This window comes from Nothobranchius furzeri, chromosome 4 (genome assembly GCF_043380555.1).
Source record: "Nothobranchius furzeri strain GRZ-AD chromosome 4, NfurGRZ-RIMD1, whole genome shotgun sequence".
Lineage (NCBI taxonomy): Eukaryota > Metazoa > Chordata > Actinopteri > Cyprinodontiformes > Nothobranchiidae > Nothobranchius > Nothobranchius furzeri.
This window is the reverse complement of record NC_091744.1, coordinates 14009836-14080720: the sequence shown is the minus strand read 5'-3', so window position 1 is coordinate 14080720 and position 70885 is coordinate 14009836. Positions and strand designations below refer to the sequence as shown.

The 70885-nt window shown below is 41.5% G+C and overlaps 5 protein-coding genes across 5 annotated transcripts in view; 1 reads left to right on the top strand and 4 right to left on the bottom strand.

The window, feature by feature from the left end:
• Nucleotides 1-28037: 28037 nt before the first annotated feature.
• On the bottom strand, nt 28038-30382 carry LOC139069780 (zinc finger MYM-type protein 1-like). The gene is made up of 3 exons (XM_070550727.1): nt 30308-30382; nt 28590-30260; nt 28038-28100 (listed from the first exon to the last, which is right to left on the bottom strand). Exons 1-3 carry the CDS (start codon nt 30380-30382, stop codon nt 28038-28040), a joined length of 1809 nt encoding a protein of 602 aa, XP_070406828.1.
• Nucleotides 30383-37791: 7409 nt separating this feature from the next.
• Nucleotides 37792-43046, bottom strand: pla2g12a (phospholipase A2, group XIIA). The gene is made up of 4 exons (XM_015965052.3): nt 42251-43046; nt 41902-41978; nt 39305-39470; nt 37792-38802 (listed from the first exon to the last, which is right to left on the bottom strand). Exons 1-4 carry the CDS (start codon nt 42486-42488, stop codon nt 38684-38686), a joined length of 600 nt encoding a protein of 199 aa, XP_015820538.1. The 5' UTR covers nt 42489-43046; the 3' UTR covers nt 37792-38683.
• Nucleotides 43047-44273: 1227 nt separating this feature from the next.
• Nucleotides 44274-52225, bottom strand: dnajb14 (DnaJ heat shock protein family (Hsp40) member B14). Its single transcript, XM_015965076.3, has 8 exons — nt 52027-52225; nt 49171-49345; nt 48590-48735; nt 48209-48397; nt 47893-47978; nt 47702-47811; nt 45228-45400; nt 44274-45141 (listed from the first exon to the last, which is right to left on the bottom strand). The coding sequence occupies exons 1-8, from the start codon at nt 52157-52159 to the stop codon at nt 45017-45019; spliced, it is 1137 nt and encodes a 378-aa protein (XP_015820562.1). The 5' UTR covers nt 52160-52225; the 3' UTR covers nt 44274-45016.
• A 110-nt stretch (nt 52226-52335) lies between these two features.
• LOC107389111 (tetratricopeptide repeat protein 39B) lies at nt 52336-60674 on the bottom strand. Its single transcript, XM_015965063.3, has 18 exons — nt 60583-60674; nt 58694-58725; nt 58453-58557; nt 57569-57700; nt 56896-56972; nt 56639-56768; nt 56436-56541; nt 56286-56351; nt 56096-56204; nt 55943-56010; nt 55803-55862; nt 55569-55730; nt 55398-55489; nt 55208-55328; nt 54849-54960; nt 54652-54769; nt 53544-53660; nt 52336-53472 (listed from the first exon to the last, which is right to left on the bottom strand). The coding sequence occupies exons 1-18, from the start codon at nt 60610-60612 to the stop codon at nt 53358-53360; spliced, it is 1752 nt and encodes a 583-aa protein (XP_015820549.1). The 5' UTR covers nt 60613-60674; the 3' UTR covers nt 52336-53357.
• Nucleotides 60675-65914: 5240 nt separating this feature from the next.
• Nucleotides 65915-70885, top strand: part of snapc3 (small nuclear RNA activating complex, polypeptide 3) — a 7107-nt gene continuing 2136 nt past the window's right edge. Inside the window, exons 1-7 of the mRNA XM_015965089.3 lie at nt 65915-66178; nt 67181-67264; nt 67335-67413; nt 68722-68826; nt 68941-69090; nt 69217-69299; nt 69478-69636. Of these exons, the coding sequence (XP_015820575.1) occupies nt 65946-66178; nt 67181-67264; nt 67335-67413; nt 68722-68826; nt 68941-69090; nt 69217-69299; nt 69478-69636 (893 nt within the window). The 5' untranslated portion in view covers nt 65915-65945. The remainder of the gene's footprint in view (nt 66179-67180; nt 67265-67334; nt 67414-68721; nt 68827-68940; nt 69091-69216; nt 69300-69477; nt 69637-70885) is intronic.

Below are 70885 nucleotides of genomic sequence, written 5' to 3'. Positions count from 1 at the left end.
AGAGGCTGATGTAAAGAAAAAAGTTAGAGATCCAATGAGTTGGTTACGGGAATAAGAGGGTTAATCCCACAGTGGGGGTGTCATTTTTAAACACAGATGAGGGGAAAATGTCGAAGGGGCATGCTAGCTCAGGCAAATAAACACGAGCTAAACTTTCTAGGGTCATGGGTCGGGTTGGGGTTGGGAGAGATAAGGCTGAAAGAGAGATGCTAGATCTTACCTTACTGACTTTGTCTCTGCGACACCAGGTTGGAGTAATAGACAACCCTCGCATCTCTGACTACAGAGTTAACGGATGTCAGAAGGTGGACGGGGAGACGTGTTTTCATACACAGGCTGCAAATGCTGTAATTGAGCCTGGGAGTTTACTGCAGGAACTGATCTGGTTCTGAAAGGACAGATGTTGTCCAGAATGGAGAGGCAATACTCGTTAAACTGAGAGGTAAATGATGATAAAAGATAAATGATCCGCTCTTTCTAACACCAGCTGAAAGCTCATTCACACAGAGTCTGCCTCTCAGGGGCCACGCCCACAGGGCCAGCCTTTCTGGATGTGGGTGGTGTGTCTCCCCATGAGCCTGGGACAACAGGTCCCTGCAAAGCGGCAGTTGCCATGGGGAACCTCACAGGAGTTGGGAGATTTCCACCAATCAATTTTTCCCCGGCCACCGTGGGATAGTTAGCATGGCTAGTTAGTTAGTTAGTTAGTTAGTTAGTTAGTTAGTTAGTAATGTGGCTCAAAAAACTGAGTGCACCCCGACAAATGTCATCAAAACTGACTCAGACAATATCAGCCTCAACCCAAGATGTAGTTAGCTAGTATCTCAGTTAGTTAGTTAGTTAGTTAGTTAGTTAGTTAGTTAGTTAGTAATGTGGCTCAAAAAACTGAGTGCACCCCCACAAATGTCATCAAAACTGACTCAGACAATATCAGCCTCAACCCAAGATGTAGTTAGCTAGTATCTCAGTTAGTTAGTTAGTTAGTTAGTTAGTCAGTTAGTTAGTTAGTTAGTTAGTTAGTCAGTTAGTTAGTTAGTTAGTTAGTTAGTTAGTTAGTTAGTAATGTGGCTCAAAAAACTGAGTGCACCCCCACAAATGTCATCAAAACTGACTCAGACAATATCAGCCTCAACCCAAGATGTAGTTAGCTAGTATCTCAGTTAGTTAGTTAGTTAGTCAGTTAGTTAGTTAGTCAGTTAGTTAGTTAGTTAGTCAGTCAGTTAGTTAGTTAGTTAGTTAGTTAGTTAGTCAGTCAGTCAGTCAGTCAGTTAGTTAGTTAGTTAGTTAGTTAGTTAGTTAGTTAGTTAGTTAGTTAGTTAGTTAGTTAGTTAGTTAGTTAGTTATGTGACTCAAACAGCAGCATGCATCCCCACAAATGTTCCATCGAAATGGCCGGCTCAGCCAACATCAGCCTCAACCCAAGTTAGTGGGATGTGTATCTCCCCATGAGCCTGGGACAACAGGTCCCTGAGGAGCAGCAGTTGCCATGGGGAACCTCACAGGAGTTGGGAGATCTTCACCAACCAATGTTTCCCCGGCCACCGTGGTGCTATTAGGATCATGGACAGGCCCTGCTCCCTCACCCTGGGTAAAGTGGGGGGTATGGGGGCCTCTGGAGGGAACGCATGAAGGAGAGACCTTGGCCACTTGTGCGCCAGGGCGTCCACCCCCAGTGGGGCGCCACGATCCTGCAGGGAGAAGATAAGTGGGCACTGAGAATTCTCTGTTGATGCAAACACATCCACGACTGCCTGACCGAACCTCATCCAGACCTGATTCACCACTTTAGGATGAAGCCTACAATCTGCGTAGATTGGATTGCCTCTGGATAGCAGATCTGCTCCGTAATTCAGAATTCCTGGTATATGAGTCGCTCTCAGGGACTGCAGGTTCAAACTGCTCCAAATGATCAGTTTGTGTGATCATGTGTAAGCAGGGGGACCTCAGACCTCCCTATCTGTTGACAAATTTTTAACACAGTGGGGAAATTCACTAGTTACAGGTGTCTTTAGCAACAGGATAAAAACACTTTATGAATTATTTAGTTGGATTAAATCCTTGGGAAATGAGTAATAAGCTGTTTTAGGAAGGTGGAGAGTAACGGGTTACGGCACTGTGTGAAACTTGGGGGGTGGGGTGGGGTGGGGGGGGGGGGGGGGTTTCCTAAGGCATCTGTTCCTCATGACCTGATGGGAATCAGCCTGTACAGACTTTCCCTCCTGATGCTTTCCAACAGCTGCTTTCCTTCATCACTTTAACAGTCGGTGAGTCACTATGATTTTCCTATATTTCACTCACATTTATGGTGGTGGCAATGTTTATGAAACTTCAGAACTGCTGTATTTGATTTCACTTTTGCATCAACAAGAGTTCAGCGTACTAACAGCAGTCGTGTGAGCACGGGAATAACACAACAGTCTTGTGTTTCGGTTTATCGTGTGTGAAATATACACCTGAAATGATCAAATATATACAGCTACTTACAGATAAATAATTAGGTGCATTTCCTGTGCCCTCAGTGACATTAGGCCCAAGATGAGATTATTATTAGCATAGCGATTAGAAAATAGAGCCAAAGGAACTGTTTTAACATCAGCACGCCACACCAAGCACTACAGCACTGTCTGTACAAATTATTACATTTACATATTTATTGAATCTGAATTATGACTTCAGTTCAAACCAATATAGGGTCTTGAAATGTATTTTCACTGAGTTAATTTTAGCTACTCAAAACACAAACCTAGAGTTATTAGGCAACTTAAATAATAACGCTTCATGATTCTTTGAAATTCTTCTACACTTCTTGCCACGTTTAGGAGCAGGAGGTTAGGACCCAAGATGCAGACCCAGGATGACACGAGGCAGGAATGTTAAATAAAGAAGAATCCTTTATTTAGGATGACAAAATAAAAATCCAAAAGGGGCAGGAGGCAAAAAACCCAATAACAAAATGAAGCAGGGAAAAATCCAAAAGCTCAGTTCATGAGCAGAGAATCAGAGACCAGACCAGGAGGGAGAGACAACAAACAACGCTGACATAAAACAACAATGGACCGACAACAAAAATGAGACAAGGAGGGCTTATATGGACAGGGAGGAGCAATTAGGGAAACAGGAAGCAGGTGTGTGGAGTGAGGCTGGAGGGAAGGCAGGTGACAACAATTATCTGGATGGGGAAGAGAACCAGAGGAGGGCTCAGGGCAGAAAAACCTAACACTATATAAAACACAAAACTAAACCTAAAGACTAAGGGAAGGACTCACACAAACACATACACATACTGACACACACAAACTCATACACACATACAATGAACTGGGGAACAAGAGGCTGGGGCTACAACTTAAGACACACAACATAGATACAGACAAAGGACACATGAGGGCGCTAAGAGAACACAAAAGGAGAACCTGGAGTGGGAACTGGAGGAGCCGAGCAAAGGGAGACAGAACATGACAGTACCCCCCACCCCCAGATTAAACTCTGTGACCAGTTGTTTGGGGCATTTTGCCTCATGCATTATGCCACAGCTATAACTGTTTGACGTGTCTGCTCATTGTCTCATTCTCTCTTCACTATAGGAAATGGGTTATTGATAAACATATTGATAAAAATCCATGACATTTTTTGGTCATTCAAAAGCCGGGGTCCCATCACCTCGCGGCGCCAAGAACCGACGCCGGAGGACTGTCGACAACCTAATCTCCAACGCTGAGTTTTGCTGGGGGTCGTGAGGTCTTGACGTCGCTAGGAGGAATGCGGATCCACGAATTCAAGCCCTGAGTGGAGAGATTTGGTGAGGCAAGTTTGTTGTCTGTTTTGTGGTACCGAAAGAAATCCTAGGTGACCAGGGGTTAAATTGGTTTTTGAATGTTTTAGCCGGAAAATATAAACGGAAGTAAGCAGATACCTGGAATGCTGCTTTGGTATGGTTGAGAGAGAATGGACCGGTGTGATAACTGAGAGGTGGCCTAAGTGAGAGGTTGTCACGTTTAGGAGCAGGAGGTTAGGACCCAAGATGCAGACCCAGGATGAAACGAGGCAAGAATGTTAAATAAAGAAGAATCCTTTATTTTGGATGAAAAAATAAAAATCCAAAAGGGTCAGGAGGCAAAAAACCCAATAACAAAATGAAGCAGGGAAAAATCCAAAAGCTAACTTCATGAGCAGAGAACCAGAGACCAGGCAAAGGACACATGAGGGCACTAAGAGAACATAAAAGGAGAACCTGGAGTGGGAACTGGAGGAGCCGAGCAAAGGGAGACAGAACATGACAGTACCCCCCACCCCACCCCAGGGGCGGATACCAGACGCACTAAACCAGAACAAGACAAAAACAGATACAAAAGACTCGTTTGGAGGAGACCAGCGCCTCCTTGGCTGCAGCTCTGCAGGCTGTAGAGCACAAAATAAAGGAGGAGGACAAGCCAAATGAGTGAGTATGAAGTCAGGCTAGAGAGTAGAATCAAATAGAATCCTCTACATAGGATGTCCGGGTAAATAAAACATCACATTATCTTTTTGTTTTCTGAAATAAACAAGTCTAATATGAAATTTCAGAAATTAGGTCTGGATGAGGGGCAAAAATCTAGAAAATCATCTTTACTTCCAGATTTCCCCCTTTACCATTACCTAAAACTAAAAAACTCAAATGAAGAGAACAGTCATTGTCCAGATGGTCTAATCGATTTTTACTTTCTTTATGAAGCTCCATGGCAGCCATGACACCTAATAAAAACATGATTTCTCATGTACTTTACTGGTCTTTGTAAAACGTCATTCTCCTATAAAATGAAAACAATTGTAAAACATGAGTTTTTTAAGTATAAACAATAAACAAAAATCATGATTTATATTATTATTTTGGGATTTATCATTACTTTTTGTTGATCTTTACAATTAGTCGACTGTATTGTATGTTTCTGAGTTTGTCAGGTGTGTGTGTGTGTGTGTGTGTGTGTGTGTGTGTGTGTGTGTGTGTGTGTGTGTGTGTGTGTGTGTGTGTGTGTGTGTGTGTGTGTGTGTGTGTGTGTGTGAAAATAGTGAATGTTACCCATAAACTGAATCTTAAAGCTGCTTTCCATCAGTGGAGGAACTCACCTCCACACCTGACTCGTTGATTCTGTCAGCATGTTTAAGCCTCAATAAAAGCTAATTATTCCATTTTTCTTTTTCAAATTTTTCCAGCCAAAAAGGAACGTCTCTATCCTGGATGACATCGGCAGCATGTTTGACGACTTGGCAGACCAACTGGATGCAATGCTCGACTGATCTCCAGCCCCCCTCCCCCTGACCCATCCCTCATGGCATGTAGGTGTGTGAGAAGACGGCGCTCCCAAGACTAAATGCTGGCGCTTTGGGGAGCTCGTGTTTGAGCGTCTGGCCCTCCCATGTTAAGTGCTTCCTGAGTATCCTTGAAGAGGGAGTCCTCTTTATCTGGTGCAGTAGCTCTGGCTCCTTCTCCTGATGCGAGGAAGCTGCTCCCACACAACCTCTGACCTCTGCAGCCCAGCGCGTTACCTCCACCCAGCCTCAGACTGCTGCGTGGACCGAGAAGCACAATAATTCATCTCTACACAAAAAAGGCTGGCTTAGACAAACATTCAGGTGCAGTCTTGCGAAGAAACTAAGCACACTAATTGTCTCAAAGGCAAGTAGACGGAGAGATGAACAAACACGACACGCTCTAATGAGGATTTTTAAAAGCACACTGAAACACGGGCCGCTCTCTTTGCGTCCGTCTCTCCTCTAAAATATCAAAAGGATTCATTTTTCCAGATGCGTCGTAGACTCCGTTTCTCCTCTGTATGAGTGGAGGCCAGTGGTTCGCTAGACTTCCTGACCCGCATGTCGTCTCTTCTCACGTTGTTGTTGGTGCTCTTGCTGTTATTGTTGGCGTTATTGTTTCGAGCGTGTGCGTAGTCCCTGCTTTTTGCTCATGTCAGTGTCCTCCTGCTCGTACAGTACATAGTTACGCTAAGGATCAGACCAGCTATGAATTCTTAAGACACTTGCACATAAATCAGATCACAGGTGTTCATCTCTACACATGAAGGTTTTATGCTTGATGATAATAAGAGACCAACACTGACAAAAAGCACACGCGAGGCGCACAACAGTGATTTCAAAAATATATTTCTTTACATTTCAAGGCTTTATATAGCCCATCCAATCAACATTCACTCATACCGTAAATCCTCTAATGATAGCCTGTATTTAATTAACTGCCAGGTATCACATTTTGGCCGGTGTCGGAGTTGGCGGAGGTGAATAATGGCCCGGTTTTTTATTGTGGCCGGGTGGAATGGGGTAACAAGCAAGTACGAGGGGCGGTTGTGTCATCCGTCTCACTTTTGATTTGCCAGTGATAGACCGCGAGGGTAACTTTAACCATGGCAGGTGCAAAGATGAAGAGGAGGCGAAAATTTGGTATCAAGTTCAAAGAGAACGTGCAGATTATGCTGCAGAACACTGGGGAGCAGTAGGGGTTGTATAAACTAGTCACTCAAGGGCGTAGGAACCGGGGGGGGACGGGTGGGACGTGTCCCCTCCAATATTTGACAAACGCGCATTTGTCCCCCCCAATAACATGGAGAAGAAAAAGATTGATTTTGAAATATTTGACTCGCGAGCTTTTATTTTGAAAGACACCGCGGACTTCTCTCCGACACAGCCCCTCCCCTTAGCCCCTTAGACAGGCTGGCTGAGAGAAGCAGGAGTCAGAGCCGGGGCAGACAGGTGTCAGAGAGACGGCAGCAGCTCAGCGAGTTCTTCTCATGGGCAAAAAAATAAAGGAATTGTGAGTTGGTACTAATTTTGTCCAAGAGGATAATTGTATTTCTGGTCAAACGCTAAAATGGCTGACTAGCTAAACATCTTGCTAGTTATCATTAAACATTAAACAACACTACTAGTCAACAAAACATGGCGAATTTTAGAGTAACAGACAAAAACCATTTGACACGAAATAAATAAAAAAGTAGAATCTCCACATAAAAATGGAGTTTGTAAGTGTGATTGTTGCTTGTTTGTGACATTCTCATCACATTTCATTTTTAAACCTTATTCATGTCACTTTTTTCATATAAGAGACCAGAGGAAGTTCAGCAGGAAATGATGAAGAAGGTGAGACAGGCAGCGCCAGACCTGCTGAGGGTGAGACAGGCTGCGCCAGACCTGCTGAGGGTGAGACAGGCAGCGCCAGACCTGCTGAGGGTGAGACAGGCAGCGCCAGACCTGCTGAGGGTGAGACAGGCAGCGCCAGACCTGCTGAGGGTGAGACAGGGAGCACCAGACCCCCTGAGGTGCAGGTAGGTGCTACAGTGGAGTGAGATTTTAGATGGTTGATGATGAGAGGAAGATTCGAGCATGAAAACAAGTGAACACGACTAAATAATACTATAACAACTATGATTTTAATATTGCACTGGTCCTCCAACAGTATTTTTTACTCCTTATTCATGTCCACTGTTTTTATATTAGAGATCAGATGAAGTTCAGCAGGAACCAGTTGAGGGTGAGACAGGGAGAGCCAGACCAGCTGAGAGTGAGACAGGGAGAGCCAGACCTGCTGAGGGTGAGACAGGGAGCACCAGACCTGCTGAGGTGCAGGTAGGTGCTACAGTGAAGAATGAGATGGTTTTAGGTTACTGATGAGAGGAAGATTTGAATGTAATGAAAAGTGAACACAGTTAAATATTTGTAATCCCATTACAAGTAGGGCTGGGCAGTACGGTTTAAGAATAAATTACATAGAAATATTAGAAAAATAAGTGTTGAACTCTGCTTTCTGGTGCATTTAGACTGCAGTTTTGGCCACTGTTTGTTTCTTTTGTCCATCTGAAAATTAACGTAGTTCCAGCTGTTGTAAGTGAATTATTTCTTTTTTCATTCTGTCAGAAGCAAACAGATTGTTCTGATTGTTGATCAGCATTGTTGGCTGATGTAGTTTAAAATATTCTGATGAGAGTCAGATCAATTCAGACTGAATATTCACAGCTTTAGTCTTGTATTAAGTCTGTTTACACATCTCTACCCATAGGAATAAGATAATATATCCTACATTCATATTATTAAAATATATCCTACATTTATATTAATAAAATATGTCCTACATTCATATTATTAAATAAAAATAAAACACTACTGACACATAAACAGCTTTTTTGTAATTAAAACGTCCACGTTGGCCGGTAATCACCTGGATCCGGCTAATGGGGAGTAAGTAAGTAAGTAAAAGTAAGTAAGTAAGTAAAAGTTTATTTATAGAGCGCCTTTCACAGATATAAATCACAAAGCGCTGTACAACATGATAAAGATCAGGGCAAATACCTCTAACCAATAAAAACATCAGAAAAACAATAGCAGTGATAAAGTAGAAAATTAAATCATGAGTATAAACAAAGTGAAGGTGTGAACCCAAACAAAGCCATCTTTTTGAACATTTAAGGAGGGAACACCTGGATGAAAAGGTGAGTTTTTAGATGATTTTTAAAGACCTCTACAGTGTTAGAGACGGAGATTTGAAGGTAGACTGTTCCAAAGTCTGAGTGCAATAGTCTGAAAGGCCCTGTCCCCTTTGGTTTTCAGTCTGGTTCGAGGAACAGCCAGGAGGTTTTCAGATGTGGATCTAAGTTTCCGAGAGGTGGTGTGTGGGGATAAAAGCTCAGATAGGTAGCTTGGAGCCTGGTTGTTAAGAGCTCTATAGGTCAGGACTAAAACTTTAAACTGTATTCTATATTCTACCGGGAGCCAGTGGAGGGACTGTAAAACTGGGGTGATGTGAGCTCGTCTGCTGGATTTGGTTAAGAGTCTGGCTGCTGCATTTCGGATGGCTTGAAGGCATGAGAGGGAGGTTTTGCTGAGACCAGTAAAAAGAGCGTTACAATAGTCTAAGCGTGATGGCACAAAGGCATGGATGATTTTTTCCAGATCTGCAGTAGAAACCAGTTTACGGACTTTTGAAATGTTTCTCAGTTGAAAGAAACAAGAGCGGGAGATGGTTTTGACGTGTGAGTCTAAACTTAAACTGGATCAAAAATAACTCCTAGGTTTCTAATGTTGGCCTTGGCTGATGGGCAAAAAGAGGCAATTTCTTGCTCGATTTTTGGCTGAAGTTCCGGGGGTGCAGCGATCAGGGTCTCTGTCTTGTTATGTTAGCATAGAGGACAATGGACAGCCAGTTACTGATCTGGGTCAGGCAGAGTACAAGTGTGGCCAGCCTGTCCAACTGGTGTGGCATAAAGGACATATCGAGCTGAATATCATCAGCGTAGATGTGGTAGGAGATGTCTGGGAAAGACTGAATGATGCCAGCTAGGGGAAGAATATAGAATGCGAATAGTAGAGGCCCTAGAACTGAACCTTGTGGGACCCCGCATGTTAGAGAGGCAGTGTCTGAAGAGAAGGTTTCTGACTTCACTGTGAATGTTCTGTTAGTGAGATAGGAAGAGAGCCAATCTAGAGCAGAACCTGAAATCCCAGCCAGGGCCTTTAACCTGTTTAGTAGAACGTTGTGGTCTACAGTGTCAAAAGGAGCCTAAGTCTCCTCCCCTTCTGGCTGGCTCATGGGTCCCCGATCAAAAAAAAAACAGAATGTTAGTGAACTGGGCTACAAAAGTTATTTTCTTGTCTTTCTGGGCTTTGCCTTACACCCTGAGTCACATCTGTCAGACTTTTCTAATCCTAGAGTTTCACCGTCTATCAGATTTTCTATCAGAAGCTAATGCAGGAGATAGCGGTAGGAGACTATGTTCATGTTCAGCCTGCATGAAACACTCAGTGACACATTAGAATCAGAAATAATCATTTAATGTATTTTTTTCAGTGAAGTTGACCTACGGTATATATTGACCTACAACAGATTTGTTAGATTTCCAAAATGTGTCCCCCCCAATATTAAACTCGTTCCTACGCCCTTGTAGTCACTAGTCGACTTCACCGCTCTATAGTGACTTTTTTATGCCTGTCATCGACTAGTCGCTGTCACGTGATAATGACCGGCAAGATGCAGTCCTCGGAAAAGACAGCAGCCTGCTGTCAGAAGGTGAGGAGCTCCTGCGCGTCGTAAGACAACGCGCTGTGCCAGAGCGTCGGTACTGACACCCGCCGTAAAACGGACATTTAACCAAATTGTGACGTTTACCCTCTTGCAATTTAACATTCCCCTCACCCCCATCCTAACCTTAACCAGCTTGCGTATGCAAAGCTCTGATTGTTGACGCGCTCCATACATCTGCGTCCTGAGCACGGCCACAGTAACATTATCAAATTAGGTGTCGCCACCTCAAAAACTAATTTAACATGCGATCGTTCATGTCGGCTCATTTCCTTTTGTTTTCTGTCTTTTATGCTTTTATTTGTGCCTGATGCGTTTCGCTGCTGTGGATCGGGGCGCATCACCTGTTTTGTCCTCGGTGACGCACCTAACTGATGTGGCCGGCGAGCACTCTGCTGTTTTAGCGGTCGGTAGATCTTTTAGAACTGCAGCTCAAAGGTAACTCATGAGGTGAATATATATGAACCCAGGTAGCAGTTTTTCTTTAGGACTGAGAGGAGATGCAGGAAGATAATAAACAGACTGGACAGAAAAATAGTCAAATAAAACAAGTTAGTTTTTGTACCTGGTGGTTGCAACAAACAGACGCCATTGAAGGTAATCAGAAGTGAGGAACAGAAAATGAAATAATTATTTGAATGTTTAGAGCAGCAGGAACTCTGAGAGGCTGCAGGCGCATCACTGAGTTTGCGGCCGCTGCGCAAGGGGAGGGGGGGGGGCTGAAGCAGAAACTACCGTTGTTAAAAGAAATGTGTTTAACTTTGAAAATGTGGGCTCAATTTTAATTGTCAAAAACTCCAACGAACCATTAGTTCATTTTGCTCAAATAGAAATTGAGGCCTGCCTCTAATTCTGTCCCTCCTTCCAATAAAGGCCTGGAGCTTGATGAGCTTGAGTCAAATACAGGCCCGGGCCTGTATTAGAAGATTTACGGTAGGTTTAAAACATGCGCTCCTAAAGCGCCCTCTAGTGTTTGGTTAGTAAAATTGCCTTTAATCAACTTAACCTCCCTCGTCTTCCTCTTTTATCACCATTATTTCTAAATTTGGTGTTTATTCTGCAAATCTCCGTGCCTTCGTATTATCTATTCCTTTTTTTTAACAGCTTCATGATTTCTTTGACAACGCCCCTTTGTGTCAGTGATGTCCGAGTGATTTAACCCTAAAAGTCAACCCCCAAATGTCTGCAACCTTCTGTAACTACTGCAAAGCCTTGTATGAGCTAATATAAATATATAAAACAACAAAAAATCTGGTAAGCTGTAATAAGTTGGCTTCACTCCTCCTGACGCCCCCAGTTTTCAGTGTTTTCCCTTCATATAAGCCAAGACAGTGAATCAGCCACCAGTTTTCATCCTAGTGAAAAGTCCACTTGTATTTTTATGCTCTTTAAAACAAAGATATATTTGAAAGACAGATAGTTCTATGTGAATAATAACAACTATGATGATAATCAAGAGGAATCTAAATGTTGAGTTGAAATGATCTGAGCTTGTACATTTCTGTTGGAGTTCTGGATGTGTTGTGACGGCTGTTGTTCCACGGTCAGGTTTAGGTTGCGTTTCTGCTGTGACGATACATTCCTGTACAGTTGTGATTAGAATAAATGTATAAATTAAACCTCGCTTTGCCTTTTTAATGCTTCATGTACGGCAATGTGCATTTTCTCTTGGGGCTGATTGGAGAACTGTAAAGGACTTCCTGCTACAAAAGCACATGTTAAAGGGGACGTGTTACGACTATATTTTTAAAGTTAGAACAATTTTGTGGTCTATACAAAACAGGGAAATGAAGATTTTTGCACAAAACCCCTTTAAATTAAGCAATCTCACCATCTCTTTTTGACATTTTCAGTACATTTAAGAATACACGCTTGCTGGATCACAGGAGACTGGGTTTCCAGGTTGCTGGAGGGCTGGAGGAGCTGAGCACGGAATAGGGAGCAGGATCCGGTAAGGTGAGGTCAATATGGAGTGGACAGCCAGGGAGCGGCTGGGAGACAGCGGGACTGGTCCGGTAGGTTGCAGCACGGTGTGAAAGGTGGTGGTGGAAATCTGGAGAAGAGGCAGCTTACAAAAATCAGGCAAGCTTGGAAAAACACACAGAAACTAGCAATCTGGCTAGAAGTACGACTTGGACGATATCTACTCGGATTACTCAGTAATCAGGCTCGGGAGTCGTAGATACCAAAGTTGAGTTAATCATCCAGCGAATAAAGATGTCTCCCAGCAGCTTATATGTCCCTGGCCAACTGATGAGCAGATGGGCTGCAGCTGGTCCACTCCTTGACACGCCCACCTGCAGGAGAAGCTCAGAGAAGGTTTAGCAGAGAGAGGAGGACTCACCCCAGACCATGACACCAAGATAACTTAAAGTGATACTTTACAACTTTTTCATATTTTGAACTCATTTTCTTGAGCCAGTATGTGCCAAAATGACCCTTTACATGGTGAATGAAATGTCACTCAGACCCTCACCGCTCTGTGGCCAGAATACCACACTTGCAACTTCAGATTGCCGGTCAGGTCTGTTGGAGTTAGTAAAGCTGATATGCCTGGTTCTGCAGCCTTAAGGTGCTTTTCCAGGAACACTACTCAGGGCAACTCGGACCGATGCAGTTCAGCCCGACCACGGTTTCCAAGGGCACGCTTTGGTATTTTCTCCCCTATTTTTAGTCCCTGCTCCATTGAGGTACCTGGCAAGGCTGAGTTGGGCCGGTATCGTGATTCTGGCCACTGATTGGCTAGGGGCTTCATGGAGCTGGCGTGGGAACAAAACTGCTTTCAGATGGGCTGACTCAAACCACGCTGTACAGAGCTGTTTTAGGCTGAGTAGTGCTCCTGGGAAACCACCCTCAGTGTCTACATGAGTGATTCATCACTAAATTGAACAAATCAGCAGCAGCAGCTCCTAGATGTTACTACTGGGTATGGAATGGAATATGATTTAAAATATAACTCGAGCAAAAGTGTTCTAACCTACAGAACCACCCAGGATAAAAGGCTTAATTTTCCTGTGTTTAAGTTGTCCAGCAACAGTCTTGCAGTCTGTGAACAGATAAAATATCTTGGACACTTTATCACAGCCAATATGAGCGACGATGATGATATTTACAGGCAGTGCTGCAAGCTATATGTGCAAGCAAACACCATTGCACGCACATTCAGCTGTTGTTCCACACCTGTTGAAGTGGCATTATTTAAAGCATACTGCACACCACTCTATACTGCACATCTGTGGTCATTCTATAAAAAGTCTAGCTTGCACAGGTTACAAGTGGCATACAATGATGCAACGAGAATCCTCCTCAAAACTCCCAGGGGAGGCAGTGCTAGTCAAACGTGTGTTTCTGTGAGCGTGTGCACATTTAAGGCACTTCTAAGAAATTTAATGTTCAAGTTTATGACACGGCTGCAAGAGTCTTCCAATAGTATTATAGTCGCACTCTCAAATCCCACTGTGAGCTGCTCTTGTTATATGTCTAGGCTGAGAATGCACTGGTTAAAATGTTTGGGTGGATTTATCTCAACTAGTTAGTTTTGTTGTCCCTTACCTCCACTGCAGTTATATCCTGTGATTTTATATAGGCTTTTATTGGTATTAATGTTAATTGGTATCCTTTCTTTTCTTGTGTTTTTCTTGTATCTTTTTCTTTTATCTGTATGTTTCTTTTAAAATGGACTTTAAGTCTGGCAATAAACATATTATAAATCAGCTGCGTTCATGATTTAAAACATGCAGGAGATGTGCTGGAAGCAGACTGCAGCTCCAGGTATGTCAGCTCAATATTTGTTTAAGTCCCAACAGAGCCAACTGCCAGTCTGGAGTTGAAAGTAGAACATTCTGGCCAAAGGGGTGCGATATGTGCTGGGTGGCTGTTCATTAACCCTCTAAAACAGGAGTATTCGATTCCGGTCCTGGAGGGCCGGTATCCAGCAAGTTTTAGTGGTTTCTCTGCTCCAATATGCTTGATTCAGTGGTTTAATCACCTGTGCAGCAGTTCAGGCTCTGCAGAAGCTTAACCCCGTAAATTTCCAGCGCAATGGGGTTTTGTCCCTCGGGCGGGACGCTGGAATGCTAAGGAGTTAATCGCCTGCTGGTTGAAATCAGGTGTGTCGAAACGGAGTTAAAACTAAAACGTGCTTGATACCGGCCCTCCAGGCTGGGAACTTCATACCACTGCTGTTAACGGTCACTTTAGCACACACTGGCTCAAGAAAATTTTAAAATATGAAAAAATTTCATGTCATGGCTTTAAAATGTGTGTAGGACTCCAACATAGGGTTCAGACGTTTTGCTGCAACTGTAAACACAATTTTCTGTAATTACTGAATATGAAGTTGATTAAAATACAGCTAATCACGACGTACTAGCGGCATGAGCTGCCCTGTAAGACATCTTTTTAGTGACGTATGACAAACAGCTCTTCACTGTTTAGAAGAATTTAGATTTTTATGATGATTTATGACAAAATTCCTTAAAATGAATAACTGAACCTAGTTTATCTTTATGTAGATGGTAAAGTGTAATGAAACAGCGTTAGTCTCAGTCGGCATAAGCAGCAGGGCCCTGCAGGGAATCGAACCCCGTCTCATTACTGAGAGTTCCGTTACCAGAGCCTTTTGCTTTGGGCGACGCGAGACGGTAAAGCAAAACCTGCATCAACAAAGCATTTAATGTTGGAACATAAATTCTGTCTTGAAGCAGGAAAAAAGAAACCGTCAGACTAAAAAATTATTTCTAATTAAATTAATTTTAGTATTTTATAAACGTTTTACAGATTTAGAGCCTCCTTTGACTTTTATGCTTTTCGTTAACTTCTCGTTCTTTTACGATGTTTATCCGTTCTTTAGCCGCGGTCAAAAGCATCGTAATTTTGTTCTGCGGTGAATCTTAAAGTTATGTTGAATGTAAATAATCTGAGTCTTCATTGCTTTAACTCATTCACTGCCAATGACGACTAAAGTCGTCATTTGCATTTTTTTACTGTTTGAGCATCGGAACGAGTCCCCGCGCTGAGAGAACAAACATCTCAGCCCTGAAGCCGATCTTCATCCGCATACGTCACAGATCACATGATCAGGAAGCAACACATCCATGTGTTTGGAGATCGTTTTGGGCCGTTCCTGTAAAAAAAGTGAGGCGCGAACCGGAAAAGCGTCTGCCGATCACAATTTGACAACGGATTATGAAAGAACGGATAATGCTCGAAACACGCAGCTTCTTCCTGATGTAAGAGGTGAGTCTCCTCTTTGTTTTGGTTGTTTTGGCATCGACATCATGCTAGCGCGCAACGTTCTGTGACTCTTAAAAAAAAACCAGTAAAAACGGTGAGAAACGCTGGCAGCGAAGGCCGTTAGTGATCAGGAAACGGCTGGCAGTGAATGAGTTAATCATTTACATGTTTCGACTATATTTTATTAGTCTTTAATATTTTAGTATTTATTGTTTAACTTTTGTAAAGAGCTATTTTTAAACGCGTGCACATTTAAACACTAAAACCTTTGTTTGCTCCGTCTGTGTCAGAGCTCTGCTGTTCAGCTCCTTCCTGGTTCCTGCAGGACCACAAAGCCCAGAGAAGCTCAGTCCAGCAGGACGTGAGGACACAAACAGACATGGAGAGCTCCTCCTAAACCTGGAATCAAACTTTTCTACAGATTATTTAGAACAGTTTCTTGTGACAGAACAGTTAGTGAAACAGAAAGGACATGATGAAGATGATGTTATCGTCCTTGTCTTTCATACGGATCAAAGATCACCCCAGCTTATGCTCATGTCACCAAGTCAACGTCCCATTTCTCACTAAGACCTGCTCTATCTGCTCTACCAGATTATCAGAAGCATCACTGTAGTTGTAGTTTTGCCTCCATCTTCCTGCCCTCCTTGGTCTCTTGTTTATCTTCTACCACCTCTCACCATCCATCTCAGGTGGGATCTTGTTTGCTCCGATGGCCTCTTGTGTTCCAGGCTTACATCTTTTAGTGAACGTTAGAATATCATGTACTAATATATATGCATGTGTGTGTGTGTGTGTGTGTGTGTGTGTGTGTATGATGCTAAACCAGACTGCCTGCTCCATCAGATGAAAAGGAAATCCTCTCAGGACCCAAATAAAATAGAAGATTTAGCAACCAGACACAGAAGCCCAGGTGAAACCGTCCACATCAGCATCTCCAGTTCTACCAGCTCTAAAAACACACTTCTTAAATAATAAAACACTAAACTCAGCCAACGGATGAAGACGTCCTGGTGCCAGATGCTACCTAAGACATCACCAGTTCAGCTGACTTGATAAAACACTTGGTGACTAAAACAAACATCTGGTGACCTGGTAAAAAACAGTCCTGGTGCAACAAGCTACCTGAGACAAACCTTTCCAGTCGACCAGTTCAAGAAAGAAAGAAAGAAAGAAAGAAATGATCTTCAGTGATCCTCAATAGCAAACTCTGCCTCTACTGGAGGAGCCTGACCATGACCCACAGACACAACATCATCATCACTACTCAGACCCACTGGAAGAAAAATATATCTCTAGTCCGAGTCCGAGTCGTCCCATCTTGGTCTCTTCGGTGGGATGTACGGGAAGCGCTCTCCAGTCCTCTTCTGGCTGGATCCAAGGACCGAGGTAGAAGGAGTGGGTTCTTCTACATCCTGGACCTCTTCAGCGCTCCCGTGGGCAGGCCTGGGATCTTCTGGAAGCTCTTCCGGCGGGGCCGGAGGAGCAACCGCCAGCCAGAAGTCTTCTGGTGGTGGAAGCTGCTGGTCTTCATCGCTATCCAGAACTGAGCTACCATAACCAGAGTCTACACTAGAAGCCATAAAATCTTCTAAAGCTGACCAATCTGAGCTACTGTCAGTCTCCTCCAACTCCTCATCACTACTCAGACCCTCAAAAGCAAACTCTCCCTCTACTGGAGGAGCCTGACCATGACCTACAAACACCACATCATCATCAGGAATGTGAAGGGCTGGGTACCCAAAACCTAAATCTGACCGATCTGAGCTAATGTCAGTCTCCTCCGACTCCTCATCTCTACGCAGACCCTCAAAAACAAACTCTGCCTCCAACTCCTCATCTCTACTCAGACCCTCAAAAAAAGTAAACTCTACCTCCAACTCCTCATCACTACTCAGACCCTCAATAACAAACTCTACCACTTGTGAAGGAGCCTGACTAAGATCCACAAACACCACATCATCATCAGGAATGTGAAGGGCTGGGTACCTACCTTCATCTTCATCGAGAATCCGGATGACGTCCTCAGGGACCCCTGCAGTCACGGGACGCTCCACGATGAAGATGCCTGTGAGGACAAAACAAGACACATTAAATCCACTTGTGTCATAAAACTGTTATGAAAAAGCTACAATGACTTGTTTACAATACAAGAGATGTGTGTCTGCATCTGCATGTGTGCACAAGACACACTCTACTAATCTGGTTGTTTTTGGGGTTTAACAGGTTAAAACCGAGTTCTGCTTTTACTGAAAAAGTTTCCATTTTTAATTTATGTGATTGTTTATTATATTCATGTTTCATGTTTATAGCTGATGTATTTCTAAAAAGATGTAATGTTTTACAGCTTGTAGACACAACGCTGCTCAAATAAAGTTGTTTTAAAATGGGCTCTATAAAAATAAACAGAAGACTCATTAAACTGGTGAAAAGTGTTTAAAATAGATTCAAACGGACAGAAATGCATTTATAAACCTGAGAACCAACTCAGAGAACACATCAAACTTTCTACTTGGATAAAACAGATGAAGTCCTTAAAGATCAAAGGTCTCTAGTTCACTCAGATTTATGGAAACAACTCATATTCACCGATGCTAACAGGCCTAAGCTAAAGCTAGCTGTACTTCTAGCATGTTCTACGTCATGACGTTTCATACCTGGTTCATCGTTGCTATGGTCACGAAAACATGTTTTTGTTTGAAGCATTCTTTTTTAGAATCGTACTTGTCATTTTATTAGTTTTAAAATTTTCGATGTAAAATTGAACTAAATGGATTTGCTGAAACCAAATTGGTGGTTTTCTTTTAAAGGTCCTCTCTAGTCTGATATAGTCATCCCACCGACCTGCTGGGACCCTCAAGATGCTGAGGCTGTGTGATGAGGTTGAGTCACAGGTCGGTGCTAATGTGAGAAACCTTTTGTCTCTATCCCGCTAAAAGAACCACATATTCAGCTTTTATTTTGCTTGCCCAGCTGACAAAAACCAACAGGCGCTCCTCGCGCTCACTCACCTCGCGGCTGTCCATCCTCTTTTATATCAATAATACAAAAGAAACCGACATGCCAGAACAAAACTAGTAAAAACATTTGATGTGTTCAAACTGTTCCAGGGGAATTTGAGCGTCACTTGTCCACAAAAAACATGTTTCACCTCCATAAAACACCAAATCTCGTCTCGTCTTCTTCCGCCTATCCGTGTCCGGGTCGCGAGGGCAGCATCCCAACTAGGGAGCTCCACACCGTCCTCTCTCCGGCCACCTCCACCAGCTCCTCCGGCAGGACCCCAAGGCGTTCCTGGGCCAGTTCGGATATGTACTTTCTCCATCGTGTCCTGGGTCGTCCAGGGGGCCTCCTGCCAGCAGGACATGCCCAAAACACCTCACCAGGGAGGCGTCCAGGAGGCCTTCTAACAAGATCCCCAAACCACCTCAACTGACTCCTCGATATGGAGGAGCAGCGGCTCTATTCCGAGTCTCTACCGAATGTCCGAGCTCCGCACCCTATCCTTAAGGCTGACCCAGCCACCCCGCGGAGAAAACTCATTTCAGACGCTTGTATCCGCGATCGTGTCCTTTCGGTCATTACACAAAGCTCATAACCACAGGGGAGGACTGGGCGGTAGATTGACTGGTAAACCGAGAGCCTTGCTTTCCGGCTCAGCTCCTTCTTCCCCACAACTGACCGGTTCAGCGGCCGCATCACTGCAGACGCTGCCCCAATCCGCCTGTCGATCTCGCACCCTCATCTCTGCTTTATGCGGACGATGTGGTCCTCCCAGCTTCATCAGGCTCCGACCTACAGCTCTTGCTGGGGAGGTTGCAGCCGAGTGTGAAGAGGCTGGGATGAGGACCAGCACCTCCAAGTCTGAGACCACGGTTCTCAATCGGAAAAGAGCGTTTGTCAACTCCAGGTCGGTGGAGAGGTCCTGCCTCAAGTGGAGGAGATCTCGGGGTCTTGTTCACGAGTAAAACACCAAATGTGATTTTAAAACACACATTCGGTCTCTCAAATACACGAATTTAACATTATAATAATGTTTCAGTAGTTTGTCCTTTAGGAAACATGAAATAAGTCAGATGGAGAATTTAACGGATGTTAGCTTACCGTGCTCCTCCCTGAAGACCAACATCGCTCTGGTAGGTTGGTTCTCGGGTCTTCTTCAGCTAGCCACAAACTTCTTCAGCGATTTCTGCTCTGCAGAGGCTCTCCAAGCTGTCCAAGGGCTACTTTTGAAGCAAATCTCCAGAGACTCTCTCGACCAAGTGCTGCCTGCTCTAGCGCAAGTTCGAAAGAAAGACTTTTAAAAATTCGATGAGCTTTTATAGTCGAGCAACGTTCTAATTCTATGACGTATACACGCACATGCGTGCAACAGATTCCTAACCGTCTCTTTGCAGCAGGTGCACCCGAGAGGTCTCTCAGCCCTCTGGTGGACAGAAGCTATAACTGCAGCTGTTTTCGACCTGTCTCTTAGCTAATTATGTAATAGCAGTGAGGACTTTTAATGCCGTTGTGCTTTTGTAATCTCCAGTTTGAATACATCAGATGTTTTGTATTCAAACAAAAACATGTTGTTTTCGTGACCATAGCAACGGATGAACCAGGTATGTAACATCATGACGTAGAACATGCTAGAACGTACAGCTAGCTTTAGCTTCAGCCTGTTAGCATCGGTGAACATGAGTTGTTTTCATAAATCTGAGTGAACTAGAGACCTTTGATCTTTAAGGACTTCATCTGTTTTATCCAAGTAGAAAGTTTGATGTGTTCTCTACGGCAGCGTAGAGCTGCCACCCTACGCAAAATAAAATTGGAGCAATATCACGTTATAACATATTAACTTTATTGTTCTAACAATATAACTTATTGTTCTAACAATATAACTTTCACGTTTGTACAATATAATTATCACGTTTGTACAATATAACTTTCACGTTTGTACAATATAAATATCACGTTTGTACAATATAAATATCACGTTTGTACAATATAACTTTCACGTTTGTACAATATAAATATCACGTTCATACAATATAATTATGACATTCGTACAATATAATTATCACGTTTGTACAATATATATAAATAACACGTTTTGAGTGAGTGAGAAAATGTCTCGTCTATCGGAACTCATTAAATTCTATTTCATGCTTGGATTGAGGCACGGAGAGATGTTGCTCTAGCCTAGTGAACTAGACCAAATTCTTGCTTTGCAAAGAATGGTCTAGGCACGCTACATTGGAACCTCAGCAGCTCCTACCAGGACTCTGGCTAGCCAATCACAGCTCTCTAGAGAGGTTTCAAACACATAAAGAGCTGTGATTGGTCCATAATGGTGGGCCAATCATAGTGCTCTATCTGCTTAGTGAACAAATCACAGAGCTTTATCCTCTTTGTGGGCCAATCAGGGCACTCTATATGCCTGGTGGGTGGGATGATGCAACAGAGTGAAACAAGAGTATGTCACATTCATTGTCCAGTGGAATGCGGAGATCATTTGAAAGACAACGGTAGAACCCGCCCCACAACCGAGAGCCGTCAATGGAGCATGGCCAGACTAAATAATACATTTATTTAGTCTGGCTTGCCAGGCTAATGTTGCTCTTGATGAGCAGCTTGGACGGTATTGAAATAAGCATGCGGACGCTGAGAAGGAACTTAAAACGCATGGGGCTGTACAGGAGGAAGAATGACTCCGATCCGCTGGAGGTTGCTGCATTTCTCATAGATCAACTGCAGGGGTACGGGAGGCTTCATGGATACAAACTACACCACCTGAACTGCATTCAGGCGGGTTATGTTGTCACGCAGAGCACTGTGAGACATTTACTGAAATATATTGACCCTCATGGGGTTGCGCAAAGACGCAGAAATCGCCTAACGCGCCGCACGTATGTTAATCCTGGACCGAATTTCATGTGGCATGTTGACTCCTATGACAAACTAAAACCATTTGGAATCTGCATAAATGGAGCGATTGATGGCTTTTCAAGAGTAATGATTTGGCTTCATGCCTATTCAACAAACAACGACCCCAAAGTCATCGCAGGTTATTTCATCACAGAAGTTGAGAAGAGGATGGGCACAGCTGCAAGGATTCGCTCTGATTTAGGAACAGAAAATGTCATAATGGCTGAGATGCAGAGATTCCTGCGATGGACTCAGGATCAAAATGTCAGAAACAGTTTTATCACTGGGTCCAGCAATCACAATCAGTGAATTGAAGGCTGGTGGGCGTTTCTGAGACGGCACCACGCTCAGCACTGGATGAATCGTCTCCAGGAACTAAAGGACAAAGACTGTTTCTCTGGATGCTTCTTGGACAAGCAGCTCATATTGTTTACCTGCCTGAACATCATTGAGGTAGGCCACCACGCCTGTATTTACCCGCTAAGCATGTGTGTGTGTGTGTGTGTGTGTGTGTGTGTGTGTGTGTGTGTGTGTGAGTGTGTGTGTGTGTGTGTGTGTGTGTGTGTGTGTGTGTGCGTGCGTGCGTGCGTGCGTGTGTGTGTGTGTGTGTGTGTGTGTGTGTGTGTGTGTGTGTGTGTGTGTGTGTGTGTGTGTGTACAAGACCAGGCTTATTGTGGTAATGTTCTGGTCATACTTAAAAAAGCTTCCATTGTTGACAACTCCATTTTGCTCGCGCCACTGTTATTCGTAATTATGAGTACATTTTTTTCATAAAATCTGATCGTTTCCCTGACTGGCTGCATGTGATGCTTGTGGGTTAAAATGCTAAACCAAAAATCTTGATATTTTACTGATAGTGGATCTTTTAAATTGCTAATATTTTACAGGAGGAGCTGCAGCAAGTTGTGCATTTGTGGAACACCCATATCATCCGCAGAAGCAGACATGCAATTGCTCCAAGTGGACGTCCAATTCTTATGTACACCATTCCACATCTTTTTGGAGGACATGATCATCTGAGAGAGGTTTCTCAGGAGGCAGTGGATGCATGTAAAGAAGAATGCCAAATGAGAGGACCATATACCTGCGATGAAACAGTATTCAGCCTGTGTTGCCTTTTAATGTCAGAGAACTTCTTACTTCCACCAAGCACAGCAGATGAAGCCATTGAACTGTATCTCTTCCTGAGAGCCTACATACTGAAGGACTTATAAACTTCAAAAAACATTTGGAATGTATGGAAGTATTGCAACATATTTGCATATATTTATACCATATTGATATCATTGGTGATCAAATGTCCATGTGATCACCACCTGTGTTTAGTTTCTTTGATACTTTTTGTCCTATAGTAAATGATACAACTAGAATTCAAATTTAGAGAAAGATATGTTATCTGCTTCCTTTTTTGAAAAAACAAGAGAATGTTATTTTCTGAAGTTAGATTTTAAAACTAAAGGTAATCTGATTGATTTTGGGATGTTATCTTTTCAAATCTGTCTTTTCACAGCTTTATATAAACAATATTTTTATATGATTTTCCGAAACAGTCATGGGAATTTCCTTGGTTTTGTTTCCTTTTATCAAAAGCCTTTGCCACCTATGTTTATTAATGCAAATTACAACTTTGAAGTAATTGAATAGTCAGAAATAAATTAATTAATCAATCAGTGGCAATGGAAAAAGACACTGAAGAACCTTAACCTTTCGTCTTCTCAAAACATTTTAATGACTTCATTTCTGCTATATCTGATTTCTATTTTCAGATTGATGAGTAACCATTTTTTTAATTTCTGAACATGACAGTTGATATTCATGACATCTGTGTTTCAGATTCAACATATATAAAACTGCTATCAACTTTTGAACAGTTAATGTTACGATTCAGAATTATTGAACAATAAACAAACGTTGTTAGATATTAACCTTCCTTTTATTTGAATTCAAGAAGAAAAAATGCACTCTTGAGAAGCTACATAATTAACTTTGCCAATGGCTATCTTCTGTGTATCTTATTCCAGTCAACTTTTGCATCAATCCACAGACTGACATGCAAATTTGTTAAGAACTTCCTGAACATATGTTCTAAATCAAATAACTGGCACACAGTAAAAAAAAACTCCTGAAAATAATTAATAGTAATGCTTGAATCATTACTAAAAAACGTGAGCTGTAACAGACATCTTTATAAAACAGACCTGTTGAAGCCTTGTCAGATCATGAAAACATTATCATTATAAACACTGTCCAACTTTCATAGTGTATGAACGGATTGAACATGCTTCATTTCGAGCAGTAAAGCTTTAATGTATGAAACTGTAAACTGAAATGTACATTTTGATGATGGAGAATATGTGGCATACCCTCCAAGAGACTCAAATATATTCAAAAGCCTTTTTGGTTACTAATAAAACATCTCCTGAAATTTTAGCTCTTTCATTTTTCATAATGTCTTCACTGCGGAGGTGGGCTTAACAAACACATTAGCACCATGTTGTTTCTTCAACTCTTTGTTTCTAGGGTTTTAAACATGAGAGACCTTAAGCTATGCTAAACTCATAACAGTTTTTGGCTGCCAAAATGTTATCCAGTTCATTTCGTAGTTCTGGGTAGGACGTGTATGTCCATGGTACTTCCAGAACGGGGCCACACGTGTGTGCCACAGGGCGTCGTGCCAGTCCATCCACAGGTGTGAACAGCACTTCAATTTTCTGAACACAGATGACATCTGACCCAGTAACAAACCGGAACATCTTTCTGAGGCCTGCATCATCAAGTCCTCTGATGTACTGCTGCAGAAATCTGAAACTCTGCTTCTCGGCTTCAGAGATGGGAGATGCAGTGAGCAACTTCAAAAGCTTTCTTGTTGTTGGCTTTTTATCTTCATACATTTGTAGGACATGTTGTGGGCTTTGGAAAGCTTCTTTTAGAAAGTGACATGCAACTAATGAAATTTTCTCCATGGCATAAGATGGTTTTTGGATCAACTGCTTGTGAGCAACTTTCCGAAGAATGCTTTTTAAGTTTTTTTGCGTTGGGATGACTGATACATCCAGGCGATCCATGAGATCCAGAAGTTCATCCCTGTCTTCTTCTGAAAGATCTTCCTTTAGAGCTCTTGTTATTAAATCCCGATCTGATTGGCTTAGGTATAAGAGGAGATTTTCAAACAACATATCATCTGTAACTTGATTTTCACCAAAGATAAGTGCCACTGTGAAAACAGGGGCAAGGCGACAAGGGAAATATCCATGGTCTTGAAATCCCTTCAGTAAAATTCTACCGATGGGACTTCCATTCTTCCTCCTGCCATTTAGGAGACAGTGATGGCACTCTGAACTCCTCTCCTTCAGCTGTGTTGTCAACAAACTCTGCCCAAAATGTAGCATACACATCTCTTGATACACCATCTGCATCTGCTCCTTTTTCATCAATGTAGGTGTATTTTAATGGGTGTCTCAGGAGTGCTGTATCTTTGAACTGGTTGATCATCTCCTCCAGAATGTTAACCCTGTGGATTTTGATGGTGACACAGACCACTTCATATGATGCAGAAGAACTCATTGCTTCATTGCTTATAGGTGTATCTGTATAACTGCCTGGAGTGCTTGCTGGAGGAAATGTAATGGATGTGATGACCAGATCATCTCCTTCTAACTGCAGGTTTGCTTCACCTATTAATGTGTCATCAAGGTGACAAGCCAGAGGTTCTCCAAGGTAGGGACCAATCATTACCTCAGATGTGTCTGATGATGCTTCTTCACCAGAATTCCTGAAATCTGATGACAAGATCACAACAGTCTGAGAAGCTTCCTCATCTTCTTGATGTGAGTCAGTCAGTTGTGTCACATTTTCACATGTTTCCCCTCTATCACTAACTTCATCTTCTTCGCCTTCATCTTCATAAGAAAGTCTTCTTGTGCACAAGTAAAATCTCAACATTCCCATTTTAAGCATTGAGTAGAGCTCCCCAACTGAGATGTCGTCATCAAGTACAGCCTCTTCCTGATAGTCTAATACATCACATCTGAACACATCCCATCTTCCAAATCTGCTTTTTCCATTTGGAAAGAAAAGATCCTTGGCATACTGTAATAAGTCAGCTTTCTTGGAGTCTTTGGGAACATCAAAGGTCCTTGTTCCTCCTCCTCTGCGCTTTCTCACTTGCTTACCTTCATGGATCCGGCCCAGCTCAATTTTTCTAGTCTTTTTCTGAGCCCATTTGTTGTTTTGTGCATATGTTCTTTTTCTCTTACAAGATAACTTATCCTCATGATCGGGGTTCTTCCCATTTTCATCGATGCCCATCTTTTTCTTCAATTGTTCAAGAAATGAGTTTTTTCTTGATTCCTTTGTCCTTGCATCATTATTATCCAAACAGAACCGTCTTGCAGCTATCCTATCACCATATGTTGGGATGTAACCAGACAGGGTCTTATCATCCATGAAATCAATCACTGTGGCATCAATCTGAAATAACAGAGACATTTATTTCTTTACAAAGAGACACCTACTGCCAGTCACAATACATTTAATTAATGAAGCTGAATGTAATTTTTACTTGTGCTATGACAATGATTTGTCATGCCATTCTATGAAATTCTATTATTTTTATCCTCAATCTGTGCCAGCAGTGTTATTAGATGCTCCACATCATTTATTCTACAGAAAATTAAACGCTCAGTTCATTTGAAAAAAGCTAAATCAATGTTTTACATATCTTTCCTGGTCAAATCAGCCCTCATGAGAACTCGTAAAGAAACGGGTTTTCCTTTTTTTAGCTAAGGAGAGTTCAAAGTAAAAGCCAACTTGGTTCGTGTTTTTACAAAGATTCGTAAACGGACAGTTAAGAAAAGCCTAGTAGTAATTGGTAGTACTTGAGGTACTTAGTATGTGTGTATCAAAAGGCACATTTAGCAGCTCTGTCATCCTGATTTCAGCCCATTCTGTCGCTCAACTCAGCTCTTCTCGTGCAGACGGTGTTACCGTAAACTACCGTATAAACGCGCACTTCAATTCTAGCTGCGGCTCACTTGACCACGGCCAGACGAACGACGGCTCACTTGACCGCAGTCTTTTTTCGGCGTTTTAAGTTTAAAGACGGTGATTTAGACGCCGTTAAATAACCAAACGTGCTCCAAAGTGGGCGAATTGTGATCCCTTTGGCTTGGCTCTAGTAAGTTACTTACTAAAATAGCACAGCACACGTTTCAAGCACACCTGCTTAAAAGTTTACAAATGTTCCTTGAAAGAGAGCACTTACACCATCTTGTAGCATTCGTAAGAGACAGTCTTCAGGTACACCACGGTTCCGTAAAAATCTCAGAAGTGGGGTGTCTGTGTTTGAGGCCATGTTTCCGGGAGATGATCTGCCAGCTCTCTGTCGTGTGTCGTTTCGTGTGAAACGATAATTATATTGTATGAACGTGATATTTATTTTGTACAAACGTGATAATTATATTGTACGAATGTCATAATTATATTGTATGAACATGATATTTATATTGTACAAACGTGAAAGTTATATTGTACAAACGTGATATTTAACGTGATAATTATATTGTACGAATGTCATAATTATATTGTATGAACATGATATTTATATTGTACAAACGTGAAAGTTATATTGTACAAACGTGATATTTATATTGTACAAACGTGATAATTATATTGTACGAATGTCATAATTATATTGTATGAACATGATATTTATATTGTACAAACGTGAAAGTTATATTGTACAAACGTGATATTTATTTTGTACAAACGTGATAATTATATTGTACGAATGTCATAATTATATTGTATGAACATGATATTTATATTGTACAAACGTGAAAGTTATATTGTACAAACGTGATATTTATATTGTACAAACGTGATAATTATATTGTTGTACAAACGTGAAAGTTATATTGTTAGAACAATAAGTTATATTGTTAGAACAATAAAGTTAATATGTTATAACTTGATATCGCTCCAATTTTATTTTGCGTAGGGTGGCAGCTCTACGCTGCCGTAGTTCTCTGAGTTGGTTCTCAGGTTTATAAATGCATTTCTGTCCGTTTGAATCTATTTTAAACAGTTTTCACCAGTTTAATGAGTCTTCTGTTTATTTTTATAGAGCCCATTTTAAAACAACTTTATTTGAGCAGTGTTGTGTCTACAAGCTGTAAAACATTACATCTTTTTAGAAATACATCAGCTATAAACATGAAACATGAATAATAAACAATCACATAAATTAAAAATGGAAACTTTTTCAGTAAAAGCAGAACTCGGTTTTAACCTGTTAAACCCCAAAAACAACCAGATTAGTAGAGTGTGTCTTGTGCACACATGCAGATGCAGACACACATCTCTTGTATTGTAAACAAGTCATTGTAGCTTTTTCATAACTGTTTTATGACACAAGTGGATTTAATGTGTCTTGTTTTGTCCTCACAGGCATCTTCATCGTTGAGCGTCCCGTGACTGCAGGGGCCCCTGAGGTCATCCGGATTCTCGATGAAGATGAAGGTAGGTACCCAGCCCTTCACATTCCTGATGATGATGTGTTTGTGGGTCATGGTCAGGCTCCTCCAGTAGAGGCAGAGTTTGCTATTGAGGATCCAGTGGCGGGCGGTGCATTCCACCCCTGCGCCTTCGGTGATTTCCTATTCAATCCAATCTAAATTAATACACCTTAAAATACCATCAATATGACATCACAGCTGGAGAAACCTCTCTCTTTCACTCTCTCTCTCTCTCTCTCTCTCTCTCTCTCTCTCTCTCTCTCTCTCTCTCTCTCACACACACACACACGCGCGCGCACACACACACCAGTGGCTGGTCAAGACATGTAATTTCCGGAGCCCTTGAAATCAAACTCGCATTCCCAATTGAGGGTAGGAAGCTAAGACCACAGATACTGTCAAATCTCAAAAATGAAAGACAGGTTTAAGAGATGAGACAATAAAATAAATAAGTAAAGCAAAAACATTTGCATTTGTTTAGGAGAAAATGGCACCGCGAAACAATGTTGGCGCAGCTGCACACACCACGTTGTACACAACATTAATGGCATAGAAACAGAATAATTTCATTTAGCCATTTTATTTCGTTACCATTTCTTGATTATTAACGAAATAAAATGACAAAACATAAAAAAATACTAATAAAATGTTTCTACTCACCAACATAAATGTCCAGCATGGATCTCCTCCTCTCCTGCTCATTTGAAAATAAAATCCATCCTTCTTTCTTTCCTCAGGAAAACCTCAATGGCTCTGTCATACAGTTTATCTGTGCGCTTCAGGTCCATGAGTAGAGCCTTTTCTATGGACATGGAGGCTAATGCTGAAAGCCGTGTCTGTCCGGTCGTGTTTCTGGCGTACGTTTTTACGCGCTTTAATGCTGAGAATGAGCGCTCAACAGAGGCAGTGGACACCGGGATAGTCACAGCCAAACAGGCCAGGGCGTAAAGTTGTCCCATACTCTCACTCAGGTTTTTGCTGAGAAGAAAATCGTGTAGATCAGCGGGACTTTTTCCTTCAAAATCAGCCATAGCATACATTACAGTCAGTTCTGTTTTAAGTCGGGGAAGATCAAACAGTGGTCCGTGGCTCTTTGTTAAGCTGGAGAAGGCTGCTGTCGGGAATTTTTTTCTGTATGTCTGAAAGTGCTGGGGGTCAAGAAGGGAGAGAAACATCAACATTTCATGGTCCTGAAATCGATTCCTTGTCTGGGAAAGAATGTTGTCCAGAATGCTGTTGTGGAGTTTTTGGTAATGTGCATGGAGATCACCTTGCGCCGTGCGTTGGCCTCTGCGCACACTTGGACCACCGGAGGCGCGCATTGCTTCTTCATATATATCACTGAAATTGCCCCTCTCTTGCTCAACTTTGTCACAAAACTCGTTCAGCCTGGCCATGCAGAATTGCACATCCAATGATTTGGTCTGCAGTATTCCAAAAAGCACATCAGCATACTCAAAAAGCCCATTGAATGTGTTGAGCAAAAAACAAAACTCAAAATCGTCCAGCCGTGCGTTAAATCCATCTGCAGAAAGCACGGTGTCCTCATCATACTCCTTGTGATGGTCCAATATGTGACCAAACAACTCCTTTAGAGCAACTCGATTCTCAAAGACTGCATTCACCAGTCTTGATGAATATTGCCACCGTGTTGGCGCAACACGAGGAAGACGCCGTTTGCACACATCATCCAGCAACTGTGTGCGCTTCGGGGATCTGGAGAAAAACGCAGCGAGGCCATTCAGATTGGCAAAAAAGACCTTGCACTCTTTAAGCTTTGAGGCCCCTTGAGTCAGCACTAAATTAAGACGATGTGCATAACAGTGAATGAATAAGGCCATAGGTGCCTTTTCCTTAATTTTAGCCTGCACCCCGTTTAGTCCAGATGCCATCACCGCTGCACCATCGTAACACTGTGCAACAACTTTGTCCAAACAGCATTCATATTCCTCAAGAATACGGAAAATAAGCGCGGCAAGGTCATCAGCTCGCCTGCCACTCGTTACATCCACAAATTTGACAAAACGCTCCTTGACACCTGTGGCTGTCACATAGCGCAGGACCAGTGCCAGCTGTGCCACGTTACCCACGTCTGTGGTTTCATCAACCATGACGGCGACAAAAGGGGCTCTTCTGATCTCCATTTTGATCTCATCTCCCATCACTTCAGCAATAGCATAAATGAGGTCATTTTGTATTCTGCCTGATGTCCCAGTAAAGACCCTGTTGGTGGTCAGGTGGTAATGCAAGTCGGCATCATGTTCAGCAAGAAAAGATAGAAGCTCCGCATAATTCCCTCTATTTAATGACTGGGGGTTTTCATCATGTCCCCTAAATGAAAGTTCTTGTTTACCCAAAAATATGACACAATCCATCAGCCTTTTCAATATCTCCCTATTTTTCTTCACCTTTTCGTTGTGGAGCTCCGTGTCCTTGCGCGCCTGTTCACTGAGCTGCAGATCCACTCGGGTGTCCCCAAAGGTTTTTAAAAGCACCGTAGCTTGTAAGTGGCCAGCCGTGCTTTGTTGTCTCTTTGCTGCCTTGGTGAAACAACTTAAATTGGCAAATCCAGTAAAACTCCAAATACCAAATCGATCTGATGCGAGCAACAGGCAATTCCCAGCAGAATAGCCTGCAGCGGTTCTCTGAAGCTGTTAGCCATGGGTACCGTTCATAGTTGCTTGCCTGAAAATGACGAACAAATCCTTTCCCCTGCTGGGCCAAGCCAGCTAGCATTGGAGTCGGACGACCTGTTCTCACAATATCCATTTTTTCTTGAAAGGTCCGTCTTGAAAATGGTGTGGCAAGTAAATCTGCCACCAAGTCCTTCCCTTCTCCTCTTTCAGCCATCATTTGTACAAAAATACCCCGATAGCTGCCTATAGATACAAATCTCCGTGTTTAGTTTTGATATTTTGCTTAATGCCGCTAGAAAAGTTCAAACTACTGCTTATCCAATCACAGGATGCGTTCATGTCAACTTTTGCGTGAGGCCAGCTAGCTGGCCTGGGCCAAGCTGACTCGTGAGCTGATTGGCTATCGCAACTGGCTCGTCTCTGTTCACTTACAGCGGGCTTCTCGATTGATTCTGAAGGCCTAGAGCAGACTTAATCTGCCTGAAAACACAAGCTAGCTTAAATCTGATTGGATAACACCCAGCCTTGGTATTTCAACACTGGAAGCAGCGCAACCAAGTGGGTATAATAGGATAAAAAGAAAATTGACCAGTGAACATATTTTTATTGAAAGAATATTTACCAAAGGAAAAAAAAATACACTTACGTTTTTGAGTAAGTTTAGGCCAGCAGAGAAGGCTTTGCTGGCCCTGACTGCCCACCACTGTGAGGATCACTGAAGATCATTTCTTTCTTTCTTTCTTTCTTTCTTTCTTTCTTTCTTTCTTTCTTTCTTTCTTTCTTTCTTTCTTTCTTTCTTTCTTTCTTTCTTTCTTTCTTTCTTTCTTTTTCTTTCTTTCTTTCTTTCTTTCTTTCTTTCTTTCTTTCTTTCTTTCTTTCTTGAACTGGTCGACTGGAAAGGTTTGTCTCAGGTAGCTTGTTGCACCAGGACTGTTTTTTACCAGGTCACCAGATGTTTGTTTTAGTCACCAAGTGTTTTATCAAGTCAGCTGAACTGGTGATGTCTTAGGTAGCATCTGGCACCAGGACGTCTTCATCCGTTGGCTGAGTTTAGTGTTTTATTATTTAAGAAGTGTGTTTTTAGAGCTGGTAGAACTGGAGATGCTGATGTGGACGGTTTCACCTGGGCTTCTGTGTCTGGTTGCTAAATCTTCTATTTTATTTGGGTTCTGAGAGGATTTCCTTTCATCTGATGGAGCAGGCAGTCTGGTTTAGCATCACACACACACACACACACACACACACACACATGCATATATATATATTAGTACATGATATTCTAGCGTTCACTAAAAGATGTAAGCCTGGAACACAAGAGGCCATTGGAGCAAACAAGATCCCACCTGAGATGGATGGTGAGAGGTGGTAGAAGATAAACAAGAGACCAAGGAGGGCAGGAAGATGGAGGCAAAACTACAACTACAGTGATGCTCCTGATAATCTGGTAGAGCAGATAGAGCAGGTCTTAGTGAGAAATGGGACGTTTACTTGGTGACATGAGCATAAGCTGGAGTGATCTTTGATCCGTATGAAGGACAAGGACGATAACATCATCATCATCATGTCCTTTCTGTTTCACTAACTGTTCTGTCACAAGAAACTGTTCTAAATAATCTGTAGAAAAGTTTGATTCCAGGTTTAGGAGGAGCTCTCCGTGTCTGTTTGTGTCCTCACGTCCTGCTGGACTGAGCTTCTCTGGGCTTTGTGGTCCTGCAGGAACCAGGAAGGAGCTGAACAGCAGAGCTCTGACACAGACGGAGCAAACAAAGGTTTTAGTGTTTAAATGTGCACGCGTTTAAAAATAGCTCTTTACAAAAGTTAAACAATAAATACTAAAATATTAAAGGCTAATAAAATATAGTCTAAACATGTAAATGATTCAAATTAACTTGAATATTTTAACAAGTTACTGTGCTGTTAAATTAAAGCAATAAAGACTCAGATTATTTACATTCAACATAACTTTAAGATTCACCGCAGAACAAAATTACGATGCGTTTGACCGCGACTAAAGAACGGATAAACATCGTAAAAGAACGAGAAGTTAACGAAAAGCATAAAAGCCAAAGGAGGCTCTAAATCTGTAAAACGTTTATAAAATATTAAAATGAATTTAATTAGAAATAATTTTTTAGTCTGACGGTTTCTTTTTCAAGACAGAATTTATGTTCCAACATTAAATGCTTTGTTGATGCAGGTTTTGCTTTACCGTCTCGCGTCGCCCAAAGCAAAAGGCTCTGGTAACGGAACTCTCAGTAATGAGACGGGGTTCGATTCCCTGCAGGGCCCTGCTGCTTATGCCGACTGAGACTAACGCTGTTTCACTACACTTTACCATCTACATCAAGATAAACTAGGTTCAGTTATTCATTTTAAGGAATTTTGTCATAAATCATCATAAAAATCTAAATTCCCCTAAACAGTGAAGAGCTGTTTGTCATACGTCACTAAAAAGATGTCTTACAGGGCAGCTCATGCCGCTAGTACGTCGTGATTAGCTGTATTTTAATCAACTTCATATTCAATAATTACAGAAAATTGTGTTTACAGTTGCAGCAAAACGTCTGAACCCTATGTCGTAGTCCTACACACATTGTAACTAACGGTTTGACCTAAAATAATAACCTAAATCTATCTGGAACCGCTACCGGCCCTTCTGCACTCCAGACGAGTCCCGTTAGCATGACTGCAGCAACACAGCTAACTGTGTTAGCAAGGGAAAAAGTAATTTGGAAAGCCACGACACACTCACACAGATAAGATCTAAAAGATGATCCACATATTTCAACAATAGATCCTCCAGAGACCGGTAGAACCTCAGAACTATCCTGGATTACTACAAACACAAGCTAGCGAGCTACTGCAGCATCCCAGTCAGGAGGAATTATTCTGCTGATCTATCGATTAAATTTGTTCTGGAGTTATTTCAATATAAACACGCAGCGGTTCAACTGGCAGCACATTGTTTTATCTATAGATTAGTGAATTATATTGGGACGGTATGATGGGGCTAATGGTCAGCTAACAACTCGCCAGCTGAGGGCTACAAGCTTAGAAATGAAATATTCATCTAAAGTAAACAAACTGAACTGATTTTGTTTCTGAAGATGTTCAGCATTCTCCCTGGAGTCCAGATCAGGCTCACGGGTCTTCTCGCCGTATCCCAGATCTGACCGATCTTGTCATGTTCAAGAAGCCAATGTGAAATGATTTGAGCTTTATGACATGGTGGATTATCCTGCCGGCTTGTGGAGCTCTGGGATGGAAACCTTTCCACCCGGTTCTCCCCAGCGGCAGCTCTGCGCATCTCAGATTGCAGCGGCACTTGTCTGCTGTGCGGCTGCCGGCTTGTGGAGGTCTCGGAGACCTCTGTGTTCCACCTGGTTTTACACAGCGGTCAGCCTGGCGTATCTCTGACTCAGAAGCTCTGGTGTTGTGTACAGTTAACTCCAGTTGTAGCTAGGTTGCTACCCCCGTTAGCTTAGCTCCCACCTCCGCGTTAGCTTTGGGTTAGCTTCAGGTTAGCTTGTAGCTAGTTCGACCGGGTGTCATCATTTGTTCCCAGCCTTACAGCCCCACCCTCAGCTCCTCCTCTCTTCCCTTTTGTGGAATTGTCTGGGCTTGAAGGAACCTGTGACACGGTCAAAATGGCGGTGGTGGCCACCTCCCATTTGGCCTCAAAAACGTTATTGGAGTCTATGGAAACCCATTGTCCATATATGTATACGTCGATGGTCGAAACACACGTAAATATGGTGACTGCTTTACTACCTGCTACATATGAGATGTTGGAACTTATTGTACAGGAGACTAAAACGGATCCTCTGCTCCAGAAAGTGTTATAACAAGTCCAAAATGTTTGGACAAGGGGAATGTGTCCAGGATTTTATCCTGTGCGTATGGATTTGTGTGCAGCTAATGGGCTGTTGCTGAGACAAGACAGGTTAGTCATCCCTCAGGCCATGTGGAACGACATGCTCCAGCTGATACAGCAGGTCACCTTGGAGTGGAAAAGTACAAGCTCAGAGCAAGAAGAGCTGTCTACTGGCTATGCAAGGATGAAAATATACATGTCAGAGACATGCTTACAAGCAAACAAAGGAACCATTATCAATGGCAGATTTACCTGAAGGGCCATGGCATAAAGTGGGAACTGTCTTGTTTCATTTGGATAGAAAGGTGGTACTGATGGTTCATTACTATTCTAACTTTCCTGAAATGGTTCATCTGTCCAGTACACCAGCACAGTCAGTCATCACATTCATGAAAGGGTTCTTTGCCAGGCAAGGAATTCCTCTTTGTGTTGACTGAGACATTGGTCCACAATATGGCACCAAGGGGTTTCATGAGCTTGCTGTTTCATATGGATTCCAGCATGTCACCTCCAGTCCATTGTACGCACAGGCTAATGGACAAATTTAAAAAGGAATTCAAATAGTGAAGAGGCTATTTGGAAAAGCTATGGACTTTAACGCTGACTTGTTCTTGGCGCTGCGGAATTATCGAGCTACCTCTCTGAAGAGTGGGAGGTCACAAGCAGAACTCATGAATTGCAAATTTTGTACTACGCTGCTACATCTTCTCAGGAATAGCGATAAACAAGACGTTGGACTGTTGCAATAAGCAGTTGCTGGTCAAGCACAGGCAGAAGCGGTACTATGAAAGAGCGACAAAATATCTGGATCTGCATGGGGATGGAGATGTTGTCAGGGTGAAAGGACCTGACAGCTGGGACAGGAAAGCAATGGTTCTCAGTAAGGTGGGACCCAAGTGTTTTGTTGTTGAGACTGAGAATGGGCAGGTTTTGAGGAGGGACAGGAGTCGGTTAAAGACTTTGGAAACAGATTCTGGTCTGGGTTCAGTCTTTAGGATGTTACTATGGTGGGGGACCAAAGTGAATGTGTTTCTTTGTCCGCACGGATAGACTTGCTAAGAAGGTCTAGTAGACCTAGGAAACCTTCCTAGAAGGCAGACTGTGCAGATGTGAGTGGTAGTTTGGGAGGAATAATGTTTACACTTTGGGTTCAATGTTATGTGGTATAAAAAAGCTGAAATGGAATATATATAAATATAAGTTTATAATGTTTTAATAATAGACAGTGCAAAAAATTATATTCAATATATTGTTTAAGTAGGTTTGAGTTATTGCAATGAGTGTGATATGTTGCATTTTAATCAAGAATGTTGTGTGGATTCAGTTGAAATGTTGAGGGGGGGGGGGGGGGGGGATAATGATATTGATTTTCAAATGGCATGCAGAAGGCGCTAGACAACAGTACCAGTACAGACAACAGTAGGTGAAGTAAGTGAGCACGAGACCATGGCCCAATCCCAATACTTGCACTTCCCCACTTGCGCCCTTCAATTGTGATATCCTGGCCAGAGGTGTGAGTGGGTAGGGTGTCCCGATCCACACTTCACCCAAGTCTGCCTCGTTGTGGACTTGGGTGAAGGGTATTACCCACCAAGTGCCTTTTGTGACAATATGTATTTTCAAATGAAAGTAGTTGATTTTAGGATGATTTATTTCTCTGAATGTTGTAGACATAGCAGCAATTAATTTAAAAATAATTGTCTAGTTCTTTGTTTGAAAGTTGGTAATAAAGGTTTTGAAAAAAAAAAAAGGTAGCACAGCGACCAGCATCCCGGCATGCATTGCGGTCGATGACTCAATGTTCCCTGTCGCAATTTGGTAGGTACTCGCACACTTGTGTACCACACACTCTAAGCCTTTCTGCGCACTTCCTCCAAGTGGACTTCACAGAAGACCGCAGGGTGCAGTGAGAGTTTTGGGACTGGGCCCATGGGGAGCCTATGGCCAAATCCCAATACTCACACTTCCACCCTTGCACCCTTCAATTGCACGTTCCAGTCAGGGGTGCAAATGTGTAGGCCAGGGTGTCTCGATCCTCAAGTGTGGAAGCTGGCTACACCTCTTTTGCACCCTTGATCTGCACCTTGCTGAAGTCTATATTGATGTGGACTTAGGCGAAGGGTATTACCCATAATTTATTGCTGTGTGGGAATTTTGAGAAGACGGTGGAACAATGGATCAAGTGCCTTTTCTGAAATTATGTATTTTCAAACAAAAAAAGTTAATTTTAAAACTAGTAATGATATTTATTCATGCACGGAATGTTTAGATTAAGATTTAATGTGAACAGCAAAGAATGTAAATTTTGTGATTGGCTCAATAGAGAACAAAGAGCACGATTGGTTCGGAGAACTGTCAGTCAAAGAGCAAGGCGGAAATAAATGTTAAAGTTGTATTTTTGACGTTCTTTTATCCCAAGTTAGGGCTGGGCAATATGGCCTAAAATCAACACCACGATTCATTGAGGATTTCACCTCGATAATAAATGGACGATAACTACAGGTATGCGCAGATTCAAAAGTTGTCCACTAGATGGGGCTGTTACATTTTTACGCAACTCAAGGTGGTGCAGCTTCTTAAAGCGACATGAACGTTGCCAACCTACACACATCTATTCATTTTTTTACTATCAAATTTATTGACATGAGAAAAATCATCTTGATAAGTCAGAAATTTCGATAACAACAAACTTTTGATTTATTGCCCAGCCCTATCCCAAGTTATGTAAAAGTTGCATGGATCTTTTCAAGTTTTATAAAATTCACTTGTTTGTAACCAGGAAATGGGCATTTTAAAATGAAAACAGAGAAAATAAAACCCAAAGGAAAACATGTCACCACTACACTATGGAAACTAGCCAAAAATATTAATAATGAAATTTACCTTTTTAGCTGCTCCGTTCCTGTTATGCATCACTAACTGCATTACATCTGCCATAATTAGCTTATTATAAAAAGGCCATTAAAAAGATGGGTTAATGAAAAAAGTGAAAGAAAAACAGCAGTAAAAACTTAACTGTTGAGTTGTGCAGCAAACATATAAATGACTTCCTTGTTTGTTGAAATGATTACAGATCATCCATTCATTTTCCGAACCTGCTTGTCCACGTAGGGTTGCGGGGGGGCTGGTGCCTATCTCCAGCGGTCAATGGGCAGTCAGGCGGGGTACACCCTGGACAGAGAGCCAGTCCATCGCAGGGCAAAACAGGGACACACAGGACAAACAATCATGCACACACACACACACTCACATCTAAGGACAATTTGGACAGACCAGTCAACCTAACAGTCATGTTTTTGGACTGTGGGAGGAAGCCGGAGTACCCGGAGAGAACCCATGCATGCACAGGGAGAACATGCAAACTCCATGCAGAAAGATCCCAGACCGGGACGCGAACCAGGGACCTTCTTGCTGCAAGGCAACAGCTCTAACCACTGCGCAGCCTGCAACTACAGATCAATGCATTTTTAATAAATCTTGACATAGAGATGCAGCAACAAAAAAAATTTAAAGACAATCTCCACGTTTTCACAAAAGAGGAGCATAAAAGACAAGTTCTGATTGTTTCCAACTTTGATTTTTATTCAGTTAAAACTCTAATCACTTACAATAAAATTCTCATCAATAAATCTGTTTGCACCAATATGCAGACCTGTCTGTGTGAACAGGTTGACCATAGTGACCTACTGATTTTATGACCAGAAGTCTGAGCCATTATTATTTTTATAGTACCCTACTGGCTCATAGACGAAATCCTGAAAAAGGTTTTAGGTAGTTAGGGATGAATATGGGTGGAGGATCTGCACATCCTCTCTGGCAAACTGTTCTGCTATAAAGTTTTTACAAGTTATTTTATTATTTAAAAACAATACAAGCCTAAGTACAGCAAATATTCATCACTAATGTGACCAATATATTGTTTAGACTGTGTTTTAGTCACATTTGCCCCTTAAAGAGAAAATCTGTAAGGGGCAAATACAAAATTATATTATGATCTCCAGTTAAAACAAACAGCAAACTTGCTTAGAATGAAACTGATTATTATGGGTAGTGCAGTGTTGTTGTGAGCTTATTGCTTCTTTTTACATTGTAAACAGAATTTCTGGACATAAAATCTTTCGTCTTACAGCGTTAGAACTGTTGGCCTTAACTAGTTCTAAACACCATTCTTTAATTAATCACATTAAATATTATTTAATAAAACATAAATAGACAGTTCTACAGGCAAAATTAACCATTTTGCACAATAGAAACCAGCATCAGCTCACATTTTCATTCCTTTTGCACACACAAGTAATCCAAAACTCTATTAAAAGACGAACATAGTTAATCTCTATTCAAAGAAGCCTCTTCCCTGAGAAAATCTACTAGTGTTAAAGAAAAAATGTTGCTGGCGCTCTGCAGTCAGAGTCCTGTCTCTGAATGTGTTCTTCCCACTGTTTCTGTAGTGGTGTCACAGTTCCTTCTTTATTTCATACTGACACACGCAGGACTCCCGCTGGCTGTCCAGGTACGGCTTACAACCCAAATGCATGACGGCATCGAAAAGCAGAGTCACTGCTGATTCGCACGCTGCCGGGAAGGAAGAGAGGCAACACATAAACACAATAAACAAATGAAGAGGGTATGTCGTTACTGCTATGGGGTCACAGTCAATAAATCATTAAGCTAATGTTTTGCATGCATTGAAGATTTTGGTACATTTATGTTTTTTAGGGATCCTCTCTGCTATAATATAAAGATAAGCTTCATGTTGAGGTATTTCATAGATCAAATAAGAAACTGAGAATGCAAAATCTCTGTCTCCCTCTTCTGGACACACAGCAGTTTGTTTTCCCCAGTCATGAAAGTGAGGTTAAAATGTACATAGGTGACTTTCAATAAAACCACTGATTATAAATTAAAACTTTTAATATCAAAGGTATAGTCAGATTTATTTCAGGAACATTTTCTGCCATGTTGCCTTGGCGGGGCCTGGGGATCAAACGGCTCACCTTTCGATCAGTGGACAACTGCTCACATATAAAATACAGAAAACATCATTGTATTGGAACACACCAGATCTGTTTCTTACCCTGGACTGTCTGGGACAATCCCAGAGTCCTTTGCACATTCCTGCAGATGGTCTCCAGACACTCCTGGAACTCCTCATCACAATCGTGCTTCTCACGGCTACAAGTGTCATAGCAGCGGTCATGCTGGTTACAGCATTTGGTCATGGATGGAATGCCTATATCAAACTGGAGACAAGAGAACAGCTAATGGTTCATTATTAGTAAAGAATATCCTCTAGACTGACTAAAACCAGAAAATCTCAAAGTATGTAAAGGTTTTTGTATGCAGGCGCACAAACTAGACCAGAATGGGGAGCCTAAGTCTCCTCCCCTTCGGTCAGCCCCCCCAAATAACTGAATGGAAGTGACTGGTGCTATAAAGGTAGCTTAGGAGGTAGAGCGGGTTGTCCAGTAATCAGAAGGTTGTAGGACCGACCCCAGCAGAGAATGCTGCTGTTGTCTTTGGGCAAGAAAATGAACCTACATTGATTTCTGGTGGTTGGAGGGGCCGGAAGCGCCTGTGCTCTGCAGCCCCGCCTCCGTCAGTGCACCCAAGGGCAGCTGAGGCTGCATTGTAGCTCATCACTACAAGGTTGTGAATGTGTATGTGAATGGGTGAATGATCACCATCTCCTTGCTCCCCCACACACTCCAGCATCTCTGAAGAGTTCTCAATGTCTTCTGTCTGAAATGTGTCGGGTCCAGGCTAACTAATCTCCCAACACAGTTAAACTTAAACTCATCTACCTGCTGTCTGGACAACCTGCCAACTAACTTCCTTAAAAATATTTTTAGCTGCTTGAAAGCTGATGCACTGGGTTATGTAACTTGTCTCTATTGGTGATCGCAAATCGAAGCTGATCACCATGACATGTCGGGTCCCCCAAGGCTCAATTCTTGGACCACTGCTCTTCAATCTCTATGTGCTCCCCCTGAATCAGGTCATAAACAACAACAACATTGCCTATCATAGTTGTGCAGATGACACCCAGATCTACCTAGTTTATCACCTATAGTGCAGGGGTATTTAATTCTGGTCCAGGAGGCCTGGTATCCATCACATTTCAGTGGTTGAATCACCTGTGCACCAGCTCATCAGGCTCTGTAGAAGCCTGTTAATTACCTGCTGATTAAAATCAGGTGTGTTGAAAGCAATAAAACTAAAAACGTGTTGGATACTGGGCAGGGCTGCACGATAACAGTGATTAATATCGCAATGGTGATATGACTTTCAATAAATAAACAAAAATCAGAAAGAAAGACGTTAAAAAATTTAATTTGTTGCCCAAATTTCCAAGGATTCTGTCAGAAACGAATTAATCTTTGGAAGTGATCTCAGACCCACAAAAACCTACGGATCTGGATGAAGAGAGTCAACCCTCAACCGCTGCAGCAGTCGAGGGTTTGGCCGCTGGAAATGCTAACACTAACGTTAGCTAACCTTGCAACACTATAGATGGTTTTCTGTGTGGCTGTATGTGTTTATGATTTCATGGAAAAGTCAGCGATTGTTCATATGTTTATGATGTATATTAATGATTGTTTCAGGTGTTGTTGAGGTGTTGTGCACGCACATGTATCTGCTAGTGTTGAAGGTGTTTTAGAGAACAATAGGTACGCATGGCCACTTCCTTCATAGCACCCTCAATAAAAAGACTAGCTCCTTCATAGCACCTGCAGAAAATATTTCTGGAGCCACCACTGGTAAAAACTGCTATTTTTAGCACATTTTTAGGTCCGACGTGTTGCTACCAGACACACAGTGTGAGCTGAAACTGAGTGCTACAAACGAAAAAGTCGCACAGTGTCTGCAGAACATATAGCGGACCTCCGAGTCCGCTTGCAGAAGTGACATTAACATGTGGATGTTTCCTGGTCAGGTGCTGCGGCATGGAGGATGTGGTGTTGTGGTCGGCTAAATCCATTTTACAGTATTTACACTGGACTACGTTTTCCACCTTACAACGTGAAAAATGGTCCCACACCTTAGACATTTTCTGTCTTTTTCGCACTCCACTGGGGTCCACGTTGTCCGCCATCGCTTAAGAGAAAGTTAAGTTATATTCGCTACTTGCGTGTGCATACAGTGCTGTGTGTATGTGACAGTGTGAGCGTCCTGTCACAATGTCCCGATTGATCATGCGCCCTGGCTACTTGGAGAAGGGGGATGTCCCTTTGGCTGACTGGTTAGAGCATATGACTCTCACCCGGGAGTCTGGGGATCGAATCCCGCCCGGGCCCTCGTCTATCCACCTTGCCACATGTATGTGTCACTTATTTCGGTCCGGGTGAAACATGACCCTGGGCAATTGCAAAGCCATGAATGAATTAAACATGAATTAAACGAAGCCTCGAAGCAGAGAATGTGACTCGAGGCTTTTTTGTACTCGAATAATTCGAGGTACTTGAGGAATCGTTTCAGCCCTAGAAAGCACATTGAATTGCCTCTGCGTATGAAATGTGCTATATAAATAAAGCTGCCTTGCCTTAATGCTTCTTCTTTTGCCCTGGAAGAAAGATTCGAAACACGCCAAATGTCTATGGATCGAAAATAACTCCCATTCATTTTTGCCAGTTGGGGACTGGAAGTAAATGTGCGTGCCTGGGCTTCCCATACCTGAATTCCAAAGAGCGGTGAGCCACATCCATTGGGTGGTGGGTTTTTGTACCCAGGACGAGGTACTGGCTTGTACCCTGTGATACAGAAACACAAGTAAACATGTTTTATTGATCTATTACAGATTTTACCTTTCTATGTTAAAGAACCAGGTGATCGAATGATTACTTTCCCCTTAAACAAGATTTTAGAATACATGTAGTTCACAATTTTCCTTTCACTCTTCAAATGTGTGATTATCAGACAGCATGAGGCTACAGGTTAGTTGAGGTAGAGTAGTTTTTATCTTGGCAGGTGCTATATAAAAACAGTTTCTTCTTTCTGGTTCAAGTTGAGAAAGCAAACACACCATCACTACATTTATAATGACACAGCCCGTCATCGCCCCCAAACAAGTCGAGCGCTGCGTTCAAGTACGTGTCGATCTTGTGTATTCCGTTGCGGATAGTTTTCAGAGTCATCCTCCAGTCTGGCGTCTCTGGCTCTGGTTTGCAGGCACAAACATGAGTGAAGAACCCGTAGGAGAGCAAACAAAGCAACAGAAGAACTAAAACGTGGCCAGAAGAGGAGCGAGTCTCCCGACACATTATCGTAACAAAGCCAAGGTAACTCTTAATCCTTGGTTACAGGGACATTTCAGTTTCTAGCCGTAAACTTCGTCCATTCCGCCCCATAACATCTCCGAGGAAATCTGATTCTACTTCCGGGTATGTAGTGGTCACGTGAAGATGATGTCATGAGAAGTTCATCTATGGCCCACGCAAGATCAAATCCAAACACACTATCCAAATCAGATCTAATGATGTTATTGTCGAGTTTGAATGAAATGATAAAATGTTAAGTTTTATAATTAATCTAATGCTTCTTTTAGGGAAATGAAAAAGACTGATTATACGAAACAGTTTTACTAAAGTCTCCAATATTTAAAGGTACATACTTTTTGAGAAATTCTTTCAGTTGTGATGCAGGGTTTTCATTTTTGGTTGAGATGTCGCTCCAAAAACAATAAACTGATCACTGGATACAAGAAAAAATCTCAGCAGTTTACTCATGACAGTTTCAGTACCTTCCAGAATGAACCATTTCAAGGCTATGTCTCTTTAAGAAAACAAGCTGGAGCTGGCCACCCACACCCATCCTTCACTGACCCCGGCTTTCCACGGGAGCCGTCAGCAGCACGTTACTGCAGCAGCACGTCATAGCTGCTGATAGGAACCGCTGTGGTCAACAGAACCTTTTCCACTGGAGCCGTCGGCAGCGCGAGTCGGCCGCGTCTCAGGAGCAGCATGTCGCGGCCTTTACGCGCCGGTTCTATTTTCTACGCGCGACGCCTCTGAAGCGGGTCAAGTTCGACATTTTTGGGGAAGGAAAGACAGGAAATCTGACGCGGAAATGGAGGGAAGCTACCGAGATTTTCAGAATAAAGAACGTGCTGCCTTCCGGTTGCTTTAGTTTAAAAAAGGTTACTAACTGTGCGTCCCTGTGAGAAGTTATCACCTAGCTAGCGGTCTCCTTTGTTTTTCAGGTCCGTATTGGTGATTATAAAACGGACAGAACATAAAACACAAACCATGTTGTAGTTTTCTCCTGCTTGTTGTTGTGTTTACTGACAAAGTCACTCGTGTGACTTCGTGCCCTGTCGGTGACAGCTGCTCCCCTGCTGCTTCGCGTCTCGTGGGAAGGGCCAAGCAGCAGCTTAAGCGAGCAAGACGTGCTGCTGCAGTAACGTGCTGCTGACGGCTCCCGTGGAAACCCGGGGTTAGAACTTCTCACATTAAAGCAACCTAATATCCAGGAGGGGCTCATAGTAGAAACACTGCTCCTCCAACAGCAACTTCTCTCCTGAGTCAGTGGTGGTTATATTCCAATTTCTCCATTTGTGACATCACTGACTTTTTGAAACGGCTCATTTTAGACACATAATTCCTAAAACTGAGCCACTGACAGAAAATGGATGAACATTTGCTTTTCTTATTTTGTGTTAATAGAGGCAGTAGACACACATGGCAGCACAAAAGGATGCTTGCTAATAGGGGAGTTTTGCATATGTTCTCTTTAAAGAGCCACTTGACTCTGGATTACTATTGCAACACATCAGTAAGGTCAAACCAACCTGGCTCAACCTTATAAACCCAGCTCATGTTCCATTAGTGGGCAAATTCTGCATCACAATGACAGGGAGAACCGACACAGGAGGACCAAAAAGCCTGCAAACCCCAAACCTCATTTGGTAGCAAACGTCCAAATTACTTCAATTCCAGAAAGTTGATTTGGCATCAAAATTGCAAATACATGAATTATAAAATTAACATTTGATGCAATTGCAAACCACTTCATCCCCATTTTTCACTGATGCAATATGAACAAACAGATTAATGACAACCTCAGAGAACTTTATTCCAGTGTATGGAACAAATTATACTTTAAATGGTTAGGCGAGCACTGAAGAAAAAAAAAAAACCTCTTTTATATTTAAATAAGTGCATTAAACATTCAAAAATGAAAATGTACAATTTATGAACAATTTCACTGTTTAGCGCCAGTCAGCTTCACATTTCATAGAAGAAATTAAAATGTTTTCCAGTAGCAGCGATGCTCTGTTAATTGTCACATAGAAAATGAGTGGAAAGATAAAACACTCATCTTTTTGTTTTCTTCGTTTGCTCCTTCATGAGATAGATTTGACTCGATGGAATCTGATTCTATATTGATAACAAGCAGAAATGGTATAAAGCGTTTCTGTTTGTTGATCTTCACGAGTGGTTTCAGTAGTGCAGAATGCCTCTTCAGGTCTCACGACAGAAACAAAACGTCTTTACAATCAAGTATCCTTGTTCCCAGAAAAACAAGGAAAGCATAATTAAAATTAAAAAAACAAAAGTCTGGAAGGTTTTTACAGTGTGTAGACTGGCTCTTCACCATATAACAAGATGATTCCCGGGATCAGGCTGAAGTGATAGAGCAGTAATTCACAGGAATGGATGTGAGGGCATTTTCAAACCTAAATGAGGCTAATCTCTTCACATAAGATTTCCTTCAAGTGTAAAGCCTTTTTCTTATTAAAAAAAAAAAAGCCATTTATTTGTATATGTACAATTTTTAAAACGATTCCAATTCATCCGCCTCTGAAGAGGTTATTTAGTCTGTCCAACTCCTTGCAGTTATCCATGGTCATGAGTTCAGCCTTCCTGCGCATCCGGTCGTCCCTGTACACCTTAGCAGCATAAAGCAGGTCTGTTTCTGGATCAGACAGAGAAACAACAGAAGAAACATGAACTTAAGAAACAAGTAACAGACTAAATAACACCTAGCCAGTGTTAACTTACTCGTCTGCCTCTCCTTCCAACAGTTATTTCTAACATTTGTCACATAGTCTTCTTCTACATTTTTCTCAATTTGTTGTACGGCCGAGTATTTAAACTCAGACTTGAAGTCTTGGGTGACGTAGTAGTCAACGCGCAGGTTCTGCGTTTGCCTCTTTACAGTCTGACCCGTGGACCTACAAAAGACACAACAGTTACAATCGGTTGTGTGAAGAAAAAAGTCAATGCAGAGAATTGAAAAATAATGGAAAAAGTAAATTTAACCATAAAAGAAAGCAACTAATCTGATCATGTCTGTTAAAGCTGCAATATCAACTAATTACAGCGTTGCAGTAGTAACTTTGACTGCAGTCACCTGCTCTGCAGTAGTTTGGTACTGTACAAGCAGTAAATAAGTACTAGCTCACATGTCACATGAGGGTTGAAGCGGCGCAGCGAGCGGCTGCGACCCAAAAAGTTCCAGAACCGCTCACGGCAATCAGAGCACCACCTCACCCCTGCCACGTGGACCTCAAGGGACAAACCATCAATCCTGCTCAATGGTCAACTTTCCTCGCGGGGTCACCCATGAAGACAGTGGGAGGGTTAAGAGTCCCAGACGAGTGGTTCCATCCATCTGTTGTGACCTGGAGATAACTAAGACCGGTCTAGTAGTGCCGCAGTTTCTTCTACGGACCTCGGTGCCTGGAAGTCCGAGGACTTCGACATTCCGGATCTATCACGAGGGTCTTCGAGTGGGTATGTAGACAAGACAGATTGCGTCTGATGTGTTTTTGATAATAATCAACCTCATAGCTTAACGCAAACCAAATTCTTTTACATCCAGAATGCAGCTCTCCTAGATACGCAAGTTCTGATAACACCGCATTCACACATAGGTTTCATACATCACGTCTAGTTCCATCCATCACAGTAAATGTTAGTTAACCTGTCATGTTTTAATTGTTAGTAAAAATAAATTCTTACTTTGTAAACCTGACTCTTTTCTGAATCAAAACGAAGTGTGTACAATCCCCTAATAAAACAAATAATCCTAGAACCTTCTGATTAAATACAGTAAAGACCGAGCAGGTTGATATTCTATATTTATATAGAGTATCACAGCTTATTGGTCATAGGTAGAGGTGATATATATTGAGCTCTTAAAGCACTCAATTTCTCAAACCCTACACATGTCCAAGTCAGGTGCCAGCTCCTTAAAGGGTGTACCTGAACATATGATAGGTGTGTTGGTGTCCAGAAGCTGCAAATACAGACAGAACTTTGTATTGCTGCTCTTTGTTTACACTTGTAATTAAAGGTGTTGGTACGTTTGTTCTGTGTTGTTACTCAAATGTCATCATTTGGTTATTTTCTGCACACAGCGTAATCAAGATTTGTTTTTACACTTTTTGCAGACAAGTTTCAGCTAACTCTGTAGCCTTCCTCAGAGCAACGCTGATGTTGGTGGCATCTCTTTGGCCTCTGTTTATCTGGACCCAGGACAATGAACAGGGATGAAACGGTGCACACACTAGACCGTTCATGGGACATGGCCATAGGGGAGGAGGACGCAGGCAGCAGATAAACGAAGACGGAAGTGATGCCACCAACATTGTCATTGCTCTGAGGAAGGGTACAGACTTAGCCAAAAAGCAAAACAAGGTAAAAACCAATCTTTATTATGCTGTGTGCAGAAAAGAACCACATCATGGAACGGACCGGTGTTGAACACTTGTTTAGTCAATACATTTGCAGCTGTCTCTAGTAGGAATTAATGCCATGTCAGTCGTACTCTGGGAGAAAAAAAGCCCAGATGCACTGGTATCAGTGGAGAAAGTAGCTTCAGACAGCAGGTTTTGGAGTCTTATTTCCTGATATTTGACATCTTGCCTAGGATTGGATAAGAGCAACGCGACTCTACCACGACTCAGTTTTCTCTGCAATGTTGATTTATGTCCACACAAAAATCTCTAATGGCAACAGCTTCTACTAGCTGAGACGTTCTCTGCTGTTTGCTGGATGCTAAACCAACAACAGCCTTCTCCATCACGCACCAAGATGGATGAGTGCATGAATGTTAAGGTTAAGTGACAGTGTGACGTAGATCTCTCAGGCTTTTTTAATCCTAGAGTTTCATCGTCTATTTTCTATCAGAAGCTAATGCAGGAGATAGGTGTAGGAGACTATTTTCATGTTCACCCTGCATGAAAAACTCAGAGTGACTCATTATAATCAGAAATAATCATTGAAATAGTTTTAAAGTGATCCCCAGCTTTAAAATGTTGAGGTTCATGCTATTAAATAGTGGCATATGATGATGGTTGTAGCCACAGATCCACGCTGCACACACATCGCTCATAGAAAACAGGTGGAAACGCACTGAATATAAGAATGTTGTTCTTTTTTACATCTACTTTACAAACCAACTTGAGGGACTCATGACTTTGAGGTTCACTGCTGTATGAATTATAAAAGTTGTGTGTGTGTGTACGTACGGTCTAGAATAGAGGCTGTAGGGTGGAGGGGACACCATCATCTGGCTCAGTATTGAAACTACAATCAAGACCACTATTGGCATCAGCTGGATAAACATCGAAAAACCACCCTAAGGAGAAACAGAGGAAAATAAATAAGTTTTTATTTTAATCCTAATAAATGAAGATCAGGTCTGTAACCATCGACGTACATCTCCTCTCTCTTCTGTCCGCTCCTGGCGGTAATCCGTCTGATGGCTGTAGCTCGTCCTGCCGTTGGTGAATGAGTGTGTGCTTGCTGTTGACACAACACTGTGGTTAAAGTTAGAAATGCTACGACTCATCTCCATAAACCAGCTAAAGCAGCTTTAAGCGTGGGTAATAAGATCAAAACAATCATTCAGCTCCACATTATGGAAGAAAAGAAAAAACAATTGGCCCGTACACAAGTTCATAACTAAACCAGCCCAACCCCAAATCTCTGATCTGAGATCGTGTCTCTGTTCATTCAAAACAGTGCACACTCACAGGAGGGGAAACTGCCCCCGAAGAACATGTTGAAGAGGTCCTCAGGTGTGATGTCAGCCTCGAAGCCCCTGTGGAAGTCAAAGCCTCCTCTCTGTGAGTGACTCTGGCTGCTGGGTTCCTCTCCTCCTGTCAGGTCATACTGCTGTCTCTTGTCTGGGCTGCTCAGCACAGCGTAAGCATTCCCAATCTCTGCAGGAAAAATAAAATCCACTTTGATACTTTTCTTTCATTTAAAGCAATTTGATGCAGCATTTAATTCTGACTTCGTGACGTTTTTCCACAGTCTCGTCAGTATGAACCCCCTGCTCGAGGCTCTAGACTGCCCACTATGGAACTTTAGGTGTCAAACTCACAGAAGAAGAAAATCTACAGAAATCTAACTTTTAAAGGCTTCCGTTGCTCCAGGTGCGTGGTTCTTGTCCGGATGGAACTTCAGAGCTAGTTTCCTGTAGGCTTTCTTCAGCTCATCATCATTGGCTTCCTTGTTGACACCAAGAACTTCATAGTAGTCTTTACACCGCTTTATTCTGAAAGACAGGAATAACCAAATGTAGTCGACAGACAGAAAAAGGCTAATCATACAGTTTCTTAGAATAAAATGACGTTTCCTGTAGATCTTCAATAGCGTAACGGTGTTGAACAGGAAGAACTGTTTAATAATAAGCTTCATGTTTATCCTTTAAACAGACTAAAGATGTAGCCTCCTAGGATTGCTAAATATACTTCCATTGCATTTCAGTGCAGTAAAATTATAGCATGCATGGGTTGCCTGGTACCCGCCGTACACTGCTTCTGCCTTCCCCCTCATGGGGAAAGACAAAGATATAGAAGTTCCCATAGTGATGGTTACATGCACACACCTGCAGACACTTCAGTGTGTATGCAAGGTTTGATCTCTTTTAGGAAAACATCAAAAACAGTCCATTAAAGGGATTTTCGCACCAGCCGGTATCAGATCTCACCTTTGCACACCTTCCACTTGGTCCTGAGAGAAGCCTTTAGTCGCTTCATGTGCAACACTTTCTCCGTTCCCTCCTTCTGAGTTGACACCAGTTGTTCCTGCATGTCCTGCTGCTCTCCTGCAATGTGCTCTGTTACCCGCCGAGCTCCCGTTTCTCATCAAAGCCTCCAGCAAAGCTGAGCAGAAAAAATATATAGTGTCACCTCAAAACGGTTATGGGCAAGTGGAATCTTTTAACAAACTTCCTTAAATGAGAAGAAATATTGACTGTTGACACAAAAAAAAAAGGCTCACGCAGAATTTTGAGATCTTGCCATGTAGTGCATGGCACACTAATGGAAAAGTTTAATAAAATCATGTGATGTGACTCGGGAGCAGAGTATCGCCAGACAGCTTTCAAATGACTGGAAAAAAAACAAACAACAAAAAAAAAGTTCTTCTTTAAATCCTTAGCAGCACTTTGATAGGCTAGCTGCTCACCCACAACAATCATGTCTTTGTGTTGCTCTCATGTGTTCAAGAAACGGTCAAATCCATGAAAGGAAAAACAGTTTCACACATGATCCATGTGACAGGTCCGAACAGAGCCTGCTAACTACTCGCATAAACTGGCACCTATCTGAAGTGTAACCTGGATTAAAAATAACAGATTCCTCAGTGGTTGTTATGAGTGAGTTTTGATCAGTCAGTTAATGATTTCCTACTATATCTATATTTAACATAGAAATAAAGTCTGTCACAACAGCTAACCCCAAAATTCCACTACCTCTGCTCCGCTCCGCCCCCGCCTTCTGCAGCCGCTCGCTTCCGAACTCAATTTTTACTGGTACCCGCTCTACAACGGCTCCGCTCCGGTGCGGAGACCTGAGGTGCGCAAACAGGCATGCGCGGGATTTTCGAGATCTTGCGATACAGTCCGAGCAATAAACACCCGTTGTGTGGGAGAAGCATCGAACTGAACTGTTTAATCTGCCCATCATTTGTGTTGAGAGATCAGCAGTGTTTGGATCAACAAAGTGTGACCACTTTGATAGTGGAAACTGTATTTATGGCTTACTTTTGTGCATTTAAAGTTCAGCCGCTATTGATAGTTGTTAAAAGTTGTTAAACCTGTGCATATGAAACAAAAAACGCTTTTTGTTTATCAATTTATTGTGAAATAACGGAAGTTGTGCTTGCTCCCTTTCCTGTTGGGCGGTTGTGATTCCTGTCCATTGACTGCGGAGGTGCTCCGGCGTCCGGCAAAAATAGAATCGATCCTATTTTTGCCAGATGGCGGAACGGCGGGCGGTGCACTGCGCTGCATGGCCGCAGTAGTGGAACAGCTCTGATTGACAACAACGGGACCGATTTTGCTGCGGAATTCGTGCCGGAGCGGAGCGGAGGTAGTGGAATTTTGGGGTAAATGCTCCAAATTATTTAATTCAGGTTTTATATTTACATTTACCATCATCAGATAATCAGAAATATTAAAGGTCATACAACAACATGATAGTTGTAATGACATCATTGGTTACTTTTGTCTTAGTCATTGTAGTTGTCAGAAAGGTAACACTGATCCTTTTTTCCAATCCAATGATGATCTGGAATCCTCCTTGTGCAAGATGTCATTTTGTTCCACATCTTAAAAATATCATCTTTACCTGATTAGTGTTAGGGGTAGATAATTGACACCCAACAAACTGGGAGCCAATGTAGCTACAAGCTTTATTTGTAGTATATTTTACTACACTGTTGAAGTTCCTTCCGAATCCCCCCAAAAACGGCTCATGCTTATTATTTTTTATACATCTTTAACTTAAATCTCTCATTTGTACCACACTTTTTTTACAGTGTACTTGCTGGGCATGTTACACGTTTTAATCTAAAAGACAACCATACTTCTCAATCTGATGTTATCATAAAACTTGCTAGAGTAAACAGTTCATTATGAGAGATGAAACAGAAAAATCCTTAGACTTTGATCTGAACTACTCGTATACCTCACTGAAGAAAAATCAAAAACACAAAAAGGGAATGCAGTATTTCCTTATGCAGTGACAGCTTAACCAACCAATCTGTTAACACACACACACACACACACACACACACACACACACACGCACACACGCACACGCACACGCACACGCACACACACACACTTGAGTTAACACATGACAGCTTTACAGATGATTATTAACTGGTCTCCATGAACTAGCTGACCGACCCTAAAATGTAATCGATCACAGAATCTCTGAACTACACTCCAGCCGTCAGCAGCAAATTTCTGGCATCTCGTTCCTCCGGGATAAGCTAATCATTCAATTAAAGGATTGGCTTTCGACCTACATTTTCCCTCCAATCACCAGTTGCCAAAACCCTAACAAATCCTCCTAAGCCACATATTTTACGTGAAGTGAATGCACCCCCCCCCCCCCCCCCCCTCCAGCTTATTATCATGGTTTGATTAAAGCTAGCTCCAACATTAGCATTGCGTCAACTGAATGAACAGGCCGGTCTTAACAGACACGCATTCGCATTTGAACCAACCAGTTGTCACCCTAATGCACATTACACATAATAACATTCATAACTAACAGCGTTTAGCTTAACAGAAATATAAAACCTGTCTCAATTTATGTAGCGAAGTTCAAGCTAGTAGCTCTCGGTCCAACAGCCTAGCTAACAATACTTTAATTTCTCACCCACTTTAAGTAGCTGTACACGTATCTATGGTCGTTATGCTCAACTCAAAAGCAGAGCTATGATACCTCACTGATACGAAACATCAGCTAAAATGCTAACACCTGATGGCTCTCATATAAAGGATTCGCCAAAGCTAAAAAGAGACACACGGTTTAACCACAAACAGCGTTACCCTTGGCTCTGGGGGTTGGATACAACTTCTCTGCTTTGATGAGGAACTTTAGAGCTTTGTCCTTTTCTCCGGCTTCGAAGGCTCTCGTCGCTATACTAATACATTTCTCAGCTTCGTCTCTGTTCCCGTCCATCTTCTTTTTTCCTCTTCCTCCTCCAGCAGTCAGCTGAGCGGCTGTACCACGTGGTCAGCAGCGCGGCCTGTCAGTTACAGGTATTTGGCAAACCCATTTATCATATAAGACAGAATATAAAAAAGAAGTCCAAATTTATTCTGTTTTTCATAGGCATAACACTTTTTATGGCAAACATATACCAAATAACGTCTCTACCTATCCATCTATCTAATTTCACTTTACATGAGCGAGGAGGTGAAATGTCGCCCTCCACGGGCGACAAGCTATAACTACACTTTGGCTCTGTTAAACCACTTAGGAAAGAATGGGTAATTGAAATTTAGCGCCACATAGTGGCGATTTTTCAATGAAGCTGAAAAATAAAACCCTACCACCAGAAGGCAAAGCATCTTGCCCATAGACTGCCACAGACTGAGTAGGACACAAACCTGCAACCTTCTGATTACAAGGTGGATAATATGGTCCTTTGCCAACATCACCACTTGTTATCTATTATATAATTAGAAGGTAAATTATTTCAAGTTAAATTGTAAATTTCAAAATAAGACTTTAAGCTGGACTTGTTGGTAAATGTGCCTTTATTCACACTTACAAGTATTTTAGGTTCAAGATAAAAATCTGCTCATAAAATAGACCCACATGCAGGAAATCCAGGAGGCAGCCAGGTAGATTTAAAATGTCCAAAAGTTGTATTTAAAGACTGTGGAGCACGAGCACACAAACACAAGGAACCAGCAATGAGCAGAGGCCTGAACTGGGTTTAAATAGACTGAGGCAGTGATGAGGACACTGCCTCAGTCTATACTAGAACTAAATGCTGCAGGAATACACTAACAGATGACTAAATCAAACATAGGACTGGACTTAGGGAACAGAACAAAAATAAATTAGAAACCATAACGACAACTGAACTAGAACGCTGGGAGAATAACCTAAACCATGAATAGGGAACCCATCCATCCATTTTCTTTACCCACAGCCACACAGAATATTGGTCATAAAATGCAAAAAAAATAAATAAAATAAAAATAAATATTAACAAAACCTATATTTTTGTTAGCATTACTCTCAGGTTTGATCCTCAAATGAATTCCCATTCAAGTATTTTAAAAGAAATTTCAGATGAGGATTTCAACTTGATGGTCTGATCTGTAAACCAGCTGCAGAGAGTTGAGAGTGTTCTCTCAGTTTTTCTTCAAGCTGGTGTTCGCGATGGAGGAAGTTTTGCTGTAAACGAGCCCATGGTGTTGAGAGCTGCATGGATGCGGAAGTGCAACCTGGACTCCATGCTGTAGTCTCTGTAGTTCATCCTGTAAAATAACAATCCTTCATTAGATCCCTCAGATAAGAGTTTGACTGATCTTCGGTTGGACACACTCACTTGGCTTTTTCAATAACTGTGATGGCTGTTCGGACGTCCCCTTTCTGCTTGTGCAATAAACCCAACTCATACATGGTGAAAGGCACCAGGTAGGTGTCACCCTTGATGTTCTTCTCACTGAAGACACATTGGAGTTAGAAAAAGTTCAGAAAGTTTATTTTGAAACAAACACTGGAACAAAATGTATAAATAGATGTGCAACGCTTCTGGGATTCAATGAAAATAGATTATTTTTCTCTATTCAAAATCTGGTATAAAGCCTTAAAGCTGGGCTCCGTAGCGTGATGTCATCAAGGACAGAACATTTTGATAGCTGAATGGCTTTAACTTCTGTCTCTGCTCCCCCATGGCCGAACCCTCCGTGCCATCATCTGTATAGGTTTCTGAAAAGCTGAATTGAAGCCCAGTGGACGCATGATGCTGCTGGGAACTCCCAGCAGCATCATGCGTCTCGCCACTCCTGGAAAATACAAAATTGGAACTGAGAGCAGGGCGGTGAGGGTGGGGGTAGATTATTGACACCCAACAAACTGGGAGCCAATGTAGCCACAAGCTAACCAAAGCTAATGGAGATTGTGGGCACTTTTAGCCAGAAAATCACAGTTGAGCGACTCTGCTACCCTTTGCCTAGCCGTTAGCACTGACAGCTTATTTGCTACCTGTCAATCAAAATGACGCACCCCTAATTATTCCTAACTTCAAGCTTTAATTACACCTCAAAAGATATAATGAATTAATTGGGAAACATTTATAAACAATAAGCTAAACTAAAACTCAAATGCTATTTGCATCTGGTCTAATGCAGGGCTATTCAATTCTGGGCCTCGAGGGCTGGTATCCAGCATGTTTTACTGGTTTATCTGCTCCAACACACTTGATTCAGTGGTTGAATCACCTGTGCAGCAGCTCATCAGGCTCTGTAGAAGCCTGTTAATCACCTGCTGATTGAAATCAGGTGTGTTGAAGCTGGGTTAAAACCAAAAAGTACTGGATACTGGCCCTCGAGGCCTGGAATTGAATAGCCCTGGTCTAATGTATCAGTTAGCATACTAGTGTACATTTTCTGATCCTCTCCCTTCAAAAAGAGGACATATTGGGTTAAACTCACCTGGAAATGACGTAATTGAAACAGATCTCTGCCTGGACAAGGCGTCCCAGCTGTGTTAGACACAAACCCTTCAACAGCTGCACAACACACTGATCATCCAGCTGGTACTCGGATGGAGCTGCACATCATCACACACACTTTCAGCTCCACTTTTGTAAAGATTTTTTTTAGGCTTGAGATTTTCTTCTTTTTCTCACCTGGATTGTTTCTTAGCTGCTCTTCTGCCTTCTCTAGAGTGGATAAGATATTTTCAGTCAGCTCAGGCCTTTTGCCGACAACAGTGAAGCCGTTCCACACATACATCATTTCCTGTGATAGAGATGCTTGAGATTTTAATCAAAAACACTGAGCCTCTCAGGCTCAAAATAACGTTTTGATAAAAGGATGAACTACTAAGTCCTTCAGGGGTACTTCTGAGTTAAAAAGTGCTCATGAAATACGTATGTGGAGTAACCAGGTAGGTAGGTTTTAATGTAGCAAATCTGCAACGCCTGCCTCCAGAGGGATAAACAAATTAAAAAATAGTGGGATTTGATGATTGTGCACACGTTCTCACCAAAGCAGGGACGACAAGTTTCCCAGGGATCGGAGCGATGTATCTCTGGGCCTTTTTTGCAGCAAACTTTTCTGTTGGAATTGATTTTCCTGCAATTCTTATCCTGAGACCCTCCACCTGCCTGCAGACCACGTTTGATTTAGTTTGTGTATGATTGCACGCCTACAGATCGGACGATTTCTTTACACACCTGAATAAAGCTACCACATTTTCTCCCAGTTTTGTCACTTCTTCCTCTGGAAGCATGCTGAGGATGGCAGCTTTCTGGAACACATAGGTAGCCTATTTGAGAAAATATCAAAAACTTGCATTAGCAGAAAGAATAAAAAGAGTTTATGCAACCAAACATTCCTGAAGTCACCTGGGACCAATTGTTCTCCTTGCAGAGCCGGTCGGCGTATCGATACGCCTCCATCCAGTTTTGTTCGAAAGAGTAGGCCCACATCAGCTCCCAGTAGCACAGGTGGTGAATCTGACGCCACTCCTCCTGGGTTGCAATGCATGCCAGGAACTTCTCCTGAGCCTGCAGAAAAGTCCAAGCTCATCAGCATTTAGCATGAGCATAAATGAAGAAAAGAAGACATGGATTACTCACAAATGTGAAGTTCCCTTTGAGTACAGCGATCCTCGCAGTGTAGAAAAGCATGAGGGCTCCCTGTGGACAGAATGATCTCTGAACAATCAAGTTTCGATGACAGGGAAATCGAAGGGAATATCTCCATGGTCACGGCTTACATTAGGGTATTTATCAGCGTATGGTTTTAGCAGAGATTCAGCTTCAGAGAGGTTTCCATCAGCAGTCCCTGAGGAAAGAAACCAAGACATGTTTCACACTTACACAACCTAATCAGAAACATTGCCTAAAAGATCTGGGTGCATTCTGCTCACCGAGTGTCACTGTGATGTAGAGATGAAACATCAGCAGGGTCAGAGTGCTGAGGATGGAGCGAAGGCTGTTGCTCATTGCTCCAGCCCTCAGCTCCGATAAACCCAGATCCTGTAAAAACCGTGTGCACGCCGTGAGTCAAAGCCCCCGGCACTGATGCTAAATCACGACTAGTCGTGTGATTTTGCCTACCCTGTTTCCAGAGAAGCCAAGAAACTCCATCAGTCTGAGGACTCTGGATGGAAGCAGGGACAATATCTGATAGCACACCAACAAAGATGATGGATTTGTCCTTCACTTGGACATCTTTGCAGGAATCTGCCGTTAAAACGTCCTTCTTACCAGGTTGAACGATCCAATGCCCATGTTGACCCCACCTTGAAAGTGAACATGTGTACTCCTCTGTGTTTCCTCATTACACGTGGCATTTTCCATGTCCTGGCAGTTCCTGGTTTAGAAATCAGTTTTATTATACACTTCAGTTTCTTAACGCTTTCATCCCATATGTGATAATTACAGCACGGCTGTGCCCCAAAGCCTCTTACTTGTAAATCTGATAACTGCTCCTCATTCCCATCCCTGCTTTGATGAAGCTGATTATGCTTTCATCCAGAAATGTCAGAGCGGCTTTCTGCATCAGAACTTCCGCGTAGCAAAGCTCTGCGTGCATCTCCTCTGTCCGCATGCGCCGCAAATGCATCAAGTGAGAGGGGACAAGGTCAAATGTGTCTAGCTTAGATTATACTGAAATACCATCCCATAATATAGCTTTAGGAAACTGGACATTTTGTCTTCCACTCACCTTCTGTCAGATTATCAGCTGCCTGTCCGTACCACAGGTTAGCCAAGCTCTCCATTATGCTGGTTTTCCTTCGAAATCTTAAAAAAAAGAAAAATAATAATGAACAAGTAAAGTTACTTAATAACAGACTGCAATTCATTATCTCACACTCTTCAAAATAAGAATTTTCTAAAATAATCTATTTGCTAACATGATGATATAATAAATGTGTTCACTGCGTTACTTTTTAAATGGTAAAACTCGTCAGTTACATCAAAACTTTGACAAGAAGAGTTCAAAACTGAGCTTTGGGTTCATGAGAAGCATTTGTTTATAATTATTTAGCTTGTCTAGAATTTTGATTTTAGAATAATGTAATAAGTCACTTCCTGTATTCATTACTCTGTTCTACATTCACGGCTTTTAGTAGAATAGTTTAACACTATGTCAAATGAAATGTCAAACCTTTTTTTAATCTATTTGCACGAAAATCCTTTTATGTTTACTAAGTTTTTTTATCTTTGGCATTTCTGGCTGAAGTTATGACTTTTTTAAAACTATAATTAGCTTAATATTGTGTAATTCTTTATTTTACAATATGGATTATGGATATACTGAAACTAATTAAATTATCATGATAATCTAGATAAAAGTGAAAAATAAAATGATGGACGGATGCTTAGTTGAGCGGTACCTCTGGCAGACGTGCAGAGCTTCTCTAAGGGACATCATGGCATTATCCATGTCCTTTGGGTCAAAGGTCATAGCAGCCTGCATTAACAAGATGCTGCTGTACCCCATTGCATGATACATACTGTGGCTCTTCCTGATGGGCAGAAAAGAAAACTTTGTTAAAAGCTAAAAGATAAACACGTTTTGCACAAGTCTTTTTATTTTATTTTTTTATTTTTGGACACATCCACTCAAATTTTAAGATCTGAAACTAAACTGATCTCAAATCAGATTGTTGGATCTTTCTCTCTGAAGTCAAAATCAACCATAATCACTGGATTTTGGTCAAGTTGTTAGAGACACACACATAATATACGTAGAGGCCCTTGGACTGGCGCTGCCTATTGGAGCTGCTGTAGTGGCCAGCCTCCATCTTGGATTAGTCTCCATTCGCCGCCAGTGTATTTATCTCTACTGAGGAATGCGTTTACCCAAATAAAAAGCATCTTTTATTACACTTTTTCAAAAAATCAGACTTATATTTTGGCATGATAGTTAAAATATAAATATAATTACATAAAATAAATAAAGAAACTTCAAATGTAAAATCCCAACAGGTAGGCTAGAAAAGTCTCAGAAAAGTCCCACGTGATCTGCCGGTCGATGCAACCGCACGCTGCACAAAAAACTGCGTTGACTCCAGTTGGGTTTGAAGAGTGAGGGACCAACGCCCAATGGGGCATCTATGTATTCATGTCTACGGTTAGAGAGCCCTGTATGCTAAATACCAACACAATCGTAACACGACTGGCAGTCCAACAATCATCATAATGGCAGAAGGTTAAAACAATCAAATGAAAGAAAATATAAAGAGGTTTTTATTTAATCAGTGCTTCTGTGACTTACCAAGGCTCCAACTTAGCCAGAGCATCGGAAAACCTGTTGTTCAAGAAAAGATGGAGGGCAACTGTGCATTCCTGCAGAGCCGTCTCCAAGTCCAAGCCAGGGGTTCTGAATCAGGACAGAGACACTATGAGTTCATTATACCTCATTCAAATGGATGTAAATGTTGACGTGAGGACACGTGGTTTGTCACAATTTCTAGATAGTGACCTCTATCGCCGTAGGCAACACAAAGTCTACTCACGTTTCATCTTCACTGATATGATCTGGATTCACCTTAGAAAAAAACAATTAATCCTTTTTTTAATTTAAACTTTCCAAAATATGCCATGCTATGGCCCAAGGACAGCTTGAATTGCACATAATGAAGTAGAATGTAAGGATGAGTCCAAACCTAGACCTCTGATGCTTAAACAAAGTGTAGGATTTTCATACTTCACATCAATTTCACCATCACAGAGAAAGGAGAGTGCTGTTTTGGTGTAGAGCCACTAAAATCTGTAGCTTTGTGAATCAATTCATCTCTTCAAAGAGAGACTCTTATTATATAGATTCATTCCACATATAGTTGAATGTTTGAAGCCTTTATTTCTAGTGTATTTGATGATCACAGCCTAATAATATTGAAAAGATCTAATTCAGCGTCTCTGAAAATTAGAATATTGTGAAAAAGTGAAACTCGTGGTGTAACACCGTAATTGGCTGATCATCTCAGAACACCTGCAGCAGGTTTCCTGAGCCTCAAAACGGTTTCAGACTGGGTCAGAAGGACACTAATGAGGAAGACTGCTGACTGGACAGATGTTCAGAAGACAGGCATGGACACAGTCCACAAGGAGTGGACTGAGACTGGAGTCAGAGCATGGAGCAAAGAGGAATCTTGTCAAGGCACTACTGAACTAGTGACAACATGGAAGCATCTGACCTGCGAGACAAAGAACTGGAGCGCTGCTCAGTGGTCCAAAGTACTTTTCAGGTCACTTGGAAATCAAGCTCCTAGAGTCTAGAGGAAAAGTGGAGAAGCTAAGGATCCATGTTGCTTCAAGACAAGAGGGAAGTTTCCACAGTCCCTGATCTGCTGGTGTTCCACCATGTTTCCTTAAGTCCACCGTCAACACAGACATCCACCAGGACATTTCAGAGCTTATCATGCTTCCCTTTGCTGAAAAGCTTTACGGAGACGCTGGTATCCTTTTCCAGCAGGATTTTGCATCTGCCACACTTCCAAAGAAAGCTGGTTTGATGGTGCTACTGGGCTCGACTGGCCAGAAAACTACCCTGACCTGAAACCCCCATAGAGAGAATCTGATAACTGCTGATGAAGAAGATAATCTGATAAAGAAGAGGATGAGGGACAGCAGACCCAACAACGTAATCAACCTGAAGATCGCTATCAAATCAACCTGGGTTTCCATAACACCTCAGCAGAGTCACAGGCTGATGGGTTAGGCTAACCCTAACCCGGGCTGATGGCCTCCATGCTGCATTGATGCAGAATTCATGCAAAAGGTCGGTCCAACCAAGTGTTGAGTGCATAATTGAAAATACTTTTAATACGTTTGACATTTTTGTTTGAAATATTCTTTTTAAAAGTTATTCTTATGTGATCTAATTTAATTAGATGTTGATTTTGGGGTTTTCATTGTCTGAAAACTATGTAAACCATTTCTGTTGTAATGTGCTGTAGATACATTAGAAGTGTTAAAATGATGCAAAACTTTTTAAGCGGTTTTGGAAAAGGCTAAACGAGTAAGAGCAAAAATGCACATTCATTTTAAGATAACAGCAGGTGCACCAAAAATGTGTTCAAGTAGCACCGTGGTGTTTCGAGAGCCGCTCTTCTGGTGGGAATTCAATGAAAGACAGTTCCAGACACAGGAAAAAAGCCAGCAACAAGAATGTGCCCCCTAGTATACCTGCTGCAGCATCTAGGAAACGTAGCATTTGTTGAGATTTGACTGTTTTTGTGTGACTTTTCAGCCTGTAGAATGAATTGCATTGAAAAAGTTTTTAGCCTTTTAATGAACTTCTTGTATAAACTATACGTTAAAATTTCAGTGTGCATTTTGCTAAGGGTTTGTAATCATTCAGTAAATCTATCTGCTCCAAAGAAAACAAATAATCAGGACTTACCCTTTGGAATGAATCGTTTTTCACCTCCATTTAGAATCTGATAAAGAGGTCTAACTACCTTATGGAGCTTTTCTCTGCAAAACCTATGGTGACAGTGTTCTCCAACGGTAGTTGCTCAGATTTATACTCTGAGGAGTCAGGAGTGGTCTGTTAAAGGCTCGGCCCACAAGTCATAAGTTCAAAAGAACAGTTTTCTTCCTAAAAGTCCTGTAGCTTCTGCCTGTAACTACTAAGCAGTGAGACATGAAAATCAACCATTAACCACAAAACTTAATTATATCTGGATGTTTATAAAAACAGTGTGTTTTTTTTCTGGCTGAAATTTGTAGAGTTTTTAATTAAAATCCAGTTTGGTGAATTTTCTGTATTATAATGTTTTGCACACAAATGATCCAATGAGGCTAAAATGTCATCTGATCAATGTCATAACACAAAGATCACCAAAATGAGTTTTGCACACACCAGGCAAAATTAAACCTGTATTATTTTACATTTTAAAATTATGCAAACAGATGTCCCTCTTTGAGTCAAACTTTGATGTATTGGCTCAAAAAGGGGACAGGGTTGGTAGAGGAGTCACAACCAGAGGGGTGCGGGATCGAGTTCCGCTCAGTCTGTTGTTGTGTCCTTGGGCCAAACACTTAACCCATGTCGCCTGCTGGTGGTGGTTAGAGGGGCCGGTGGCACCTGTGTTCAGCGACCTCTCCCCAGGGCAGCTGTGGCTACACTGCAGCTTATTATCACCAGTGTGTGAATGTGTGGTTGAATGACTGGATGTGTTTGTTGTAAAGCACCTTGGGGGGTTGTAGAGTTGCTATGCATATAAAAGCCATTTAAAACAGAAAACGTAAAGGTTAAAACTCATTTCAGAACATAGCTGATTTTTTGAGACCTGAAGTTTTTACTTAGATCAACAAAAATAACAGAAACTACACAAACCGCACACCCCAAAATATCAAAGATTTTCAGTTATATTTTCAATCCTGTGCTCCTGTGACCTGACACGCTTCACTGTGACCCCTCTGAACATTCACTACAGCCATAGAATTGATTTACTGTGCTTAGCATAACTTATGTTTCATTTTAGAGTCTGCAAACATGAACATTTAACTGCTAATCTTGATTGGGGTTCACATCAGGACTCTGTGCTGTTGTTGTTGTGGGAAAGGAAGTCATGCTCTGAATTCCTAATTAGCAGATTAATTCTGGCTTCATCATCTGATGTGAGATGGTTTTGATGGGTGGCTGTTCACTCAACCAGCTAGGCTTTATTCCTTTTTCTGTCATCTTAATCCAATTGATTACTGCAGCACTTTTCTTTTGCTTGATTTAGACCTACTACTATTACTGGAACTCTTAAAAATGAACTGTGAGGGTTGGCAAAAGATGAATGAAATGACAAAAAGGTTGTAAAACAATTTCACTGTTTTGATCTCAATAACTTTCTAATGTACAACCGACCCCTGTGTATCCCAAAATGTCAGTGAATCCCAATTTAATTTATTTTTTTAATGTTTAGGATTATGAAAGTTTTTTTCATATGCTTAAGTTTTGAGATACATTCAGGTGGGAGGTAGAAGAGAAAAATATAACCATGTGTCATCAGAGGGCAAGTATTACCCAAGTACTATAAGAGTGAGCTTTAGGTAGATGATTTTACATCATTTCTGCACACATGTGATACGTCAGCCTTAATAATTATCTCTGGTGGTTTTGAAATTTCTCTTACAGAACTTTTCTTGTTCAAGTTTCTTAGAGACCATCCAAATCCAGTGTTACTAGTTCTACCACTGTGAAAGGATATTTCTATTCTATTCTACTAGGGATGGACAATATATCGGCATCAATATCGGTATCGGCCGATGTAGTAATTTTTTAATATATCGGTATCATTTTGATAAGTAAAACCGGGCAGATATTAACAACCAATATTTTTTCCATCTCATCTCCGTTTGTTTCCGTGTTTCAGAAGGTGAGGGGGGTGATGTGTAATTGTTAAGTCATGTGAACAGCGAATGAAATCATCTCAGAACCGTAAATGTATGTGTTGTGTTTACATAATAACGTACATTCAGCTTTAATAATTTTCATTCTATACAAAATCTGCAGATTTTAGAAGCATTAATGTCAGTATATCGGTATCGGCAAATATCGGTTATCGGCCATAACAGTGATCTTAGTATTGGATATCGGCATCGGCCCAAAAATTTCATATTGGTGCATCACTATATTCTACAGGTGCTGGGCATAAAGTCAGAATATCATGAAAAAGTTGATTTACTTCAGTAATTTAATTCAAAAAATGAAACTTGTTAGATTCATTCATTGCACACAGATTGATATTCAAATGTTTAATTCTTTAATTTTAATAATTATAACTGAGAACTAATAAAAATCTCAAATTCTGTATCTCAAAATATTAGAAAATTGTGAAAAGGTTCAATATTAAAGACCCCTGGTGCCACACTCGGGATGTCCCGATACATCTTTTTCACTTCAGATACGTTTCCGATATCGATACCGATATTGCAGCCTTCAGTATTGACCGATACCGATATCAATCCAATACTATATCAGCACAAATCCTACATACTTTTACTTATTTCATAGCGTGGAATGTATGAAAGGCTTGATCAGGTGATATTATTCAAACAGTAAGTATAAAAACTGACTAATTTACTATTAACCTTTGGTTGCAGAAATGTGAACAGCTGAGGTTAGGGAAAAAAAAAACTATTGTTCACTGACCAACTGCTACAAATTGACTGTTTAAAGTTTCAATTTCACACACTGAGAATCCTCATGCAATGTTTTGTGATTCTGCTTCAAATGCACAATGAGGTTGGATGTATTAAACTTCCCCAGTTTTGTTCCACCACGGGAAACTTGTACATGACAAGTGTTGCAATGAGCCAAACTATCTTTTTCAGACTTTAACGAAAAATACAGCCACATGGCCGACATTGTTCCTTGCTACTTTGCTAGCACACACTGTTCTGATCACGTGGAGTTTGCATGCTGGATCTGGGCACTGATGGATAGAATCGCTGGAATGGAATTTAAAGTGGAACGTCCTGCTTATATCAGAGATTTGGATGCAGTCCGATATAATCCAATACAGTGCTTTTAGGCTGGTATCTGATATCAATATCGGAACGGGACATCTCTATGCCACACACTAATCAGCTAATTAACTCAAAACACCTGCAAAAGCCTTTAAATTGTCTCTCAGTCTAGTTCTGTAGGCTACACGGTCATGGGGAAGACTGCTGACCTGACATTTGACCAAAAAATGAATTAATAGAGAGGTGAAGGGAAGGACGAGATGTGGTAGAAAAAGTGTACAAGCACTAGAGATAACCACACCATAGAGAGGATTGTGAAACAAAACCCATTCAAAAATGTGGGGGAGATTCACCAAGAGTGGACTGCATCCAGAGTCAGTGCTTCAAGAACCACCACACACACACGTATGAGAGACATGACTTTCAGCTGTCACATTCCTTGTGCCAAACCTCTCTTGAACAAGAGACAGCGTCAGAAGCATCTCACCTGGGCTAAAGACAAAAAGGACTGAACTGCTGCTGAGTCCAAAGTTATGTTCTCTGAGGAAAGTAAATTTAGCATTTCCTTTGGAATTCATGGTCCCAGAGTCTGGAGGAAGAGAGGAGAGGCACAGAATCCATGTTGCTTGAGGTCCAGTGTAAAGTTTCTACAGTCAGTGATGGTCTGCGGTGTTTGTGTTTTCTGAGGTCCAAGGTCAGCCATTAACCCTTTGATGCATGAATTATGAAATCTTCAACCATGAGATTTTTAACAATTTTTTCATTCATCTTTAGGTGCAACAAATTTCCACAAACATTTTTGTAACATTTAATAATTTACTAATAACTTATTACATGTCCACCTCAGTGGACAGCGTGCATTCTGAACATGAAATATGTTGGCTTGACTTACTGAAGTCCAAATGAAGGGGCTCGAATGCAATAAAGTCTTCAACAGCTGTGCTTAATAGCATACATAAATAAATAACAATTTTGAGTACCTGTCTACTGTAGTGACCATTATGCATCAAAGGGTTAACCAGGGAGTTTTAGAGCACTTCGTGCTTCTTGCTGCTGACCAACTTTATGGAGATGCAGATTTCACTTTCCAACAGGACTTGGCAAGTGCACACAGTGCTAAAGCTACCATTACCTGATTTAATGGCCTTGATATCCCTGTTCTTGATTGGCCAGCAAACTGGCCTGAATTTAATCTTGAAGAGAAAGATGCAATATGCCAGACCCAACAATTCAGAAGAGCTGAAGGCCACTATAAGAGCAACAAGGTCTCTCATAGAAGTACCACATCAACGCCATGCCATGCCATATTGCTGCAGTAATCCAGGCCTAAGGAGTCCCAACAAAATACTGAGTGCTGTACGTGCTCATACTTGTCTGTTGGCCAACATTTCTAAAATTACTTTTTTACATTGGTCTTAATTGATGATCTAATTTTCTTAGATACTGAATTTGGGATTTTCATTAGCTGTCAGGTATAATCATCAAAATGAAAAGAAATAAACATTTGAAATATATCAGTCTGTGTGTAATGAATGAGTCTAATATACAAGTTTCACGTTTAGAATGGAATTACAGAAATACATCAACTTTGTCATGATATTCTAATTTTATGACCAGCATCTGTATTCTATTCCATTCTCTTGACTAAACTAAATGCAGTATACCAGTGGTTATACCTGCGGATTTATGGCCAGCCTTATCATTTAGCTTATTTTGAAACTATGAGAATGTAACGCCAACCTGTAATAGCTTTGCTTCAACAGACTAACATCGTATATGTCTGTTTCGTGTGTGTATACATATATGTATGTGTACATTGAGAATGTGGACTAAAGGCATCTAAGCGTACATTTATTTGTGATGTGTCACGGCAGGACTTTTTTTCAAAACGTTGTTATTAATTTTTTGATGTGAGTTGCCTATTGACTCTGCTTCTTGTTCTTTATTTGATCGAAAACTAGTTGTCCCATCTCAAGCGGTTTTTATCCTCTTAAAACACAAGTTGTTAAATTGAAAGAAATATTTCATTTTTCATGTATAAATATTATTCCTAAATTATTATTTATTTATTTTGGACAGTTTAGGAGACTGCAGTGAAGACAGAGTTAGGTAGATGATAGATAGATAGATAGATAGATAGATAGATAGATAGATAGATAGATAGATAGATAGATAGATAGATAGATAGATAGATAGATAGATAGATAGATAGATAGATAGATAAAGAACCGCATAACGAAGTTGCGGTCTCCAACTACATTACCCATGAGTCTTCGCGCGCCTCTAGCTAGAAAAAACATGGCAGAATCGAAGCAGACGCCGGACGCAAACACGGGTATTCCCGAATATGAATATATCGATGTTAACACCAAACCCTTTCACGTTGGTTCGTTTAGGGACGAGTGGCTGGCCAGACTTCGTCCTGAAGACTTTTCCTTCCAGCAGGAGGACGAGGAGACGTTTGAAGCTAACTTTGCTGCGGAGATGGGGCTCGGAGCAGATACCATGGCTGAACTGAAATCAGCCTGCAGGTAGCTAACCGCTAACCCTTAAGTACACCTTTACTTACTTCACATTCCCAAGACGCTTTATATAAATTAATATTATTTGTGCTGGAAACACCCCCAAGTATATCTCAAGATGCTCTATTTTCTTCATTCGGTTGTCCAAAACCCAGTTTTCAATGGTCTACTTTATTAGGTACATCTGACACCTAAAAACAAGTCTAACTCGGCACGTTTAAGGGTATAGTTGTGTTTAAGATTGTCTACTGAAGTTAAAACCAAGCCTGAATGACTCTGACACACTTGTGTTTCCTGAACATTGGTTGCTTTTATGAAAAGACTAATTAGGAAGACTTCAGCATCTTGCTGCTAACTGATTCAGATGGAAATACAAAAGAAGATATAAAACGCATTCAGTCACTCATTATTTTTAACCACCGAATGGCTGTGGAGAGCTGGTGGTCTTAGCAGGTGGGAGGCGGGGGACACCATGGACAGGTCTCCAGTCCCATGACAGGGACACAGAGATGAGCATTCACACACTCACATCTGGCGACAATTTAGAGTAACCTGTTAACCTAATATGCATGTTTTTGGTCTGTGGTAGAAAACCCAGGCATGCATGGGGAGAACATGCTACTGTGTGCAGAAAGCTCACCACCAGAGTTTGAACCTGCGACCTTGCAGTGCTATCAACCGTGCAACTATGCAGCTCAAAAAGACATACACGAAGTGGTACGACTTTAAAAGTTGATAATATTATAGCTTTAGACATATAATAAAATTTGGCTTGTAATGTATTTTTAATAAGTATACGATTAAACAGAAATCGAGTGTGGTTTCAATCCACGTAACTACTGGTGACAATATTTGACCCTTCCATGCGTAGTAGTTTTTTGCCCACTTTAACAGAAATGACTGTAGACAAAATATCAGCCGAAGTTTAGGCAGTTGGGTGATCCATTCTGTTCGTCTTTGTTTCATTTATAACTGGATGCAATATTATTCTGAGTTTGTTCCTTTTTCTAGTATTGACTCACTTCGTTGTCACCCTGAAGATGAGCAGCTGAGTATGGACGATGTACCTTCAAACCCAAGGCTAAAAACACTCATGTATGAATCCTTTTAATCATAAATCATGATGTCTCGGATTTGCAGATGATGAGATTAAGTTTTTTTATAGACAAAGAAAAAGAAAGCAAGAACGTGCAAGTTCTCACAACATCCATAAGAACAGACACGACTTCTACGCTGATGAACTGGTAGGTGTGATGAGCAGTGTTGGGAACGTTACTTTAAAAAAGTAATTAGTTATATTTAACTAAACTTTCTCAAAAAGTAACTCGGTTACAAGATTATAAAAGTAACTAATTACCAAGAAATATAAATATTTTGCTAATTTTTTTCTATAAAGAATGCAAGAAAAATGGGTTCCCCTCTTAAATTTACTTAATTTACTATAAATTACTACACTACTGAAATATAAATGACTAATGACTGGAACATAATAAAATGCATGTCCAAATGTTTTTTATAAAACTGAGTAATTGAAATAAATGGGCACTTAATAGGAGGAACTACAAACAGGAACATTACACCAATCTAGACTATTTAACAAGACTCCAATCAGCTAACCTTTATAACTGCAGGAACCTGTAACCCCCAAATTCCACTACCTCCGCTCTGGCACGAACTCCGCAGCAAAATCGGTCCCATTGTACTCAATCAGAGCAATTCCACTACTGCGGCCGTGCAACGCAGTGCGCCGCCCTCTGTTCCGGCGTCCGGCAAAAATAGAATCAATCCTATTTTTGCCGGACGCCGGAGCACCTCCGCAGTCAATGGACAGAAATCACAACCGCCCAACAGGAAAGGGAGCAAGCACAACTTCCGTTATTTCACAATAAATCGATAAACAAAAAGCGTTTTTTGTTTCATATGCACAGGTTTAACAACTTTTAACAACTATCAATGGCGGCTGAAGTTTAAATGCACAAAAGTAAGCCATAAATATAGTTTCCACTATCAAAGCAGTCGCCCTTTGTTGATCCAAACACTGCTGATCTCTCAACACAAATGATGGGCAGATTAAACAGTTCATTTGCTGCAGTACACCTGCAGCAGAGAATCTGTGGGTCTTCAGCTGTAGACTATTCATCACGTCTTCCTCGTTCTTCACGGGCCATGATGCGCTTGGATGAAAACATCCGCCTCTTTAGCTCCCAACCAGCTGATGACAGCTTCAACGCGCAGCTGAATTCGTAACGCACGCCGCGTTTTCTTATCAGTAACGGAAACGGCGTTATGATAAAATAAGACAATAATTGATTGGATTACTCGTTACTGAAAAATAAATTTTTTTTAGTAACCCCGTTATTTTAAACGGTGTTACTCCCATCACTGGTGATGAGCATCGCTGATTCTATAGACTATTACCTCCTAATTCACCTTTTGATTTCTCCTTGTTTATTATTTTGTCACGATACACATTTTACATAGCTCCTTCACAGCTGCTTCTGGTTGTCCTGCCTGACTTATGTTAATCCTAGTCTCTCCTTTCTGCTACACAGGAACGATTAACTATTGGAAGACCTCCAGAAATGGGGGCTGACAGGATCCCTAAAGGAGAAGTCCTTCTAACCATCAACATCTACCACCCAGCTGTTTATGAAAAAGTGAGCATTCCATCACTTAGTCAAAGTGCCCCCAGCCTTCAGTCTGAAACAGGCGTTTATTCCTGAATGCATGCCTCTGTGGGTCTGACCTTTCCTTGCGCGTGTTCCCTCCAGTTTAACTTCACCAGACCTTGCATGACTCTGCTGATGACCGGCTCCCACACCCTGACTGAGCTCAGGGATGCCATTTGCTGCATCAGTGATCTGCAAGTGTGCGGCGAGTTCAGCAAGACCCCAGACGTTGCTCCAGACTTCATCAGCAAAGTATCCACATGCCTCTAAACACACACCCACACATACTGTGACAGTGCTCTTAATTAGAAAGTTACTGAAGATGGTAGGAAAGAATGACACAACATAAAGCTGCTGTTTTGATATGTTCTGTTTCAGGATCATTTTAAGTCGGCATTCTTTTTCTTTGAGGGAGTTTTCTACAATGACATGAGATTCCCTGAGTGCCAGGACATCAGCATGTAAGATTGTATACTCCTATTGACTGAGACTGTTTAGAATATTTGATTGTTGAGCATCTAATTTTCCCCTATTATTTGTAACTCCAGTAAAATCAATAACAACGTTCTAAAAGGCACAACTCTGTATATTCTGAGATTGGCAATTTTTATGATTGATTTCTGCACCTTTTTGCTCCAGCACTACTGTTGAATGGGCAAAGGCCCATAACTTCCCCCAGTATAGTCAGGCCAAGATGGAGGACACGCGCTTTGTGGATCTGAAGGTGAAAGTAGGATTCCCGTACCTCTATTGCCACCAGGGAGAATGTGAACATATCATCATTATCACAGATGTCAGGTTGGTGTTGTGTGATTAGAGTGTTTGCATCACACAGAACTAGTTTAAAGCAACACTAAAGAAGTTTTTTGCATCTCCACCTACTGGTTGAAAGTTGAATTACAACCGTCGTAAAAAAATCTACCACAGCCTGCTGTAGCTAGGGCTAACAACGAGCTATTGCTAACACGAGCCAACTGATACTAATTCAGCCACGAAGTATAAAGATCCACACTGTTGGACAAAAACAACTTACAAGTCCAGTGGCAACAAAGCCAGGTCACCATCAGATTGTGATTTTGTAGCCTCCTTCAAACAAGTTTGGCCTGCACCGATGTTCATTCTACTTTTAGCTCTTAAGTTCCAGGCACTGTCATGAAGTCAACAAAAAAAGCTAAATTATTCTTTTTCTTGTACATTTATCAACAGTCAGCAAACCAAAAAAGCTAACTGCTAGCCTTTATAGTAGCCACTGATGCAAACAGCTATTGCTGTAAAGAAGGTAGAGACCTCCAACTAGAGTCTCTACCCGAACCACAAAAAGCTTGAGGGCAGTTTCTGATTAGCAGAGGGCTGCAGAGTGCTGTCCAACGTGAAGCTGGTCAAGTTAATGAATCAAGAATCACTGAAACCAGTTTAAAATCAATAACTTTTAGTGTTAAAAGGTCTTAATTGTTGCTTCAAATCTGAGGAGTACGAGTGAGAATAAAGAAAACTGCATGTGTGTAAATAGTTGAACGAGATGTGTTGGAAAGCACTTTGCAGAACTTTGAGGAGGTTTTCTTAGTGTGGGCAATAAAACACGAAAGTTTTAAATTAAACTGTGAAGAAGGTCGCACGCGCCAAAATGCGTCGGCTTTTCCTTTTTTTTTTCTTGCTGATAATAAACATTTTTCAGAGTGCCTCGGGTTACCTGTTTTTCTTCCCCATCCACATTCCATAATTTTAAATGAAACCATTTGAAAATACACAATAAAAAACACTGATTTGCAAAGCTGCAGTTTCATTTGAGGGGAACTAAAGATTTACGATTGAGTCAATGAATGAAAAGCATTTTTAGGGATGTGAGAAAACCTTGATACACTGAAATATCACAAATAAATATTAATATTTAAAAGCAGTGTATCGATTTTAAAAACAACTTGCATGCTAACATTTACTGCAGGGGTGTCAAACTCAAACTCACACGGGGCCGAAATGAAACTCTGGGACGGAGTCGAGGGCCAAACTTAATATTTTTTGAAAAAGTGACGGCAAATTTGCACATTTT

Bases quoted from the DNA above. Each gene is read 5' to 3' on its own strand.
- LOC139069780 (XM_070550727.1), bottom strand. From the start codon at position 30,382: ATGGCTAACAGCTTCAGAGAACCGCTGCAGGCTATTCTGCTGGGAATT. The intron at 30,261-30,307 runs GTATTTGGAGTT...TGTTTCACCAAG, and splicing joins GCTCGCATCAGATCGATTTG to GCAGCAAAGAGACAACAAAG. The intron at 28,101-28,589 runs GTAAAAACGTAC...CTGTGGTCTTAG, and splicing joins CATTCTCAGCATTAAAGCGC to CTTCCTACCCTCAATTGGGA.
- LOC107389111 (XM_015965063.3), bottom strand. From the start codon at position 60,612: ATGGAGGTGAAAAACGATTCATTCCAAAGG. The intron at 56,973-57,568 runs GTACCGCTCAAC...CTTTTTTTTAAG, and splicing joins GCTCTGCACGTCTGCCAGAG to ATTTCGAAGGAAAACCAGCA. The intron at 55,329-55,397 runs GTGTGTAAAGAA...CGTGGTCTGCAG, and splicing joins AATGTGGTAGCTTTATTCAG to GCAGGTGGAGGGTCTCAGGA.
- dnajb14 (XM_015965076.3), bottom strand. From the start codon at position 52,159: ATGGACGGGAACAGAGACGAAGCTGAGAAATGTATTAGTATAGCGACG. The intron at 48,398-48,589 runs GTTAGATTTCTG...TTTTTCCTGCAG, and splicing joins AGCAACGGAAGCCTTTAAAA to AGATTGGGAATGCTTACGCT. The intron at 47,979-48,208 runs GTGAGTGTGCAC...TTGTGTCAACAG, and splicing joins CGGGGGCAGTTTCCCCTCCT to CAAGCACACACTCATTCACC.
- pla2g12a (XM_015965052.3), bottom strand. From the start codon at position 42,488: ATGTGTCGGGAGACTCGCTCCTCTTCTGGCCACGTTTTAGTTCTTCTG. The intron at 41,979-42,250 runs GTGTGTTTGCTT...TCTGTATCACAG, and splicing joins TCATTATAAATGTAGTGATG to GGTACAAGCCAGTACCTCGT. The intron at 39,471-41,901 runs GTATGGGAAGCC...TCTTGTCTCCAG, and splicing joins CACCGCTCTTTGGAATTCAG to TTTGATATAGGCATTCCATC.